Below are 72,089 nucleotides of genomic sequence, written 5' to 3'. Positions count from 1 at the left end.
ATTGTTTCAATGAGCCTCTGATAGCCCATCAATCATCCTTGACAGCTCACGACGCCAGGCTGTCTGTCTGCACTGGTACTGTAAGTCACCCGTTTTTCTAAGAAATTCATTGTTACCCCAATAAACATTGCAAATGGATCGCTGGACAGCAAAGCAGTGTTTGGAATTACTGCACATTTTAACAAACAAGATTCGAATGCAGCAAAGATGGACAATGCGGTAAGTTCACTCCATATTTTTTGTAAATGAAGCCCATTCTGTTCAAATGTTTATTTATTCATGTCATTTCGATTATAGTATGTCTGTATGTAAATGCATAGCTTCGGTTGTGTAAATGAGCTTTTTTATGTAGGCAATATAAACCCATTTATATGTATATGATCTACCTGCATATACACAAATTTATTTTCAAATATTTGTTTATTTCATTTGTTAAAGTTTTTTGAGGATGCGCGTTATGTAATATGTCTGTATATAAACACATTTCTGTTCAAATGTCTGTTTATCTACAATGTTTCAGTTGTGTAGATGCTTTATATGACATTCCTGAATAAAACTACGACTTCAATTGTTTGTCCTTTCATTATAATATTTATGTTGTTTTTAATATGCCAGTCGTTGTTCTAAGTATGCTTATAAACACGGTCAACATAGTGTTAAAGGAGATTTTCCTGCATCTTATCATGTAGCACTAAATCTAAGCTGGAGGAGTAGAGTTACTTTCTGGTGTCTAAACATAGACATCATAGATTATATAGGGATGTATGCATAAAGGATTAGCACACCAGCGAATCCATAGAGTTATAAAGCACTTTATGTTCCATTGAGGTATGTGTGTGGGTGGGAGAATAGCTGTCGCTACAATCAACAAAAACTTGGCTTGTTAATAGGTGTTTAAGAAGTTAAGTATTAAAGCTTTTAAATTAAAAAAGCAGCAACCCATTAATTAGCGACACATTAGTCCTTGTACGCCCTCATACCGTGGTGAGTAAATAATTCACGAGAAGAAGGCACATGTTTTGTAAACTATTTAAGCAAGTGTAGATGTATCTTCCAGAGACTTGGCAGTAGCAAAAACCTACAAAAAATTATTTGATTTTGAAATGTTAACCAGTAAGATACCATACCATACCATTATCATATAGCTCCCTTCATGAACACGCATTCCAGAGCACATAACAAATCAAACAAGCTCAGGGCTACTAGTGACCAAAAGCCCTGTTGGCAATCTCTGTAATCCAGGTGCAGAGTTTCCTAATTGGGTGCATACCAACTAGAGGCCCTGGCACGAAAGGCCAAGAAGGCCATCATTGGAAGATGAGAGATACTTCTGAAGGCATAAAGTACTTTTGCTAAATAAAAATAGTCCTACTATTGAATTTATAAATATTATTGATAATAATCTTCAATTAATGGTGTTGCCAGCTCAGAAATTCAAGACGTTTAATTAAAGGTGGAGTGCAATGATTTTTCATTTTTTTCAGAATTCACTTCTATAGTATTATTGGTAGGTCAATAAAAGTATTGGTGTAGTTTTAATGTATAGGTTTTAATACTAAGTGCATAAAAAACAACTTTGAAGTTGACACCTCCAGATCCAGTCCAGATCATTCGAATCTGCGGCTAATTTACGCATCACACCAGGACAAGCTTGTCACCCCGCCCATTGCTTTCCTGCATTACCGCTCACCAAAACCACTCGCCAAAACACAACAAGTCATGTATAGAAAGTTTAGCTGGACTCAACAATTACTTTTTTATATGTCATTGCATCCCACCTTTAAAGTACAACTGAATCAAAATATGACAAGCAGCCTTTTATAAGACTGTTACACATGCGCTGAACATGCTTAATTAACATGGCCTGTAAAATAATGTAAAAATATAAGTGTTTTGAATGTTTTGACCAGGCATGATTAATGTGCAGTGCTGCAGTTAATAAAAGATCATTTGTTATAAATTTTAGTTCTAGGTTTTTCTTTTATTTTTATTTGTTTTGGGACTTGGCGTGAACCGGATATGTCAGAGGCAAATGGATATTTAGCTAAATTATAGTTTTAGAATATTTTAGTTTTATCTGGGCCTCTAACCCTGCCTGGCACTGATTCAAAAGATACTTGAAATGTTAGAAGTAAAGTAGAACTTTTTTTATAAACTTTCAGCATTCTACAAGTTAGTTTCTATCGGTCCATACTATTCATGAAGTGGCATGTGTTTCAGTTATATGACATCAAATGAAAGTATGGCCTACCCAATCCTGTTCCTGAATAAGTGTAATTTAAAGTGTCACACTGATACTATCCACAGTAGCGGTTTCAATTGGTAGATTTTGTGTGATCTCAGCTGTTTTGATTGATCTGAATGTTGCTTTTACTACATTTGGGTCAAGATACTCAGGGAACACAACTGTCAAATTTAAAACAGATCAATGGCAGCCTTTGTAACTGAAGGCTAAAAGGAAGGCGTGTTGGGGGTGATAAATAACATCATGCATGACATTAATCAGATGTAATGTAACACTTATTTCCTTCTGGACACTTATTTCATGCCCTGCAGCATAAGATGTTTTGACATTTCCCATTTCAGCAGAAAAGGATGATCAATGAGTATAATCTGGTAATTACATCAAAGACGAAATTCATCATGGACATGACAAACGGGAAAGTTAAACACATATGGTATATATCACGACACATCAATATGAACAGTAAAATATTACATATACATAAGAGCCTTCTATGAATAACTGCAGTTTGAGTAACATTTTCCAAATTTCCATTGAGGTGCACAATGTACCTAGAATCACTTTGAATTTTTGGATTGAGACATAATTAAAAACAAACAAACAAACAAACAAACAAACAAACAAACAAAAAAAACCCGAAATGAACATAACTTAGATATTTTATTTAAAATCATGTAATCAAATAAACTACAAAATTATATTGCACAAGTCTACAGGAAGCCATAATAGTAGTACAGTATTTCATGTTAGATTTCAAAATGTCACATTTTTTTCAATTGTCAGTTTTTCGTGAAGTATGGAAAACTACAAAGCAGTATTTAATTCAATATGTTAACCTAACATTATTCAGCAGGTTTCATGCACCATGGAGACAGTGTGGTCCAGTGGTTAAAGTCCAGGGCTTGTAACCAGAAGGTCACTGACTCACTGTGTGACCCTGAGCAAGTCACTTAACCTCCTTGTGCTCCATCCTGCAACTGAGATGTTAAATTAATGTCCTATTGTAAATGACTCTGCATATAATGCACAGTTCACAGCCTACCTCTGTAAAGAGCTGTGTGATGATGGTCCACTATGAAAGGAGCTATATATTAATATTTATGAAGCAAAATGAGTTAATTCTATAAGGTGATGCAAACCATAGTTCTCTTCAGTGCTGGCTTCCATGTGTTCGCTGTCATTTGTTCTCTTCTCGGTCCTGGAGATCTGTAGGAGGAGCATTTGCAAAGACAGATACTCCTGCCATGCAGAGATTAAATCCCATATTCAGGCATGTCCTCAGATTGAGTTGGCTGCCAGGATTCAATTGTGTACCTGCTGCCAATGTGTAACTATTTTGGACCAACATATTCACAGCCTGACAGAACATTCCTCGCTTGTTGTTTTTACCCAGCTGTAACCTGACAAACAATCCTTGATGATAAAAAGCCATAATAATAGGGAGGCTGTCATAGCATAATGTAAATATGAGTTCCGTCATAATTCTTTTTGTTTATTTTTGCATTTGTTTGTTTGTTGAGATTAACAGTTCTATGTTAAAAGGACTAAACTGAGATTTTATTTAGAAAATAATATATTTTCAAGAGATATTAGCATTATGATTTTGCTACTCTTTTATCCTTCTTAGACATGGTAATATAAACTACAGGTAATTTTAAATATTTTACTTTAAACATAGTGTTAATAAAACACACTTGGTTATTTCTCTGCACAACACTTTCTTTAAAAAATGAGCTGATTTCTCCTATTGTAAAAAAGCCAGGCCTCAACAAATCAGAATTTTCCAACCTTCGTCCTACCTCTTATTCACCTTTTATAGCAAAGGTTCTTGAACGTATGATTGGGTCCCAGCTTCAGGACTATCTGTCTTCTTCTTCCCTTCTAGGTTCTTTACAGTCCGGTTTCCACCCATTCCATGGTACTGAGACAGCCCTGCGTGTTGTTGGCAACCTTTTGAAGATCTTGGATGCTGGGGGTGCTGCGGGTCTCATCCTCTTTGATATCTCAGCAGCCTTCAACACCATTACTTGACCTAATGGAAAACCGCTTTGGTATTACTGGTCTAGCTCTGTCTTTATTTAAGGCTTTTCTTACCACCCATACCAGTAGGCTGTCAGTAGGGTCCAATGTGTCATCGCTGTCGTTGGTCAAATATGGAGTTCCTCAAAGATCCACTCTTTCTCCCATTTTATTTAATCTTTATATAGAGCCCCTGGGGGAAATCATTGAGGCATGTGGACTCCAGTACCACCAGTATGGTGATGACACACAGCTCTATGTGCATATCTCGGGCAATGTTGAGGAGTTGAGGACTGGTCTGGAGTGCTGCCTGTCAAAGGTAGATGCCTAGCTTAATTTTAAATTGGTTGAAACTAAACCCTTCAAAAACAGAGGTTTTACTATTGGGATCGACAGTGATTCTCAAGAAGCTCGAGAATAATTTTATCCCTCTGAATATTAATGGATCCACACCTATTGTAGTTACTAAAGCTAGGAACATAGGAGTGATTATTGATAACCACATTTCATTTATCCCCCAAATTAACCAGGTGGTTAGTTCATCTACTTTTCTCTTGCGTAATTTACAAGTTATTAAACCATTTTTGCCAAGTTCCCTTTTTCAGATAGTTGTACAAACTCTTTTAAGCCCAAAGCTGGACTACTGCAACTCCCTTCATTCAGGCCTTCCTGTGGTCCAGTTTAATAGAATTCAAAATATGGCAGCTCGCCTTGTGTCTGGGACTCCGCTGTGCTCCCACATCACTCCGGTTCTGAGGGAACTACACTAGCTCCCAGTCCATGAGAGAATAGATTTCAAGATCCTTTGCACTGGTTATAAAGCATTAAATGGAGTTGGACCAGCCTATCTTCAAGCTGTTCTTCCTGTTAGAATCAATACCAGGAATTTACATTCAAATGGTTCCCTCCATAGTTCTCCTCCTTTTTTCTCTCGAGTTAATTTGGGAGGCCGCACCTTTCAGGCCAGAGCAGCTTATCTATGAAACTTGTTGCCAGTGGGAATATAAAAATGCTAAATAAATACATTTTTCTGCTCCTACCAAAGGAACCAGGTGTAAAAAACATTTGCCAGCCAGATGGTCTTTTGGCAGAAATCCCACAGCATTTAAAAAAAGGCAACAAGAATCACTGACCAACTGAAAAGCAGTAGGAGTGACAGTTGCCACAAGGGATAAATCTGCTACAAAGAGGATAGAAATGCTGTTGCAATTGGTAGCATGTAATGCTCCCATGAAATGGTGTCCATTTCATATGCTTATCCTTTGTTTCTTTTCTTCTTAAGAAATTGCAATAACCTTTATTTTTTAGCATGGGCCAATACAGTCTCAGCCTTATTTGTTTACATACCCACACTTCACACCACGTGATGGAGAAAGTGAGATTGAATTTATTGACAGTGCTCTTCAAGTCAATATAGCAAGATAGATGGCCATGTTTAGAGAAGATTCAAAGTGGCAATACATCTACATTTCTAGAAGTCATTTCTATTTAAATAACGCTCAATAAAAAAAAAGATCAACACAAAAAACATTGCTGCACATTTGCTCCCTTTAGAATTAGAAAAAATGTCACACAACTCTCACTAGAGATCTCGCTAAGATGACGCATATAATATTTAAATTAGTATATCATGGACCTCTTCATTAACATTTTTTTTCGTACATACGACAAAATGTGCACTTTGTGCATTGTTGTAACGAAAATGCAAACTGCGGAATGGTTTGTGCTGCGACTAGCCCATCTTATTATATCTACCCCACAGTTTGTTAAAAGTGTGTTTTTCACAAAGTATATTCCATTGAATGGGCCCTATTCACAAAGTAACCTAAAGGATTCAGTTGCTACGGGATTAGAATCTGTTACTATGGAAACTAGAAATGGTAAGTCAATTTCTTGTCATTAAGATTATTTTAATGGAATATAATTAATAGCTGCTGCTTTGGACAAGAACTACAACAAAACCTGGATATAACCCAGATGCTGTACAAAAAGTTCAATATTCAAACTCTGAATCAATTTAAAACCCCTCTTGCAAGAATGAGCTCAGTTCTAATGACTATAAACAGCAGTGAAAAGAAAAGAGAAAAAAATGGATTCGGCTTTTTGAATGATACTTCTAATTATTATGTGTATTATTCTTGCATTGGAAAGTTTCCAATAAATTATTTTTATTCTGTAGTTATTCAATTGTTGATAAAAAAAATCATACATAGTTAAGCTCTTGACCCATTTTAAGAGTGTTTGCCATTTAAAAAAAAGAAAAGATGAATACCAAATACTTCATTTCATAATTCAATGAACACTTTCAAATAGTCTCAAAGTTGTATGGTTGCAGTACTTGATTTCTACCGGGAGCTGTCCAAGGTGCTGAATCCTTGTTTTAAAAGAAAGATATGGGGATTGATCTTCACACCTGGATACATTTTGGGGATAACTGCCAGATCTAGCTGTCAGATCTACCATGTGTGAAAAAGCCCAATCACTAATGCATCACCTCCCCCAGACTTGCATGAGTGTGTGCCAAGTCTAAGTGTACATTATGCAACAGAAATAATGCCTTCGTTCAGATCATTCTAATATGTCATGCCAATACCAATTTGGCCTTTAAGTTGCTTTTTATTCACTTATACAAGACTCAAATGTAATCTATTTCTGTTGTTAAAAAAAGCCTGAAACTTGTAGAACCCTTCTCGAGGAAATGCTACCAGATGTGCAGTGGAAAGCTATTGTCAGCCACAGATTACCTGACACATTTCCTGTCAGTGTGACAGAGCTGCCCCTTGGGGAGATGTTGCTGTGCTGTATTCTTGACTTCCCAGACAGAAAGACAAAGGCAGAATCAATTCATTTAAAAGATTGCAGTGCCACTTCAGCGCTTTGTCTGAAATAATTAGGATTTTCATTAGAGATGGGAGAAGAACCATGGCTGTGGTGTTCACAGAAGGCAGTGTATGTAATTGCAGCCTGTAACCAACCATTGACTTATAACGTGATCCTAAAGTAACCATTTCAGATTTTTACTTTGGAACAGACCCAGATTTTATTTCTTCCTCACTCAAGCAAAGACATTGAACTGGATGTCCTTATTCTGGATTGGGATAAATTGCTTGTCTTCAGCAAAATAGTTGCATCAAGCTTCAAACATGTATATACAAAAAACTCAACTGAGAGTACTGGTGATATAAAATTAACAAACCCACTTCCACTGATAAATTAAATACAATATTTTTTTAATAGTCACTGATCATAGATTACACAGTAGTTATGCACAGCACACATTTATTTAGTGCTGTACTTATAATTTATTATAAATATGCATATGTTATTTGCTGTCTCTAATTTCAATCCTGAAAATACAGTTATATATAATCACATTTTACAAAGCAAGTAAGTCTAGTGCAATTAATGTGTAACTGTGAACTACACACCTATACTTGAGAATGAAAAATGTGCAGTCCATGTTGAAACTATGTACCGTATATACTGTTATAACATGCATAATTATATTGGCTACTTTCCTTACATAACACTCAACTGCGATACTATTCAATATTTAAGCAATTCAGTTTCTTATCACCCTCTGCAGCTTTCACTTGTTCCCTCTGTGAAACAGGATTTGCCCTTCTAACTTTGCAATTTAACTGATAAAAACAGAAAATTGTACTCAAGGTGTTAAATGTTAGTTTTATCAGAGCTTGAAGCAGGAATTCTAAAAATAACATGGCATTCTAGAAGAACTTTTATGTTTTGAGTATGTCTCTGACTTACCCAGCAAATCTTTAATTAGTTTATAAAGAATATATTTTGTGTGATAATGTATTTTCTCTCCTTTCTGTTTTTGACATTTTTGATTCTAGTTTATCTCTTTTACTCACTTCAATTCCTCACTGCAGTCCTTGAAAGATCATTAAAAAAAAAATCTTCATCAGTTCATGAATCTGCAGCATAAGCTTGACTAGTGTAAAATACAACTATCAGGCTTGGATTGACAGCCCATATTCCTTGTTACTGTACATGCCCTTTAGTCAAGATGCTACACTGATTGATCTCCAAGACCCTGAACAAACTACAAACATCGCTTCACAGTTTTACAGTCCACACAATGAAACTTACCTTGCTATTGTTACTGGTGCCCACATGGACTGTTAACATTCAAAGCGAACACATCTTATTGAAGATCTGCTTTTGTGAGACTGATTGCCTTGAAAAACACTGTGGGCCTCCAAGCATGTAGTAAGTGTATTTATTCAACAGTATGGATATATTTTGTATATAAACCTACAGTGTCCATTTTCAGGTTATGTAGCACCTCGGAAGAGGTCGAATCCCTGTCTGTTTTTATTACAGTGTCAATGAAAGTAATTCTGGTGGGGAAAAGCTGCCACCAAAGTTTCCCTGCGCTTGTCAATTTCTGTTTTTAGCTTGTCATGCAGGTTCTTATTGATCCAGCTTTTCAATCCCACCTGAGATAACATTTGATCTCAATTCCAGTAAGTAATCATGCGTGGACATATCCTGAATACTGTATAGCCTCTATTTAGCTATATATCCATCTTTCTTATACACCCATACCCCATCTTTCAACACTGTACTGGAAATGAATGCTATACAAAATGCTAGCACTAGCTGCTCACCCACACAGTTGTAATTTAATTGTGATTCCTTTAGCAATTCCAACCAACGTCTGCATAGAAACAACCTCAGATTTCTGCTGCCACATGCTTTATCCAGTTAACCAAAATGAGACACAGAAAAGTGTGCTGGTTCTTATGGGTTGCCACCATGGCCAGCCTTGACTTTTGAATCATTAACAACATCATTTGTCAAAATACATAGAATAATAGTATATCAATACCTGTACTGGGCATATTGTTTGGTGTGCACTATGAAAGGAAACATTTTTTCAGTGGTAGAAGAAGCTGTACACCAAAGCCTAGTTTGTCAGTCCTGGTATAGGTTTAGATAGATTTTTTTTCACACCATTGATAACTGGAGGCATCTAAAATATTTGCTTTGTGGAAATGGTAGCAATTTCTGCTGGCATAAGTCACCATATGATGCTATTGTCATTAGCCAAGATGTGTTATGACATGAGATACTGACATAAGGATGTTTTAAGGTGGTATTGCTAAATTATAGTGGTGGTATTTAGATGTAGCGTTGTACTTTACCTTAGCTTCCTTTTTTTAAAAGCTGATTGAAACATCAAAATTATATTAGACAGACCCTTTTCATGAAAAAAAATCATATTCTGCAAGCAAACAAGCATATAACAACGATATAGTAAGAAAGATTATTTCTAAAAGGGGTACGATTTATACAAATTTAACATACAACAGATATTAATTTAGTAAACATGTACACTTCTTATAGTATCTTGCAAACTACATTCAGAATTGCCATGCAATCAGAATTATACAGATTCTGTCTGATTTCACTGCACACGTGTTGATAAATGACAGAATATTGTTTTCTTTTTTTAACACACTGGATTTGCTGCAATATTACAACTAGACAACAAAAACAAAACAGTAGGTCTATTTTTAAACAAGCCACACAGGATAGGATGACAACTGCAAAATAAAATCTGGTTTGTCAACAGGAACATTTCGGATTTGTAAAAAAATAAATAAGTGGCCAACACACATTCTTAATAAAAACCCTATTTTCTGGGAAAATACATTTTGCAAAATCTATTTGTCAGGATGATAGCTCTAAGGCAAAAGACAGCGGAACATAATTGAGAGTTCATTGTTATGTCATCTGCAAGTAGCTCCCTTCCTTGCTGTTCACCTTGAAGGCAGCAATGCTGGAAATATTATACTGCTTAGAATGATGAGCTGGCTGGTATGGTGTTAGAAGCCAGGCCAGAATGAAGGTACAAGCGCAGCTCTTTTATTTTGTTAGCCCACTGCTTCAGGCCATACGTACCCAAGATCCATAGTCCTGCAAAGCTCACCACCTTCCGCTCTGGAAGATTCCCAGTAGATCACCCAGCACTAGGGATTTTACTTAAAGGTTCAGTTCTCATTAGTCTGACAGTTCTGCTAAATACATTCTGTAAAGAAATGTATTTATTTTTAACATTGCATTCTGGGAACATGTTTGAATAATAAATATAATCAGACATATTCTATAGAGACACATAGCATTCAAAACACTTCTTTCCTGGGAAAATAACTGAGAGTTACCCTGTGGCTGTGGTTACTTTATATAACTCGAGTTCAGTGTATTAGCTAGTAACCCAATATAATCTAGTGGACCCAGGGATTAAAAAAATAAAACCAATCCAATGTTTTTACAAGTCCCATTAAAAGGTTAACCTTTTATAGATATTGAGACATATGGTAGCCATTTTAAAGTATTTTGAACATACAAGGAAAGTAATTTGTGTTATTCACTGACAGGATCTTTTTGGGTATTTAAGATAACAAAAAAAACAAAAGATTTCTTATATCTCTTGTGTACTTTAAACTCTAGAATGTGATGTTTTGTTTGGCACCATTGACTATAAAAAGACAATCACCACGAGTTATTCCCCTAATAACCATAATCCTAGTTATAACTCTCTTCCACGACCTGCTAGACTCTCCATTGAGCCCCTTCAGCATTTTGATAATATGATTGGTCGTTTACATTTATGGTGTTTCGTCCCCCTGTGATAATTATTTTAGGCAATATAGAATGCATGTGGTCCTCAATCTGCTACTGCTGTAAGTCATCCCCCACTGTACAGTATATAGCTTTTCATCCTGGGGTTTGTTGTTCAGTTAAAAGCAAAGCATTTGCCGGATTATTACACCTCACTTCTCTGTGAATGGAAGCTTTAGCATACACATAAAGCGCACTAGATAACAGTACTAGCATTATAATCAAACTCTAGGGTGTAGGAGCCATTGTGTACGTTGTCACTGGGTCTAATTACTGAATCCGTCCTCAACTGCCTCAGTCCAGACAGCAAAAGCATTCTAAAGCTATCAGGTGAAACTGCCATACACTCAGACACATTGAATCAGATGACTGTGTCTTGCTAACGCAATAAATATGAACCATTTTCACTAAGTTCAGCACATGTGAGTGTGTGTAATTGCATTCTGGTTTTGTATTATTATTTATTTCTAAGCAGATGCCCTTATCCAGGGCGACTTATAATTGTTACAAGATAGCACATTATACATTATTTCACATTATTTTTACATAAAATTACCCATTTATACAGTTGGGTTTTTACTGGAAAAATCTAGGTAAAGTACCTTGCTCAAGGGTACAACAGCAGTGTCACCCACCGGGGATTAAACCCACGACCCTCTGGTCAAGAGTCCAGAGCCCTAACCACTACTTCACACTGATGCCCCGTATATAATTGTGTGGCTATATGGTGTATATAAATCCTGTAGTAATGTAATTCATAAAGAGTCCTGTACTGTTGGAAATAACACGTACCAGGATATTCCCACTGACAAACGCCACAACTCCACTGCCATGTAATGTATATACCAGTACTTAATCACTTTATTTATGCTTTGGTCGATCATGTAAAATGTAATACTGTAGGGTCATCTTTGTTCAAAAACCTGAAACCAAAAACCTAATGGTAGTATAGAAACAGTTTATTTGTATCTAATCTCAATCGTTTAATTTTGTTCTGGTCTGGTCTCAAATCAGATGCGGGGACCAGATTAACCAAATAATACACAATAAATATGGAGTGTCTTTGGAACATCTCTAAAATCAGCTTGTTATCTGTCTGATTGCATCATGCATGGTTACCCTTTGCCCCAGCATCCATCATGCAGCAGGAGCGATTATCTTTCATGTAATTTTGATTTAAATTGCAAAATTATCCGAAGGTAAAATAACCTTTTATTAATCTGATAGCTCTGCAGGACAATGGATGTTTAAAAGCTAAAACCACAATATATTACTGTGGCAATGTGCCCCGCCCCTGTGTGCATTTGTGTGTTATGTGTTGTATGTTGCGTGCGTGTGTTAATGTTGGTGTATAGTCATTGGTACACGGGATATAAACGGGTCTGTGTTTCACGTGTATTTAAAAAGTGTAGATTTGTATTTAGGCACGAGGAGAGCACAAATCACTTCACGTGCTGGTTAAATGTAATATGTGAGCACGGGGTTGCACAGAATTAATTCACGTGCTGGGATTCAAGTGAATAATTAATTAGTAATTGAATCCCAGCACAACAGTATATATAGAGACACGTAGCATGCAGTCGGGGTTAGGTGTTCGGTGAGTGGAGAACGGGATTGGAGACGGAGGTAAAGAGAAGAATAATAATAATAATAATAATAATTATAGGTAAATCTGCTCACCGTGTTTTGTCTGTGTAGTCTGTTTTGTTTGTCTTTTTATTTTGGCGTGTAGTGCCGTGTCCCGTGTTTTTGTGTTTAAAACCTTTTATTTTCTGTTCATTAAATGCTGAGCGCGATCACGCGCCCAGCTTATACCAAACCCCAAGTCTCTCTGTATTCCTTCCTGTTTCTGGTCTGAAGCCACCCACTCTGGCCGTCTTTGTGACAATTACACAATGGAGTTTCAATACCTTACCACTGTACACACTTAACAATAGCGCTTTGTGATGGTGGTCCACTATGAAAGGCGCTATATAAAATCAAGATTGATTGATTGATTGATTAACAATAGGAACACAGGGACTAATAAAGAGTTTGTACCGATTTCAATGGAACTAGACATTGAAATACAATCGATGTGCTGTTTAATTCGGTTAACTACATTCATAACGTTTATAGATATCTGACATTGACACGGCTTCGCTGGAATGTATGGCTCATTATAAAGTGTCCAGATGGTTTTTATAACTGTCACATCTGATGATGTGCCATCTGCGATAACAAAAAATGAATTAATTAAGCATATACTTCTGTTTAAAAGCGGATTTATTCAAAGTTTTACTTGCTTGAGTATTTGAAAACCTCTCTCATGCTACCATTTGGGGTTACTCCTAAGTTTCCAAGACACTTTTAAGACAATATTTATTACCCGGAACTGCAGTTAAATGTTACCAAAAGACACCATCTCATGTAATTGGTGGATTCAGACAAAAAATACAACAGCACTTTGCTTTGATTTCCATTAGCAGTAACATTTTCACAGCACTGTATTCTCGAATGTGGTAAAAGGTTGCTAACATTGTATAAGAATTTAATTAAATATACTGCAGCTTTGGACAATTTGATTGAATGCGGCTATAAAAAAGAGAAATAATAGAAGTGGAGTATTTTTTACTTGAATGCCTCCTGGGAAACACCTTCAAATATCTTGGCTCAAAAACGGGGTTCTTTGTGATCATTAAAAGAGTATATAACCGTCATGTCACTGCAAATGTAATCAGCTGCAGACTGTGCTTAATGACCTGCTCCTCACTGTCCAGGATTAGAGCTCACTTTCAGCTCGTAATGACTACCGTGATTATCTTATAGTCAGATATGATTCATCATACTGCCACGGAACATTCCCTCCTGTAATATGTCTCCCAAAGACATGTCACTTAACTCAGGTGATGATACCTACCTACCAAATGTATTCCAGAATGTACGGACCATGTGACAAAGTAATTATGTAGTTTACCATGCTTCTTGTCTGCTTGTATGTATTTACTGTGCCATACGTCCTGGCCTGACCAGGCTTTTACAATAAGGGTTACTGCAATTTACTAGGTTTGCTATACTTTTACAATGGTACATAGTTTCGTGAATTGAGCTTTATATATATATATATATATATATATATATATATATATATATACACACATATGTAGATACACATATATATATATACAAATTAAATAGGTCAGTTTTGTTCAGAAATAACTCGGTTTTCACAGCTGAAGGTGGAAAGTTTTTTTTTGTCAGACGGGATTAAGTTTATTGTAGGATGGAGGTACAACACCACTATCAATAACAAAACTACAAAAAAAAAAAAAAAAAAAATCTTTGAATTGACTTTTCCTCAGGGCTCCAATAATAATCAGTAAAAGACACTTTGGAAATCACTAAAGCACCTTTCAGACACATTTTTCATTGTATTAACCTTTAACAAAGGTGGTCATAACCATGCTTACTAATGGCATTACAGTACAGTTGAATAGCATTGACATGCATGGTTGTATCAGATTTTTTTAAAGCCGTCTTTTCATGTATACTTTCTTTTTCTTCTCTGTCAAGAGACTGCTACACACTGATAATGATGGTTTATTAGTTCTGTCAACTTTGGGTTGCTATTAAACTTCCCAGATGTTTCTGTGACATAACTGGGTAATATCTTGCCTCCAACAAAAGAGAAGGTTGATACTCAGAAATACAGTCCCCTAAATGGCTGAAACAGCACAACATACTAATGCAAGATTATGTGATATGTGACAGGATTATTATTAGCTCCACATGTGTATTAAGAACAGCTACAATAATTATAAACATGGACAACAGAGATCTCAACAAACATGTATATAAGATCCAAATGTCATTTCAGTAGTTCGGGACAAACACCAATCACAAAATGTTTTAGTACAAATATTTATTGTAGAGAATGCGGAGTATGCGATTTAACAGAAAAGTATGCTGTCTATACACATTCATTTGGCATCAAACCTAACTTGGTTTGAGGGTTCGCAGCCTGGCCGACTGGACGAGGCTGAGACCCCCATTTGATAAAACATAAAAACTGTTATTAAGAAAGGTGGAGAAGGGGAGGTGGTGGGTTACGATGAAATCAAAACGCAACTGAGAGAAAAGTGAAGCGGGTATTTATAGTGCTAACAATTTAAATGAGCTAATGTGTAAATTGAATGATTCAATTTGGTGATGCGGAGATTGGTGTCTGACCCTCCTCCCGAACTTTAATTATAAATTTCATTTGTGCACAAAAAAGTTTCTTTTTGAACTAAGATGCTGGCCAAAAGATACTCATGTTTAAACAAGTGTCTCTGCATTAGCGAGAATTGTCTATTTGTATTTTGAAATTACACTTTGTATCTCAAATTGTGGATGTCTCTTGGCAAATCAAGCTTATGCTGAAGCCCTGACAGCTGATTTCTGACTACCCAGGTTAAATAAGTCTGAACCTCATGACTTGCTGAACCATGCTAAAGATTAGAGGTGAGCGAGCAAGTTCTCAGCTCTAAAGAGTATTAGAAACTAAACTCCAATGAGGTCAGCGTTCACCACGTTTCAGTGCCGTCCTTCCTTTTCCGAATGTCATCAGTTTTTATCCAGTGAGATCTAAACTGGAAATACTGTGCCACAAGTTTTTTTTTTCCTTCACTCTGATTAGACGTAGCAGGTGCATTTAGTGGTGGCTCAGGGTGGTAATGTGAAAAAGCCACAGAAAGATAGATGTGTTTACACAGTATCTTGTGAAGTGGCTGTTGATCAGAGGGGGTCAGAGCACTTGAGAATCGCTTAAATGTGATAAAACACATATGTCATTTGGTCGGTACATAGCAAGGTGTTATATTGTCAAAAAGTATTATACAGTGGTCCCTCTCATTCTGCTATTAGACTTACACATGCCAAAAAAATGGAGACATTAAAAACAAATAATCAGTCTAACATCGTCTAACTGTGAATTTACCAAATTAGTAGATTCTTAAATCGTGAAATATCTGTATATTAATAACATTAATATTAAGCAGAATGTCAGTGAAATGTTGTATTCAAATATTTAGAAACCATTACAAAAATAATTGGTGTTTTCTCAGATTTCCAATACTAAACAATTAATCTTACAAATAATAAAAAAAAACAACTGCACAACGATAATAAATTTGTTAGCAATAAAACAAAGTATCCATGTGTATATCATGGGAATGGCAGAATTATAAGTGTATTGATCTCTAAATGTAATGTTCTCACATATATAAATGTATTTACCTGATGCTTGTACTACACATTATAATTAACTAGTGATTAAAGTGTTAGTGATTAAAGTTTAGCATGTTTAGAAGATACTGGATAGTATATCTATGCAGATCAAGGAAAATTATGGAGTCTTTCTATCCTTGCTAATAATTCTATGCAATATTTTTTTTTTATTGCCTGAGCGGAGATCAAAATATTTCAACCTTACTTTCTGATGTAGCCCACAGAATATTTTGAAATGTGCAGTTAATTTGTATTTGCGTAAAACTTTTAGCCATTCTTCTAGTTGAGTAAAAACAGAACTTTATTTCTATGACAAATATTATAATGATTACAAATAATAACAAAAATGAAAGAAAAAACATGTTTTCTTTTTGAGAAGCATGTCTCAGGAGTTGTCAGCGTATCCAAAAAGTTTTTGCTGTGGGCGAAGTTGTTAATTGATCAAATGTATTTACGTGCCAATACTAAGGATTAAGACAGCTACATGAAGTGTTATAATCATGCCAGATAAAGATTGCTATTGTATTGTAGCATAAGGCTACCCTATAAAAGTCTGAACACATCTTTTTAAAATGGTAATGCGACAGCGAGTCCAAAACAGAAAAAGCATGACCTTTTCAATTACTAGATGGAAAACAGAAATATAGTCTGCATCATGCAGTGCATTTTTAAGTCTCATCGTGTGACATACACAGAATTTTAAAATGTACCCTGTAGCACATTCAATTTTTCAACTCACATTCTTTGGAACGTTGATATTCTGCTCAGAAAGCTTACAGAAGCGGGTAGGATTATTGAGAGGTCCCAAACGAGGGCCAGACCACAAAAGGATCTGTGCTTGTATTACAAATTTGAGAAAGCTCAAACAGTCATATAATTCAACCATATATATCCACCACAAAATTATTTGTCTTTTTTATTTGAAGATATGTAGGTAGGATAGATCCACTGAGATGCAACATACAGTATTGGTCCACAAAATCAGGAAGAACAATAGTATATAATAAAACAAATCAGTTCCTAAAATAATTAGAGCAGGCACATGCTGTATATTATATAGAGTTCCAACTTTTCACAAATGAACCTGTTTTCAGTCTCCCTATATTAATTTATATAATATATCTGTGCAACATAAAATGCTGCAAAGTTAAAAAGAAATGCAGATTCAAAGCTATCACTTTTAAGATATTCTCACAGCATTCTCACAGCAACCAGATTTCAAGTTTGATTTAGGGCTTTGTAAGAAAATGCTCTCTGGCATCTGTGTGGAGTTTGTTTTGAGTCAAGAGGCCATCTGATCTCAGTCACAGTCTGCTCTCACTAACATCAGTGCTTGCCATCAATTTTTAACAAAACAGTGCAATCTTCTGAGCCAGCCCAGGCTGGAAAGCATTGGACATTGCTTGTTAACAAAGTAGTGTTACTGCTCCAAGGTTAAGCATGATGCTGTAACTGGCATGTTTGTTAAATACATCTAGCAATAAACTATTAGGACATTATAGGATGGTCGATGAATCAAAAACCCTCCGAAGGGAGTAAGAGAGTGGTTTACAGCCACCCTATTAAGTGAAATACAGACAGTAGTTCATGTACGTTCATTAAAGTACATTGTATAGAAAAAGGAGTGTGTTTAAACCTAAATTAAGCAGCCAAATTCATATTCATTCTATGGTGTTGAAAAGTTATCCAACACTAGATTGTCCAACACTTTTAAATAGATGAAATTATATTGAATAACAATGCACAATCCATTTGCCTCAAACAGCCTGTGTTTGAATTTGACTTAGTTCACAGGTGAAATTAATTTGGCACTCTCAAGTTAGCCCTCAGTGGAAAATATTTATAAATATGTATCACCACAATCGCTACACAAAATTGGCTGCATTGGAATTGTACTTGCTTGAAGCATGCTTGAGGGGCAATGAGAGGAATATCATCAGCTGTCCAGATTAAATAGAGGAATTCAGTCTACAGTGCTGCAAATTCAGCTCTTTAATGAGCACCACAATGTCATGAAAAAATTAATTCATTCCAACTCTTCCCCAGACCCTCTGTCTATCTGCTGGAAGAGGAGACAGGAGAAATGCTCTAGAGGGCTGAGTTTCTGCAGTAGTGCATGGGAGACGTGAGATGTAAAAAGCCTGTAACGCTCTGATAAACTTGGTCTCTTTCTATCATACTGATGTCACAGCAGGAATTATATTCAGCCGCAGTCACAAAAAATACCTAACCTCCATCGCAAAGTCATTCTAGAGGCGTCTGAATGGTACAGGATTGAACTTTCTCACTCATATAGAGGCTCAGTTTCTACATGGCAATCCGTAATATACGATTATCTTTTAACATTCTTAACAAAAAGAAAGCCAGGCCAATACAAACAAGAGCACCCTTTACACTATATTTATAGCAGTGCATTCAATCTGTCACTATATTATACTTTACGCTGGAGCCAGGAGGGAGGGCAGGGGTGCCCCTCACTTTTTGAAAATAGAAATATGTGCACAGTGGGAAAAAAAGGTGCTTGTATAGCACACAATGTTTAGTTGCGGTTATATTCTTCATACGCTTTTACTTCAAGGACCTTGCCCCCACACCCCCCCACACCCCACACTTTTAGAAAGCCTCTTGCGCCGTTGGTGTTTCATCACCACAAAATAACAACAACAAACAGACTTAAACACTGTAATTGCATTACATGTGTAGCTTAATGTCTTCTAACAGAACTGCAGGTACTGTGCCTGTACACATCCCAGTAATTATGTGTAAGAGCTTCAGTTATTTCCATGGTGTAATGAGCAATACTGGATTCTATTCTCATTCTTAAAAAGAAATAACTTAAATGCATGCGATCAAAAATATCCAAACTTACATGAGTGCTGCTGCACTCACTCACAAGGAAGATATATGCTGTTGAAACACAAAGGCTTTATGAGCAGAAGCAAACCAGCATTAAAATAAACCCCAGACAATACATACAAATCTCAAAACAGATTCATTAAACACTTTTGTTAAGTTATGTCACCAAACCAGGGGCCAAGCCCTTAGAAAAAAGCAGTATCCAAGTCCACTGCAATCTTAATGACTGCAAGGAGGCAATGGAGAAGTGCAACCTATCTATGTCTTACAAAGATTGAAAAAGATAAAAGAACATAAGCATACATAGGCACATAATAAAACATAGGCAAACAACATCCCTAGCCTTTTTATTGTCTATATTTGTCTAGACTTGAATTCACAAATTGCATTTGTAAAGGTATTGCAAAGTTTAGCTAAGTATAGCAGAGACAAAGTCATGGTGATAACACTGTTACAGAACTGTAGACAATCAGGAGTGAGGAGGAGGATTTGAAGATCAATTCTAAATGCAACAAGCTGCCAGGGGAGATGAATAAAAGAATATTATTGTGTTGCTTAGAGTTGCCATTGGTCAGAATGCAGGCTGCTATCTTTTAAATCACCGGTAAGTTCAGTGTTAAAATGGTAACCTGAAAAAAACCCCTAAACTTATCAATTTGTGAGGAGAAAAAGAAACCCATTTCTTGTTAGACACAAAACTAGAACCAAACAATTATTTGTACCTATAGTAGGTGCCAATTAAAATAAGCTGCCTTTGTATTTAGCAGGCATGCTAATACTATGTCATAGACAGTTGCTGTATGATAAACAGCAGTCCTTTGCAAAGTTATTTGACAGCTATGTTATATTGCATGCTCCAGGACATCATAAGATAGATTCTGCTGAACATGTCAGCATTTGCACCATTTTGACATGATATCTAGAAACATGTAGAAGCTTGAAGAAAATGGCCAGGCTTGCAAGTCAAAAGGAGTTTCTAGGAATAATAGTTTACTTAAAATTTCATTGAAAACAGAAGATGTGTTGATAATAACTTGAATAGAAACATCACAACAAATGTTGAATCATGGCTGATTGAAACAATACAATACAACTTTTCAACATAGTGCTTACAAAGCAACCGGCAGATTTGATTTAAAGAGGTACTCTTCTTTTACAAATGTACAGTATTTCCAAGTGCCATAATACAACCTATTTTCTTTCTGTGTATCCAATGAGTTACATCTTTTCAAAATGATTTGACATGGCCTATTTACCTGAGTTTGCATTTCTATCAGGATCGAAGCAACCATGGCACCAAGCTGAACAGTTTTTTTTTTTAATTAAACCGTTGATTTTTTTAGGAATCAAGATAAGATTTACTGTATTAAAAAAAAAGTCATGTCAATGTCTTAAATGATTAATACCAAAAAAGGATATTCCAAGCTAGGAAATGTTTTTTTCAGAGTAGCCCATAATCAGTGATAAACGGAGGAAGTCATCAGTAACAAAGCTTTGTTGGCATCATGATTTGCCCATACCAAGGCAGTGAGACATTCATCCTGTGCAGAAAGATAAAAACAGCTTGCTTTAATACATTCCTCCTCTCCTCCACACTGATAAACATCACATGGGATGGAGGTGCAAAGCCGTCTGCCACTGCTACCATTACACACCATCAATCCTGCCAAACCTCATTGCCATAGTTCATCTAAAATCCAAACTGTGCAGCACTTAGTAATGGTGTCAGTCTGCCTTATCTGGCTTTGATTATCTTTAATAGTCCCTGGATGTCAAGCATGAAATGATGTCTTCCCAGACCAGGTTTTGAAAGTCTTGAAAGTACAGTGTCTGCTATCTGCCATATCATTTTCCTTTTTTTGAGAGAAGAAAAAAAAAAATCCGTCCAGCACGGTTAGAACCAATACTCTACATTTCTAAAACCAATAGGGTAAAATAGTCTTTCCAAATTCCCGTTCTGGTTTTAATGCTTTTAGAAAACTACTTGTGCAGGTTGCTGAAAGAAGAAAAAAGGCCAAATTTAAATAAAGGTGGGGTGCATTTTGTAAAAGTTTTGCTAAAGTTACTCTTTTTTTTTAAACAGACTTACTTGGGTCTTCTATAGTCCTTATTTTAAACAGTGGTGGTAAGACATCTAAAGGTCTATTTATACCAAATGCGATGCGGCAAGAGAATATCTAGTATGACAGTACTTACAGGGAAACTCTTGGATGCTTTGGAAAACCTCTCTTTGACTAGAGGCCAGTCTGAATGTCTAGATGCATGAGTTACACTCTTCTAAACCTCTTAGCTGCCTCTGATAATCTACCCCATAGTAACTAGGCAGAAATTTGAAAATAAAAACATAAAATTGATTACACGTCTTCATAGGTTAGCCAAACCACTTGTCAACACCACAAATTAGCCAATATTACAGATGTAGAAATTATGGAGCATTACAGTATATGTTTAAAAATATGATTGCAACAGTGGTTATATGAGGTTAGTTTCTTTGAGCTTGGGAACACTCAGTGTAAATACCAAAATAATGTGATTTTACCAGAATAAAATTGGTGGAATAAATAAATCAAGCACTGCTTGTGAGAAAGCTAATAAGCCATGTAGTACAGTTTTCACAGTTAACTGCAAAAAGTATAATGATAGGAATTCATCTTTGCAGGCTTGAGATGACAAAGTGTGGGTGGGGCATATAATTTAAGGAAGATGTTAAACCAATTACTCAAGGACAAACAATTTGATATCTTAAATAAAATATCGCTACCAAAAGGTTTACAGCTTTTTCAAAAAAACTGTGTAATATCCTTTCTTACAGTCTAATAGTTTATCTTTTATTTGAAGCAAAAGCTTTTCCTTGAATGTTAGTTGTCTTTATTTTCGGACAGAGTGACTTGGGACACACTTTTTTTCCTAAAATAATTTGTCTGTGACAAAATGTCTTTTTACATCTAGATAGAAAATAGCACCTGTCCAGGATGAACAGCCAAAATACAGTGGCAGCAATCTGTCAGCCTCTCCCCTGTGCACCCCTGTCTCCAGAATCGAGCTTGGAATGTTTGTGCTTCATGGTTCCTACTCATGTATGAAGGACTAAGGGCAACCTGCATGCTATTGAACCCTCACTGCCTGGGTGACACAATGGGGTTTTGGGATAAAAAGCATTTCTTCAGGAGTGAAACAGGTTTGATGAACTTTGGCCACTGAATTGTGTGCAGTTCTGTTCCAACAGTAAAATACTTAATTGCAAAGGAATCAGTGATGAATTAAGCTGTTGAATGCCATTGTGGGCTCTTATAGAGTGGAGACAGAGTCCTAGTGGTGGTTGCCTCAGCTGTGCTGTGAACGTGACCCAGACCTGCATGAGGTGCAAATACCATTTCTAATAGATCATACAGTTACAAGATACACTGTACCTGCACAAAGAGCACAGAACAATTGTTAATTTAACAATAATAATAACAATAATAATGATACTGAAACATAGACACAAAATATTTCACAGATATACTCCACCTGATGACCCCTGCAAAATGCTTCACCAAGCCCATTATAGACGGTTGCCATGGGGTGGCAGCATTTTGGTTGATCCTTGGAGTCAACATTGCTGCCGTTGTGTGTGCAGATGCGCCTGGGAGACCGCCAGCATTACACTTCAGCCAACAACTCCGGGCCAATAGGAATCCATATTACCTGGTGGAGGAAAAGCAATAAAATATCATGTATTCGGAGGCTGTGTGTTCCAGTGGTTAAAGAAAAAGGCTTGTAACCAGAAGGGCCCCGGTTCAAATCCTGGCTCACTCGTTGTGTGACCATGAGCAAGTCACTCAACCTCCTTGTGGTTCGTCTTTTGGGTGAGACATTGTTGTAAGTGACTTTGCAGCTGATGCATAGTTCAAACACCCTAGTCTCTGTAAGTTGCCTTGGATATAGGTGCCTGCTAAACAAACAAATAATAATAATAAACTCAAAATATATTACAGTGAAGTTACGTCTTGGTTGGTCCCCACCACTACTCTCATTTTACCTTGGGCGAAAGCTGAGTCCAGTATTAGCATGAAATAAATATCAGCTACTCTAATGAGATACAAATCTAATTAGAGGTATTTTAACTGATACAAACATTGAAAGGTTTAGATTATAGAACAGTTCTGTGGTTTTAGTTATATGTTCCGTATTAAATATGTTTTCTAATTGGATATTAGATGTTTGAAATCAAAGCTAATTAACTCTAAATATGAATGCTATTGCAATAGCGTCTGTCCTTTACTCTAGTTATTGCTACTTCTAAACATGTTTTTTTGCTGATCTCCTAAACATAACGCCAATTAACTTGGCATTTTGATATGCTAACTACCTCATTAAAATATACAGTGAAATGCCAACAGCCCACAGGCTGGAGTTTGTAATGTAAGTTCTGGGTAAGAACTGGGTTCATGCCATTCTGGCATCACTGCTGTAGCCGCCAGAGGTTTAATTACAAGCAGAATGAAAGAGATATGGAGAGAGGAGAACACTGTGGGGGTTCTACTTTGAAGTCGGAGGGCAGATAAATTACCCCAATGATTTGACTGTTGAGTAAATGCTAATTACAGAAAGGGATACAATAAGGAAGGACTGATACTATTTTGAATTAAATGTAGAGACAGCTACCACTTGGGAGTGCCATTTAGCTACATGCCATATCATTGAACAGTTAGTGTATTATCTCATAAAATGTACTAAGCGGTACTAAGATGGGCCAGTCGCAGCGCAACCAGTTTGCATTTTCATGGCGACAGTTCACAAAGTGGGCCCCCACCTTCACCCCCAAATAAAAAATGTGTTTCTACCAAAAAGCTTTTCATAATCATACAGCCCCTAGCTAAACTGGATATGTTTGGCTGACATTGAGGTGTGGGGTTTAAAAATAAATAAATAAATAAAACATACACACATACACTTATAGGGCTCAATGTATTTTAAATGTATAAATCATTGCGCTGAAATAACACTTGTGTGTTTTGGGTAAGCTACACATTACATTACGTAAAAATATAAATCTGTATTGTAGGCCTATACAGTATACAGCTGACACAGTCCCCTGAAAGGACCCAGAGGCAAGATTATGCAAGGGGTACAATAGCTTGACCACTGTAGGGATAGCTTGGCTTCTCTGGGTGAGGCTCCAGGTCATCTTTTAAATCAGACAGCAGCTCAAGAAGTATGTGGCTGCCGAGCCTGAAACTGTGCTTAATTTAGTCTTCCTTTAAATCGAACAGGGTAATGCAGGTACGAAATACCCTTTCTCTTCTCATTCTATATGTCGCTTGTTCTTGCTGAAGACAATGTCTCCTTCTTGATGCAATCACAGCAGCCATGGTTAGGGGATGGTGTTTTCATACTGCTTTTTAAAGGTTTGCTAATTGTGACTGTTTAAAACGTGCTTTCAAAAGTTCTTAACAAATTGATGCAATTGTAAGTGTTGCAATTGCCGGCAGCTTTAGTACATCTCATTATGATATTTGAGAACCCTCCTTTGCACTAACTCCACCTCATTTTTGTGAATTTATGCAGGAACACCCATAATTACATATTCATCTAAGGCTGAACCGCAAAGAAAAACTGCTGCTGCAAAGCATTTTCTAGAAAGTCAGTAACAGCATTGTGCTTATTTAGTACATTTCAGCCTAGACTTCCAACTCGTTTGCAATTGGTTTGAAACTATTGCGACTTTAGTACATCTACCCCACAGTGCATAATTGTGGAAAGAAAATACAGCAAATTGAAAAGCTCTATGGAAAGGTGTCAATGTAAGAGGATTAAACATTTTTGAAAAATAGTTTGTTGTCTGAAATCTATGTCAATATAGGGTGCAGTTTGTGGATTTTCGTTTTAATATAGCTATATATGCATATATTTACTGTAATAAAAAATAAGACCAAAACAAACAAACAAACAAACAAACAAATAAATAAAACAAACCAATGTTAAGCTGATTCATGGAAAAGAAACACACACAGTTAATGAACACATTTTAATTTGTATCTTCAATGAAATAAATAAATAAAAAATAAAACTCAGTTTCCTAGCAGCTGTCTTCAAATCACTAATAATTGTAGTAGTTAGATTTGTATTTATTCTTTAATCTGTACTGTTATCTGCACTGTTATAATCAATTTAGGTCAAAATTACTGCGGGCAAGGTGTGGATTATGACCTCCCACTTTTTACTTGGAAGGGTGAACATGGTCAACTGGACAACTAATGAAGCAAAAACATTAAAACAAGGTGTCTTCTTGCCTCTAGAGGTCAGTAGGCAGTTGCTCTGCTTTTGTCAAATGGGATCTAGTTAATTACCATGTAATCATTATAAAGGTATCAATTAAGAGTCACACATTTTGGTACTGTTTTTTTTTTTTTAAATACAATATTTATTTTGTTTACCTGCATTTATTGAGAGTGAATGTATTTATTGCTTATTTAAATCGCACTTTATATAGTCTCCTTTGATCTTGTTGAAAGCTATTTAAAACATACTGTCTGTTCTGTATATCACTTTCACATTTCAGTGTTATTTAAAATGCTTATATGTCTCACAGAATTACCACAATGTAATGCCAGTCGCGCTAACAGCAGAACAGAATTGCCATATCGGTCTACATTTCTATAGAGATACACCATAGAAAATCATTATGCTAATCTTGTGCTGGGCTACTTTTTTCAACTGCTTAAACAGTATTGGCCATTGCTGAGATCCTCTGAGAAATGATGCCGGTAATATCATGACAAAAATGACCTTATTGCTACTTTTATAAAGACTTTTATAAAGAATTTTCTTAGATGCTGTACACACACTGTCTGTGTTAATGAAACAGTAAGAAAATGTTTAATCTCTATTGGTTCCTATCCATGTTCTTTGCATTTGTAGTGATGGATTCTGTCTATGCAGTGAACTTCTGCAGCATACAGGCTGCAGCAGTGATGTCGTTTTCTCTCTCCTTGCTGAATAAAACAACAGCAAATGTAGCCCCTAGGTATCTTAGCAACCATTTATCTTAGAGCACTGTTAAGGTGGTTTAAAATAGTGGCGCTTTACTCTTAGATGGTAATGTATTACTGCTAATGTATCGATGACATCACTCCATGCAGTTAATGCACCTCAGTATATCGTGTGAAACATGCTATGAGTGTGCATGTGTTTTGGTCACTGTTCTCTTCTTTGGGATCAGTAAACGTAAGGCATGTTGTAGAAAGCTTGAGTTCACTCATCTAAAAGCACTTTGTTGTAATTGCACTGTGAAGAACTATCTTTGGAACTGGTATTGCAGAGATCCGTAAAGGACTTCCAATGGTGGATCAAGCTGCTGGCTGTTGGTGATTCTATCTGCAGTCTACAACCCGATCTGCAAGCAGTGTACAATGGTACCTTTCTCCATCCAAGCAAGTTGGAGAGATCGATTTCTGCCACTGAACCTCAGCTGAAGCTGACTGTCTCCCAATTCAAACCGTTTTAACCTGGGTTTCTGGAGCTCTGGAAAAATATGCCCTACTATTTTTCTGCCATGATATCTCTCAATACATTCTCTTCAGATAACACACATTCACTTATCAGCGTATTGCTGTTAGATATTGTTTATTAGATTAAATGGGTAACACTTTACATTGTGTGTCTAATTACTATGAATTTACATAGTAGTTACTTAGTAAATTCATGTGTACTTACACATAATTACACATGTATTTACAATGTATTTAATGTCTAAATCTTATTGCACGATTCATACCTAACCCTGTCCCTAACCCTTTTCATATACAATTGTCTATGTACATATATAGTGCAAAAAGATCTACACATCACGTACATTGTAACATGTAAATACACAGTAATTAGAGAAACTTAATGTAAAGTGTTACCATTAACTGTTTTATAAAAACACATTATTATTATAAGAACTGGGACTGAGATGAAATACAGATTTGACAGATACATTTCAGTCTTACTTCTTGTGGAAGAGTTGTGTTAAGCTTCAACCAAACCGTATTACTTGAATAAAATAAGAAACATTCCGCATTGATTGTCAGTCATTAAAACAAAAAAAACAGTATCAGTGCTCACTGATTACCACATCAGAAAGGTGCACAAAAATGACTGTCACTCCCTGTAATTCCATTAAATTCACTTGACTCTTAAGAACCAGCTACAGGAAATTACTTTCATTTCAAGGTTACTGCATTAAACCACTTACACATTCATGATTAATGATTTGTCATTGCGTACAATAGTTGATTACCATTCTGGGAAATCTTGGAAACATTTATTTAAATATTGTAAAAAAATGCAGCTGTGTATTCTTTGCAAAGCTTAAAATCTACTTTAGTATGCATGCCTAATGTAAGATTTATCCTAATTGTTTTATTCTTCTGGTGAAAAGGAACCACCATTATGAAGGCCCTACCTATATAGTCATGAGTCATGTAAGCTGCTGGTTCAACCAGGAAAAAAGCACTGCAATACATTTGTTAAGGTGTGCTCTAAACTAAATGTTATTTTATTTCTAGGTGATGTACAGTTAACAAGTTATCATCTGTCATAATGGTAATAATAAGTTCAATGGGTAATTGGAAAGTTTAATTTACAATTTGATTGACTGACTAACAATAAGAACTTTCTAAAATTGGTTTCCAGTGGCATTAGTATCTTTGTTGTGGATAAATAGAGTCATAATTATATATTCAATTTAGTTCTGTTTCTTTGTTGTGCGATGAGCCATTTATCAGCTTACTAGGTATTCTCATCTGACAGCGTTTGATAGTACTGGCCGTAAGGCATATAACGAACAAATACATTTTATGTTGAGATCCATGTTATTTTCTGAAACACTAATAGTCATATTGAACACTGGTCAATGCAGTGACCAAAAAATACATACATAATCAATTTAATGATTACGGAGTCTAAGCTAAATCCCTTTCATTGAAATTAGCAATGATTCTAGTTGACATTAGATCATAACTATTGGTAGGAATTAGAACCTACTCAGATAGTTCAAACTAACAGTGCAAAGGGACAAGATGAGCCAACATTTGGCTGTATAACTATTTCGTATTGACAGCCCACTGTTCTCAACTTTCCAGGCATAATTAGAGTGACCGTAGATGAATGCATTATGCTTAATAGTCAGTGTGTTGGTCTCAGCTGAGTAACATAAAGACTCAATTATCTTCTCAAATGACACACTCTTTTACCATATCAGATCATTGGTCTTTGAACCTGCAGATCCAGGTACAATCTTTGTATTATATATGGGGCGCTGACCTACTGTCTTATCAGTATCATGAAAAGTCACTTTGTGGCCTGTGATGTCAATTCATTAGAGGAATATAATTTGTGCTCTGTCCATTTAATGCATGTTTTATGTAGATCAAGGTCAATCTTCAATTAGTTGCAAACATCATTGTGGAAAAGGTGGGACTGTAGAGGAATGACAGGTTTTCTTACTTGTATTATGTGCCCTAGTAACAGTCTTTGGCTTGAAGTGCTGTGCAGTTTCAGTGAAGAATCGTTCATTAATTTTTAATGCTAATATGAAACAGTAGAACTTTGTTTAGAGTCTTTCTTGTTAAGTACTATAGTGTCGATACTGCTGATTCTGTCCCAAAGGACTTGCCAGTGCGGTGTCGTGCAAAACACTGTAGAAGCTATTGGAGATTTACTGAGCTGATACAAGTGTTCAAACGCAGAATTGCTCTTCAGGGAAAAAAGATGTTTGCCAAGTTCCTCAGTATGATGATCTTACAAATAGCCACTTCATCTGACTTTAAGTATCTGAGAGAATAAATTACAAATGATGACGCTTCGTTTTTCTCTGACTTAGATCAATGTTGCCAGTTTGTCTTAGTGGTATCTTTCATACTGTACTGTCTATTTCATTAAATATACTTAATATGTGCAATTGCCTATGTAAAAACAAATACTTCAAAATGTAGCACTGTAAAACTAGGAAAGTAGACACATTTGCTTTCCAGGTTGTACTGCTGTCTGGAACCACCACTATTCTTATGAAATAATCAAATATACTGCATGTCAATCTTACAGATGCAGCTGGTGCAAAATCATTGAACACAGTGAGTCACAGCTACGTAAGCTGACACTATATTTATACATTTGCTATCAACAATCCATAGGCCTGTAAATATTTCTATGCAAATATTTCTATCCAGTGCCTGGCATCTGCTGTTTATTGTATTTTTGTTGATTTGTATTCAAAATATTTGAATATACTGAATTAATATTACAAAAGAAAACTGCTGATGATAATCAAATTAAGAGGTAATAAATATGTTCACATTTGTAGTTGAGTTAACAAACTAAAAAGTGCAACTCATAAATAAAGACCTTTAAACAGTCTTGGAATGCCTCACATTTATTAACTCACTTGGATCTACATCATTTCTTGTAGAGCTGAGGATATTACATTAACAATGATATGAAGTATAACTGTATGATAAGGCAAGTGCACATTTTTGGCGTGTTTCTGCATCTTTCATTGCTTACTAATGAGGTTTCGTGATGTAGGTAGATTGCCTTAAATATGCAGATGGTCTAGAACAATACATGACAGTAAGGAACATTTTTTAATCACAAATGGTAGGTTAATTTATTTTAATTTATAATTAACAGAATCTGAATGAAGTTCATATTCTATTTGGAACTGGATATATTTTATTTTATTTATTTATTTATTTAAATGACAAAGCCTCAAGATTTATAGTAGAAGGATTCAGTCAAACACAATTATGGATCCATAAATAATTTATCTAACAATGTTATTAAAGGTGGCAGCAATTAACATTTATTACAATATAATATAAATAACCGAAGAGTTAAAAAAAAAATGTTTTTGTCGGATTTCATTTATTAAAAATGTCACGTCTAACTGCTATGGACCATGCTTTGCAGAGTTTAATACTTCCAAAACAATGATTAAAGGAACAACATGTCCATATAAATCTCTAGGCCTAAATGGATGACCTTACTGCAGTAGTCAGGTTTATCACAGCAAAGGTCAGAGGTTTATCATAGCAAATATCAGTTAATGTCAAACACTAACTTGATTGATTTGTTTGACATCTTCCTCCCAGGGTGTTGGTGCTTTAGAGAACTGTTTTAAGCAGTTTGGTTTTAACAACAGTTACCATTTGGTGCCAAGGGGAGGATGTATTTTGTAAGATTGTTTCTTAAGCACAAGCAAGCTGCTACTGTACACACTTTGGTAAGGAGGGATTATATGTTAAAGCTTTCCATAAGATCACCATCTTGAGTGAAAGCTTCACTGTTATCACAATATTGCAATAGACCACTTACAGGACACTACCACTGCAGAAGACTTTTTTTGTGTAGGATCCCCGACTGATTTTGAACAGAGACAAGAAAGAAAAACGATATTGCAGTAAAAGTAAATGTTGACTGTGTTTTGTCTGTATTACAAGGCCTGTACATCACCATAACACTGAAAGACCATTTTTGCACATACGATATGCCTGTTGCCCCTGGCAACTTCTTCAGACCTCCAGATTTCCATATAGAGAACCATGTAAATGAAAGGACTTTGATATCAGATGGTCATCGTGACCATTTACATGATCACACACTGGAAGCATGCTCTGCTATTGGATTCTTTTATCCTGATCATGATATTAAAAGGTATAGATTGCAATTCATACCAAATCTGAAAGTGTTTACTAGAGTTCATCAGGTAGCAGGATTCATGTTCAGGGCAAAGAGAAACAGTCCTGAGCTTCAAAAGTGTAGATTTTATTTTTTTTTATTGAGGATGCAGGTGATAAATGATGTACATATTTACAAAATATAAAGAATCATCCAGAAGTCCTCTGTGAGCATCGGGTCTGATGTTGTTTCCTGGGGACCAAGAACCGTGGTTACATGATTGCAAATAATATAAGCTAGCAAAACATCTCCACACACAGTATTTAACAAACAAGGCATATCCTTCCCTTTGAACTTGCATAAACAGTCTGGCCTTCCTTTCAAATAGTGTGGTTCAAATTGCACGTACAAATGCTGTGAAAGTAAAATAAAACTACATCTCAATATTTAATGTGTTTAAAATCCTGTTATGTGTGCTCAGTAGTATGCTCTAGTGATGTTTCTGTCTCACCCACAGGTGCATTAAATTACTAGATTAGGGAGTAAGCATGGTAAATGATATGATATGGTAATAATATATATATATATATACATATATATATATATATATATATATATATATATATATATATATATATATATATATATATATATATAAATTGTAGGAAAATGTAGTTTAACAGATTAATAACGAAGCTACAATTAAATCTAAATAAGCAAGAAACCCAATTATATATTCTCCAAAGGTGGCTCTTGTTATTTATATTCAGAAACAACACCCCCTGGTGACAAGGCCTGTATTTATAAACTCTCTGACTCATACTATACAAAATGCAAATGAGCCTAGCAGCCATATGACAGTGTCTGCATTTAGAAAGGGAGATAAATCCAGTTACAAAATTGCTTTAAAAATGTGTTTAACCCTTGTAGTCCTGGTGGGACCTCAAGCTCCCTCCTTATCTTGGTGGTGTATTATTATTATTATTATTATTATTATTATTATTATTATTATTATTATTATTATTATTATGTATTTATTTGGTAGACACCTTTATCCAAGGCATCTGCCAAATAAATCAATTAATAATAATAATAATAATAATAATAATAATAATAATAATAATAATAATAATAATAATAATAATAATAATAATATGTATGTTAACATATGCCATTGGAAATCAAGTTTGAACCTCACAGGACTCCAAGGTCCCAATCTGAGGTAGAGTATAAATATATGTTAAAAAAAAAAAATGCTGTCCTGTTCTCATGACAGCAATAATTCATGACTGGAAGGATTAACTGTGTCTAATTTATTTTCAGTGTCTAGCAGGCTAGGTATAAAGTCTGAGGTTTTCTGAGGTGATGCAATGTAAAAATCAGACAGCAGAAAAACTGAAATTGTTTAATGTCTACAACAATAACAATGGAGCACTTGGCTGTACTAGACAAGCTTTTGAAAATGCTTTGTTGGTTTTTCAGTAGATTTCAGTAATAGCAGACTGCAATTCTTATTGTGATTCAGGCTAAAGAGGAAATAATAATACCTACTTCTATACAGTATTTGTTATCGAAACATCAAGTATTCTTTTATGACACACTGTCGAGCGTTTTCTTAGCATTTGGTTACTTAGGTTAAAAACGTGGTAAGCAGTTACACTAAAAATCCATGAAATGGCACACTATTGCATAATTTATACACAGTCCTTGTACTTTCAGGTTTCCTCTGAAGATAGTCCACCCCAGCACATGAAAGGTTACCTTTGATACCATAGCCTGTAATCTCCAGGGCTTCTCAAAGCCATCCGTGCCTCTCCAGCTGGTTTCTTGCTTAGGGGGCATGTTGATGCCAGTGTACTTTGCAGTACTCTGATAAAATAGCATACATTACTCACATCAAAAGCTTAAAATAAAAATACATCCTGTAACACCAATCCAATAAACTACATACAGTGTGCTCAAAAACTGCTTTCCTTTTTTGGTAATTAGGTATACTGAACCACAGGTGATATGATTCTAAAATAGTATTGGATAACATGTTATAATGCTCCTTCTTTTTTTATATAGAATGCCTTAATCACAGCAATTCCTGTAATGTGTGGCACTGTGCCTTTATAGGATATTTTGGTGCAATTGTCATAATTGAATTCATGATTTTATTGGTCGTTCTTCGGTCAGTAAAACAATGTGTCCCCCTGAACACAAGAAAGAAGTAGAACAATAAATAATTCTGGAACCCAGACTTCTAATGCCTTCTGATTCCAACTCCACAGAGACAGTCTATTGTTTAATGCGACAATTTTATTGTAAAATTCCACAGTTGAGTGCAATTCCTTTTGAAAAGGTTTTGAAGTACATACAGTATACATTGAAGAACTGAACAATCATTAATCAGTTTCTTCTTTGTCGACAACTCAAGAGCAAAACATATCATTCAGTTATTACTGAAAACATTACCCCCAAGAGATTTTTGTGAGATATGTCTTATACTTGATGGACCTAGAACATCTGTAAATTATTATTTACATGTGATCCAAGTTGAGTAGTTGAAGCCAATACAATTTAGAAATGCAAAGGCTTTCTTTTTTGTTCAATGACAATATATGCCAGTAAATAGTATCAGAATTCCATTAGATTTGGCACTGCAGGATCTGATGCAGCTAAACCCACATATTCTGAGAGAATGCTACTTGTGGTAGGTGAGCCAGATTGGAATCAATTATTCTAACCCACAATTGCAGAACAAAAGTATTTCTTTAGGGTCACACATTTATATTTTCCCACTCAGAAGACTGCCCCAGACTGTCAGGCAGAATGCTGGAAAGTGGCAAACAGTAATATCTTACACAAAACAAGCAATGCCATAGATATTACTGTGTCATTTCATCCTCCACTATCGGTGGATCTTGAACCCTCCCCCAGGCCATGCACAGAAGTCATTAACAGCTAAATAAAGTAAATCAATGGTTTTGATTGGCTAAAAAAAAAGAAAACTTCAAATAAATGCAATAGTACACTTAATTATTTTGTACTGCAGGCTTTACATATCACATTGTATATAATGTATAGTTTGACGAACAATTCTGTTTTAAAAAAATATTACTTTATAATCACAAAATGTTTGCCCTCTTCCAAGTGCTTCAAATAAAAAAAGAGGATGAGTTTAATGAGAAGACCAAACAAATATATGGAATGTATCATGAAGTTATGTGCGTTTCATAAAATCCGATAGGAATTAAACAGGAGGTTTGTTAGTTAGTTTATAGGTTATGCTTCAGATAACGGTTAGAAATTATGCAAATTATACAATAGAACTAATCTTGCTTTCACACTGCTTGACAGGAAACTGGTGTATCATGTACTGTTCCCAATTTACAACGTTCCAATCGGATGATCATTTCAACACTGTGTTCCTTGTAAAACATAAGGCATAAAGAATCAACCCAACTCATCCATGCCATTAAAGCCAATGAAAACATTACTTTTCCCAGGCTTTGGGATTTAAGATGTTGTACTGGCAGATATACCAATAAAGAAAAAAAGCACACACCTTTTTGTGATGCAAGTAACTATTCACCTGTCCCAGAAACTGAGCATTTTCCTTTCATCGCATGAGTGATTTGACAGTTCAAATGCTTTCTCTGTATTATTAGTTTGTTGCTCTGGGGCCCTTTGAACCTGTGGTCATTTTTTTTTTTCTGTCAGGTATAGTCTTGCTATGCTAGGACACAACATGTATATGATGGATTACTGTAAGCCATGCCAGAGCAAATAATATTTCTACACATGAAGGGACATGGACAATGAGAAAATGACCGCTAGGGGAAAATTCATTGGAAGGACAAGGCAAAGCTAGAATGGGGCTGGGTACAACATTGCAGCCTCAGTACCATTACATTGTCTTTAAAACAGTGATATACAGTGTACTGATGGCCACTTACCTAAGATTAGATTTATTTTTAGCAGCTTTTGTAAAGCATCAAGTTACAAAACAAGCAACACTTGCGATGCAGGTAACAATTGTGGAATTGTATACAAGTAATTGTGTTCAGATATCATCGTTTTTGTTTTCAGTGATTTTTTTTTATTTTTAAGCTGCTCTAATGATAGAGACACCATGATTAAAATGTATTCCTAGGGTTTGTATGCAATTCATGTATCTTTTTTTTTTTTTTTTTTTTTTAAACACTTTGAACAGTTTGCATCTGATGCTGCATTTACCTGATCAGATTTCATGTGCATTGGAAATGGGCAGAGAAAAAAATTAAAAAATGAATCCAGTTTAATTTACAGGAGTTTTCCATAGACAACAGAACAAAAGACCAAAGTACATATTTTCTTTTTTTTTTTTTGGCCTGAAAAATGCATGCAGTAAATTGAAACCACTACATTCTATTCAAATATTTACAGCATTTTTACATTTTATTATAGACCATATATTTTTATAGCCCTGTCCACACCATTAAAGGCAAGGAGTGATCACTTTAAGCTTTTACAGTCAGGTCTGTAATCCCGATATAGTTATGGAACTCATAAAACAACTGAAGCTCCATAGATAAGCAGGCACGACTTCCTGATTAATATTCTTAAATACTGGTTTATTCATTTGCTATACAGTAGTCTCTTTCAATTGGCCATTGCACACATTTTTTTTAAATATACTAAACCATTGTTAAGAAAAAAAAAAGGATCGAAAAAATCATCTTGCAGATCTATTGGCTGTAATTTGTATTTCTTGACAACAAGCTAATCAGACAATGACATTGCTTACTCCAGCAGCCTGTGTTTAGGGGTCTCTAGAAAAAGGCAACAGTAGAATGAAAACGTGCATGAGAAAGCCTGACTGTATACCTTCCTGAGCTGCATTCACAAGCACTGGATTTAGGTTACAGCATCTGACTTTGTCTCGTTAATCCGTACCTGTCCTAGCCATGAAGGTATCAATGAGACAATGTCACAGTCTAGCTGCATCTGTACAGAATTCAACTCCTTTTGGAAATTTGCTACACATTTTTGTTGGATCTAAACTAAGGCTCGAAAAATAATAATACAAAAATAATAACAATAATAAGATCAATACAATTTAAATAATAAAAAAGACAGACACTGTACGCTTGTTTTGCTAGGGGTCAAAAAAGATATGGTCTTGCAAGTGGATTTTGATATTAAGGCCAGCTACATCTATTACCCTAAAGATAGAGATAGGAGATCCAGTATACTAGGTTAAACAAACCAAAGGCAGTAGGGAAGAAGATGCGGGCATAGGAGTCAATTTTGGAGACGCGGATGTGTATTCGACCGTGCCGCCATGCCCCTGATCGGCAGTCTTCAAAACAGCAGAAGAAGCTGGAGCAGTCCTTGCCATCCAGACACTCATACCCATACTCCTCATCTCTCTCCTGAAGGTGCGTGGCATTGTTCATCTGAATGGCTGTGGCAGAGCGTGGTCGAATATCAACAGTGGGCGTCTGTTGTTACAAAGACAGAGAGTGTTAAGGCTCTGTCCCTTTGAAACCATTTGATGCAACAAATGCAGAAGCAACTTTTTTTTTTGTAAGCAAATGATCATGCTAGTGCTGGGCAATCCATCTGTATGCATCCAGGCTTTGACTGCTTAACAACGGTTACCATAAATAGACAACAATGGTCCCCAAGGCGGCTATGGCTGTGAAGATGTTAACTTAAGTGTTAAGGGCATGGGGCATCAAGTCTGCGAGGAGAAAACAGTCTTCACAGTGTATACAATCTGTGAGCATTTCATACTAGCAAGAGAGACTGCTGTCACCAAGTACAGCTATTATATGACAAGTGTTTGGGTATTTTCTTTTTTTAAGTCAATTATGTGCTGTTCTGAGTCTCGCTTCAACTGAATCAGTCACTCTACTCTGTGACCGGCTTATTGGCCCCCTTGCGAGGTTTGTTCATCCAAAGTGTACCATGTTGTGTTATCTAAGGATAGCAGGGTTTAGAACACCATGACAGAATGCAGCAGAGAGATTCCATTTGTCTTATAATATGGAATATATATTTAGCAAATTCCACGTTTTGCCTTTAGATCCCTTCTCAGAAATCCTTCACAAAAATCACAAATTATATTTACTGTTATTTCAAAACTGCGCATAAACTATTAAAGAGATTTTAAAATGTAGTTTTTTTAAAATGTTTTGTTCATTGCAGTAGAAATATAGAATACCGACCTGCTTTAAAACTAACATATCTTAATATTTAATTCGGTGCTTCACATTTCTTTACATTTTTAATACAATCTGCTAAAGCAGGTCGTCTGGTGCAGTGCTCTTTTCCAGTATTTATGCATATCAATTTTTAATAGTGCAGAGGTATCAGCGATGCTATATAAGCTACTTAAAAATTATACATCCATTAAATTAATATTCAAAATTCATATTGGAAGGCTCTTTTTAATCACAGACCACCTAAACAGAAGCTTGGTAAGGATTAAATTCATATTTATCATAAATAAATGCATCTTATACAGCTTTGATCAGTTTATGCACCATTAGATGAAAGAGCATGAAAATATTTGAACAACAACAAATTAGCTGGCTAGACTCTTGCTGACATGTTAAATATCCTAATTATGATAAACCCGTGATGCCTTTTTCCTGAATCTGACAGCATGTAATTTCGAACCATTTCCAAACAATATTATCCTGAACTGTTATCTTCCGTATGACATTTATTTTTGCAGTGAAACTTTTGAATCTATTGACACAATTTCCTATAGATGTCTGTAGAATCTGTCTGCTTTAACATTGTTTTCCCCCAGATTTGCCCCGCACTGGTTATGTGTGCTTAAACCCCACTTTGAAAACTTGAATAGGACACCATTCAATTGGGTTTTGTACATAATGCTCTGATTAAATATGCAACCAGGGATTTTAGTTAGCTCTACACAGTCTGCATTTTAATGACAGTTCTCAAAGGGTTATACATAAAGCGAGTGACAGACCAAGTACAGAACAAGAGCAGGCCTGGTGCAGGTATTCACATGAAGTGGAATTGCAGCTTTAACCAGATGAAAGTAGACAACCTTTGAAAACCCCAGACTGTTCCTTGTACAAAGAATTACTGCGCCTTTTTTCCTAAAAATGGCACTTTGTTTAAAGTCTGTTTCGATTATTTAAATGAAAGGTACGGCAACTGCGGAGGTTTTTTTTCATTTTAAAGCTGCTTTGGAGAACATTTGCAAACCGTTTTTAAACAAGGCATCAGTAAAAACAATTCCCAACAATGATATAAATAACACCAGGACCTACGCCACAGAACAGAATAGACTCTAATCTCAAAATGCTACTGTTCATCACAATTGGACACGTTGTTACCAAGATACAGCTTCCAGTAGCTCAGCCAATCAGATGTGGTGACCCATAACCACAGAATATTATAATAAATGTCTGCAGAAAGTCAAATGTGTGCAAGCAGTCCTGAACCTGTTGAGGTATATTCAGTTGATCTAAACAGTGGTGCATCTATTTACAGAGCTACATTTAGATGTTACATTTTAAAAAGCCGACACTTCCGAGACTCACATTTGCCACTTTTAGATCAATAGACCCTGTTGCCTTTATCACCGACCAATGAGATGAAAGAGCTCATACATAACTATGTGAGCCTCCACTATAGAGAGAAGAGGGGGGTAATAACGCCCACCGAGTTTCATGCACAGGAAGTTGAACAGATGATTGTTGAGCCATTCATTCTGAAGCAGAGCACATACAGTAAAAGCCAAGTGTCAACTCAATTTGCCGTATGCTACAGAATCAATCCATCTACATGCAATGGTGTCCGTACCATTACTGCTATGTACTTTCATAAGTTATTTAAGCAGTTATTTTTTTTTTGCACAGGGAACTGTGAGCAAAGGCTGCATGCTTCATCTTAAAAAAAAAAAAAAGACTGTCTTGAAAGATGACCTTAATTAGATATGAGTTCTGCAATGCTCACACTGCTGAATGGTTAGTGATGTGATTCTTTACCTCATACGGTTGTCTATTTCAATCTGTTAATGCACTGCTGGCTGTGTAATTCTGAGCAGTTTTAAAGCCTTCCATGCTTGTGATGAGATGCAAAGCAGGAGCTGCCACTGTTTTTATAATGTGGGACCCAAGTAGTAATAAAAACAGTTTTTCTATCTTTACTGACTCGGTCCATACAATGCTTTTTAAAAAAAAAAATGCACAGTGGTGTCACTATAAAGACTAAACCAGCCATCCTTGACAAATAATTACTAGTTAAATGAATAAGCAGGAAATATATAACTTACACACATTCTATTTTACACATACTGTAAAAGAATGTGCATCTAATGGTCAAAATGCAGCAGTGGCATGCAGTGAATATGTTCTATTCAGACACAAGCAATACCTTTGAAGAAAACAGCCGAAGGAGCTTTTATCCAAGCAGGAAACAAAGTAGTAAAAGAAAAAAAAGAACAGATGTAAAACAAACACAACTTAACATAACGATAGTACTTATCTAGCTTAAGAGTTACAGGTGAAGGTAGTAGACCAGACAAAAACAAGAACATGTAACATTTACATAGGATTCAGAAGCAGGTTTACCTTGTTTGTATTAATACTTGCCTTAAGATTAAGTCTTCTGCAGGGGGGATTCCTTTAACAGGAAGGCAGAAACTGAATGTACTTAAATGGTACAATTCCATAAAGAATTACAATAGACACATTGGTATTTATAAGAGCAAGGTAAACCTGGTGTCATTGTGATGCTTACTTAACCTACATAACCATCAATATCGGAACATTTAACAACATTGTGACTTGGACATTTACTACTGGTTTAATACATGAAATGCTTGGAATGTTAACGGTAGTTATGAAAACATAGTGATTTGTAAACACCAAAAAACTCCGTAGTCTCCTCCAGGAAAAGTGATGTGACCCATACACCCCAAACTAAGCTTTATACTCCATACATACTTAACATGCAGGTTGTGTGGTAGTAATAAACAGCAAAAGGCTTGTAAGTATCCTATATCAGTGTACAGCAGTTTGAGTGTTCTGTATATAGCTTTCATCCATGTTTTAAAGGGTTAGGACCTTTTTATTTTTTTTTGTGTTACATGTTCCCATGTGTTGACCTCTCAGAACTACATTTCCCATGATCCTCTTGCTCACTGGTAAATCCATCTTAGTTAAATATGTGAGCAGGAGGATGATGGGAAATGTAGTTCTGAGAGGTCCATGCAGGTACATGTGAAGCCATCTTGAGGCAGGGAATGCAATTTAAAAGTTTACCATTTAAGTACAAATTAATTAATAAAACTATTGAAAACATTATGTAGTTTAACGAACTAAATGTACATAGTATATCACAGTATCTTAGCTATATTAATTGTAGTTCATTCAATTCGCCTTGTATAAAGACGTCTGCTAAATAAATAAATAAAAATAAAATAATAAATTAAAACTAAACGGCTCATTAAAAAAAATGATATTAACATTGCTATACAATACAATATTGATGAAGTATGTTAACAACTACAGTATACAGAATTGCTACAGTATTTTAAAATGTATTTAGGCAATCTGATTACTGGCAATTGCATTTACGGAAAAATAAATGGTCACAATTACAGTACTTACAGGATTTTTCCTCTTCTTGCCCGGTTTGCTCGGTTTCCTGTTGCTGATAAAGTAGTGCAAGGTCCCGTATTCAATCAGAGCAGCGAAAACGAAAAGAAAGCAAACAGAGACAAACAAATCCATCGCAGTCACATAGGAAACTTTGGGAAGGGATTTACGGGCAATTGTACTCAGTGTGGTCATTGTCAGGACAGTTGTGATTCCTGTGAATGGACAAACAGAAAAAATATAAACCATAGAACAATACGTGTTGAAGCACAAATAGAATATACAGATATTGATGGGGAGAAGAACAGTATACCAACTTAAGACTGTCAGACAGATAAACAGACAGATTGTTACTTTAATAAAGACAAAGACAAAAACGAACTGCATGTTATAGTGCACCACCTTTTTAATCAAATGACAATAATAAATAAATAATAAATATGTCTTAACACGTTAACGCAATGGATTAAATGCATCCGATTAAAATACAGTATTTAGATTTGAAGGAATGTGACTATGAAATATGGAGAAATTTCCCAGCTGAATAAATGAACCAACTGCTGCCGTTTGCCTGATCCATCATGTTTGGGTCTAGGTAGGGTAAGCCCAAGAGATGTAACTAAGGGCCATCTGGTGAGGTTTTTTTTTTTCAATTTTTTCTCGTGTGTGGGGAGGATGGTAGAAATACATTTTGTTAATGCTTCCACCTTAAGATTAAATACATTCAAAAACCTTGTCTCTGAATATAGAGCAAGTCCATACACACTTGCCTCAGGTCTTTAATGAAAACAGAAAGTATAGCCTGCATGTATTTGTTTAAGTACTGAACTGTAAGTGTTATAGATTTTTAATAATGATTGACCTACACAATTGGTTTACACAGAGGTTATCGTCAAAATGCTGGAATCAACAACTTCAACGTAACATCAGTAATCAAGATTAATGCTGCAGCATTCAGTGCAGGGCACTGTATGATTGTGATCTTCTGGCTGACAGCACTGAGGATTACAAATTATATCACAGCCATTAATCCGTCCTGCTGACAGTCATTTACCCTCTGGTGTTTTTCAGCCAAAATTAAGCTATTTTTAATCAGTGTTAATGTTTGAACTCAATTAATGCAGCAAATGATCTTGGAGTTATTATTTATGCCCCACTATGCTAAATATTAAGGTATTACCAACCCTCCTGACCTCAACACACACACACACAAACACATAGAAACTTCAGCCATGATATTCCTAGAAAGAGGTTAGTGCTAAACCACTTCTGTACATTTTTTTTTACTTTTCAAATTAAAATATAATTTTAGTTCAAAATATAAAATATACAACCAGTACAGGTCCCCCCCCCCCCCCCCACCCCAGCAGGAAATTGGTGTAGTGTTTTCCATATACACTGCTGTATTCTAAACAAAAAAGGCATAACTTTATAATATGTTTGCTCTAGAAGAAGGTCAGCTCATACCAACTTCATTAAAGTATGGTTAATTAGCATGAGTCAGTTCATGAATTGCATTGATGTCTATTGCATGTTTGCACTAGGTTTGCTGATTATAAAAATGTATGATTTGGCAATCCCTCAAAGTAAACCCAGAAAAGAAGCAGAGGCTAACATGTTACCTAAGGATGTTCTGGCAGGCACTGCATCCTTATTAATCCAGAAAGACACCCAGGACAGCACAACAATCAGAGTGCAGGGAATGTAGGTTTGAATTGTAAAATACCCCATCCTCCTGCTTAGTTCAAAGAAGACTGTCATCACCACATAATCTCCTATGAGAGAGAGAGAGAGAGAGAGAGAGAGAGAGAGAGAGAGAGAGAGAGAGAGAGAGAATAGATAATTTTTCCCTTTGAAGTCTGCAAACCACATTGTTAAATATGACACATTACACACACAGCAAGGTAACGTATTCCAAGATTAATGTTTCGTTTTCCTGTGTGTTCTCATTTTTGTTTTCAACTCTACTTAGAAAGTGTTGACCTCATTTGTGCTCTACTGAGATCTGTCTTCTTTCAGTCATTCATGCTTTCCTTGTGCTGTCTTTTCTTTGTCCCCATTAAAATAAAATAAAGCTAAAAAGATGTATGGCGTAATGATAAAAAATATATATCCTAAAAGCCGGACACAAAGCCACCATCTAGAGGGAACCTATTTAAAAGCAAGAGCAAAGGCTATTTTTCAGAGAGAGATACAATTTTGTAACACTGTGAATCTAGCAAGAAACTACTCAATAATGTAACTTCTCCTTCATACATCTAAATGGTATCTTGCTAGTTTTATACTGTTTCAAAGTGGATAAAATACACAACACACTCTACATCTGATTGGGAATTGGAGAAGTGGACTGGCATCTGTCCTAAAGTAACAAGGTCAGATTACCTCTTCCTTGTCATTTCTGTAGATAATAATAATAATAATAATAATAATAATAATAATAATAATAATAATAATAATAATAATAATAATATTATATAGCACCTTTCATAGTGAACCACCATCACAAAGCGCTAGGCTGTGAACTGTTCATTATATGCAGAGTCACTTACAATAGAACATTGACTTAACATCTCATCCACAGGGTGGAGCACAATGAGGTTAAGGGACTTGCTTATGTCACATAGTGAGTCAGTCAGTGGCAGAGGTGGGATTTGAACCAGTAACTTTCTGGTTACAAGCCCTGGACTTCAATCACTGAACCACACTGCCTCCTTAGCCAAGCAGCCTGATTAGTCAGTCGATCCGCGATGTATCTGTTGTATGCACACTTTAATCTGCCTTGCAGCTATACACTTCAGGAGATGGAAAGTAGAACCCACATTCAGAGTATCAAACTGACAGTTTGATTAATTTTGTATTTTCTTCACTGATAAATTGTGCTGCCCAGTACCCATGACACTTAAAATGTGTCTAAAATTCAAATTCCACAGCACAGAAGCAGAAGGGTAGACATGTAATGTCAAGAATGTAAGTCAGGAACATTGCCAAGAGGTAGCCTGCAAGATAGTAAGAATAACTCAATGTGTGGTGTACTAACTATGCACTGCACGTGGTATTTATTAATTCTGAAAATCAGTTTGTAATTGAATTTGATGACAAAGATATATACAGCTATAGCCAAAAGTGTTCCATCACCTAGAATGTTAGGATTGAGACATAAAAAAAAAAAAAAAAAAAAATATATATATATATATATATATATATATATATATATATATATATATAGTTTGAAATTTTACTGAAAACACACTTTGTGCAGCTCTGACTCCCTTGAAGGATTGTGTACCCATTTATTACACTCATTTACTCCAATGCTTATTCCACCCAAAACTATATTGTGTCTTCTATTTTAAGCTTAACAAGTAAATACAAAAAAACCTACTTGCCGATATCATAGTCTTATTTCTGATTCCTTGCTCATAAGTCTTGAAAAGGCCTGGCAGCTGTACAACTTGTAGAATTTGTATGAATAGCCATAGCATCTGCTTTATTCCTGCTTTTCAAAATGACCTTAATATGTGTAAAAACATAAAAAGCTTTTGCTTGCTGATTGTTTCAGGTTAGTGCTTTGTCAGACGGGGTAAAGCTACACTGCTCTCTATAGTAATTAATTATATTTATTTCACTTATGTCAAGCTGAATTAGCTGCAGACATCTCTTCTACAGTGCTTCACACAGCATGTTACAGGGCAATTTCCAGAACTACAGGGAGCTCTCATTCAGCCTCCATGTGATGGTTTAGATTTTCATATACCAGAACACATCAAATATTTTCAGTGACCGCCACATACCCATGAACACAGATATCCCAAGGGAGAAATGTGGACGAAGCACAAAATGATGGAGAACATGAGGGAGGTTTTTTTTCAGAAGGCAAATGCCTTTCAAGGAAATACAGCATTTCTCTACACATAATAATGTTATGTATAAGAGCTAATTCTATCAGTTATGTACTGCACAACCCATATGTCAATGGCCTTAAAACTTGCAATAAGATAACACAATCCCTGGTAACCTGTTATGGTAACAAATGGATGTGTACTTTTTAAGACGTAAATGATCTACTTTCCACTCTCAATAAAATACAAAAGCATGTCTTTACGTGCCACATGGGGGATAAGTAGCTTAAACCAGTCTGTGGTGCTATATTGAAAAACAACAGGAACCAGCACACCTCCCCAAAACAGGACTGCAGCTCTTAGGTTTCAGGGTCAAGGACAATGTCTGACTTGGGTTTCTTAAAAACAAATTAAATTAGTACCACAGACAACAACCAGTGGCCAGCACTCCACTCTAGTAGCTCCCTGTAAAACAATTAAGCCACATCTTGTATAACTAACGACGGGATACTGTACCGTTCCATATTGTACTGGAAATTACCATTAGAATTGATACTTCAGGAACCATTACAGAGCAAAACCTTTTTTCTCTTTCCCTTTAAGTTTGTAGTAAGTAATATCATACCTAAATCTTTGCTGCATTTAAAAACAAAGCTGATTGATTATTCTTCATTCTGACTAAATACATTATAATGAAAAGCCTTTTCGCTAAGACATCGTGCAGTAGAGGGTAAACACATCTTTAGAAGTTGAAAGAAATCAAAGCTCCATTATATACTATATTTTCACAGAAGTTGGAAATACACATTAGTGATAATTACCACTTACCTCTTAATGTAAGTATTCTGTGATATATGAATGCTTACATTCATATAGAGGTATTTATATAAACCAGTACATATGAAATCTGCCTCTGAAATGGATAGCTGGTTTTTAAAGTACAGTAGAGCTGGCAGCTCCCTCATTTTAGTCTCTCTTAGCAGTCTCTCTTACCTGTCCTACCTCTCTATATTCACAACAGACTATAAACCATTATGCATTTAAGCTGTACGTTTTAAACTCATCCTGATTTTCTTTCCTTTGTTAGAAAGTGTTAACTAAACCTGAAGTCGATTTTTCTCCAGATGTGTTGTTCAAATGAAACATTGATTTATCTTGCTTTTAGTAAATCAACCAATTGACTGTGAGATTTACAGTGTCTATAACCAGTTCTAGTTTTCTTTTCTTACGTACATTGAAAGTGACAGGCTACACTGATTACATAACAATGTACAATGTGCATTAATCACCAAGTTTCATACCAATCTTTGATGGTCGCTGTAACTGGTTTACACAAGCTTACCTTTAGAGAACAATCTGAATGCTGATGAACAATTCTTAATCCCGGATGTTTTGAGAAAAAAAAAAAGATAATCTGTATTTCAAAAAACTCTAATTACAGTTGACAACAGATTGGCACATAGCATAATCACACAACATAACCATTACTTAGAGCTCTGAGAAGAAGTCATTTTAAATATCTATGAATTTTGTTGAGGCAGTACTATTCATATACAACACAAACATAACTTTCTAAGGAAGTAATATAGCTACCTTAAGAATAAAAACTTAAAAGCAGGTCTGTAAGAGTGTGTGAGTCATTGGTAAGGGACCAGGGAAGCAACGTCTAAACCACTCTGCAGTGCCTTATTGAAAACAACAGAAAGAACAACAAAGGGAACAAAGGAATTGCCACTCTTAGCAGTTTCTGGACCCTAGACAACACCAGCTTTCCTCTGAAACATATACGTTAAATAAGCACTCTGGACAGCTCCCTGGTGAGATTGTAGTTTGTGCAACGTTTCCATTCAGCTGATTTCTTAAGTTATGAGATTCTTCCTTATCCTGCATTCATACAACAAACATTGTGATAACATTGCTCAGGTTTTACTTAAACCCAGCAGTGTCCAGGTTTTCTTTCTGGTTTGTTTCTGTATCAGGTCCACAGATCATTCAAATGTACAGTATGCCTGTACTTTTCAGTAACAGCTGTCAGTGCAATTTTGGTGAAAACAAACATGCAAGGTTCAATGCAATGATGAATTGTTTGCAGAATACTGGACATTGAATTAGACAATCCAGAGGGTGTGTTTATGATTTTCCTCATGCTTTTGTTTGTTTCCCTTTAATACATTTCTAATCAGGCTGTTACCCAGCATAGGAAATATCTTCAAATTATTTGACTGGGTTTTCATACATTTTTTTGCTACTTTGGTTTAATGGAATGGAAAGTAGGTTTAATGTGAAAATAGTCAAGGGAATTTGGCATTCCTTTTCAGTTGAGAGCCATTAGTGAATGAACAGCATCTGATTTCTGTCTGACATTTCTAACATAAATCAATAAAGCTGGAATGGAATATAGCTAGGATGTTTGCCAGAGATGGTATTAAAGAGAAAGGAACCCAAGCACACACACACACACATACACACACAAACTGCTTCACTTTTAAAGGCCTATTTATGAGAAATATATATTTCCAATATTTCTTAAGTTTCCAGGTTGAATGTATTTGGCAAAGAATGGACTGCCACACCAGAGACTTGTACATTGATAAATGGTATACTTTATATTGTAAAGCTAGAATTCCCAGGATCAGGCCATTATAACCTTCTATTGACATTCAGCATACAGTGCACCATATATATATATATATATATATATATATATATATATATATATTTATTTACACTAACAGTAGTATTGTCGTTATTAGGCAGAATACAAATAGCACAGTCTCTTAACTATGGCTCCCGACTACAGCGTTATAAAGGAGGAGCACTGTGTGTGTGTTTGTGTATATATGTATATATATATATATACACAGTATATTTAAAAAGGCTGTTCCCTTGGAAATATAAACTATAAGATAAACAGGCATTTGGAAAAGGGCATTTCCCATTTCTGCACTCTGTTTTGTTTCCTACAGCTATGGCCAAAAGTTTAGGATCACCTAGAATTTTAGAACTGAGACAAATTTAAATATATATATATATATATATATATATATATATATATATATATATATATATATATATATATATATATATATATATATGTACATAATTTAACATCAAGAAACTATAAAATGATATCGCAAACATCTTCCGGAAGCCATATTAGCAGTACTGTATTTCATGTCAGTTTTTCATTAAGTATATAGAAAACTACAAAGCAGTATGTAATTAAATATGTTAACATAACATTATTCAACAGGTTTCATTCCACTGTATGAAGCAAATGGAAGCATTTCCATTCTGCCACTGAGGATTTATCAACAAATTGAACTTCTTAATGTATACAATGCAATGGTGTTTTTTAACTGGACTGTTGGGGGGTTCAAAAACCACTGCGCTGGTATGTAAGCTTCCAGTGCTTTTAAATTCAACCCACATCTGAAAACCTTCTACACTACGGGTGTCAGGGACTGGTACAGTTGCATCTCTAACAAAATATACTGACTTGAGTTATGATGAATGAAAAGGTGATAGGATGTAAATCTATTGGCCCAGACAGCTGCAAATAAATCCAGTGTGCTGGGCTCTGCTAAAACTGCAGGAACTCCTAATGCGCAGGTGGTGTTCAATGGAGGGGAAAACAAGCAATCATTTTCCTACACTGCTGTAGCTTGGCTTGTGTAAGTAAGCCATGTCCTAGTACTGGACATATATTGCTGTTGTTCCTTCAACATCCATTTGGTGTTTTTTTTTTTAAACTGAGGAAGTATGTACAGAGCTCCAAAAGACCCAATTGCTACATATCCTGCTGCTTTTAAGAATGTATCAATAGTTCATTTTGATCGAGTCCATTCACAATGGATTTGCTTGAAGTGAAGAAGAACTTAGATTTCACTGTTGATATCATTGATCACTGTGCTACTGTATATACTCATTTTACTCTTCTATACATGATTAAGCTGAGGCAGTCATATCATTTGGAATATCATCATAACAAATTTCAACTTTGCCAAAGTCAGCTAGGGAATACTGCATATCATATTTAACCCCACAAAGCCTGCACAGGAGGTCCATCCAATTCTTGGCTACTCTTTCTGAGACTACATGCAAAGATGCCTATGTCAACTGTGCTGAATTGCAAAGTGTTTTGATGTGAATCACTGCCCAGTTGGGTTGAGCCCATCAACCTTTAGCCATTTCGAGCGTGACCTAAGCGATGAATCCTTCAGAATGGAAGGAAACTTGATAGCCATATTCTTCTGCCATGTTTGCTTGCAGCTCACATTACATGTATTGGACCACCTTCTAACTTTATAAAAAAACATACTTTACAGACTAAAAAGCAAGAGAAACAATGATATGCAAAAAAAAAAAAAAATGCACATACACACATCTCCACTTGGCTCTTAGATGGTCCATTATTTTATACATGGTGCCTCCAGATTTATCTTGTCAACTTCTCATCTGGAAAATGTGGGCTTCCATAAACTGTGAAGATAGCTGATGTGTCCTACGGCTCTCAATGCTCAAGCTAAATCATGCAGAACAATGCAAACAGAAAAGTATAAGCCACTGAAACTATAAAGAATAGTCACTGTAAGAATAACATCTGAAAACAAATTTTACATTTCATACTGTACTGCTTAACAGGGGAAGAATTATTATTATATTTTTTTAATATTGTCTGACTTATCAAAACTGGCAAAGAACTCTGGGAGTGCCCGCAGGTGTCAGCAACAGAATAATTTTTTCCTTTCAACTCTCATTCCATCACTGTCATCTCCAATAACAAAATGCCCAAAGGAACAAAATAGGGGACCTGACTGCCAAAAAGTCTTATGATGTAAGTTATAATACAACAATAACCAGCATGCTAGTGCTTGTTCCAGCTACTGAACATCACCCTCAATGTGTCTGGAAAGCAGATGGTGCACTGCATTGCAGTGCCCTCTCTTAAAGCAACCCATCCCCCCATAGAAAATGCACTTAGGAAAAGTGAAAAGAAAGAAATCTGAAGCCTGGAGTGGATAAGAAATTCTTGGTTATAACATACCAATCTGTCTGCTTCAAGTGACACCTCACTACAGCAGTAGCTATTTTGTATTTTTTTCTACAATGAAAAGGTAACTGAATACATCTTATATAACCTTCCTATTACATTGCTTGTTTCTGATTGGATGCAAATACATACTAAACAGGCTGTATTTTTCTGATCTGTTTTTTTATTTATTATTTTAGTTAGGTTTTTTTTTTTTTTTTTTACAGAAACTGTTTAATTATCTGAAGTAGGTGGTAGTTATCACTAAAAAAATAATGCTGGAATTATTTCTACATAATTTTAAAAAAAAAGTTTTTTTATTTTATTTTATTTTTTTTACTAAATTTAAGTACCTTTTACCATAGAACACATTCACAAGGGAATAGTGTCCTTTAATTGCTCTTTAATTTACACACAACAATAACTGAATGAAAGATATTCTGGTTTGATTTGCTTGTGATTTATTGTGTTGCTCTGCATAAATCACGCGAATGGGTTATTTCAGAAATCTTTTCAGAGGTATAAACATGATCAAAAACAAGAAAAATACATGGAGACACTACACAGAGCCTTAAAATACCACAGCCTTTAATAAATAGCAATTATCCTTTTCATACAATTTTCAAATGTGCTGATACACCAAGACAAATTGCACCCATGGAAATATAATAACACATCTTTGAAGTTGAAGGATGATCTCTATTGTTCTTGATAGCAGTGTGTTGCTAACCTGGTTGCTATGTTGTACACCACAGAACACATTAACGGCTGAACACTATACACTGAAGAGCTGAAGCTGGCCATAAAAATTACCTGAGTATCTTGGCATAAACAAGAGGAAGCATAACACTGATGGGTCCCTAGTTGGGTTCCAACTGAGGTTGGAGGTAAAATCATCTACTATAGAAGAGAGGCGTCTATGTCATAAAACCACCAATAACACTGACACACCTGAGACTAGCAGAGAACTTTCTTATTATCTGGCTTCTTTACTGTACACATATTGTGTTTTTATGTCCTTTCTAGACCTGCCAAAGAGCTATCCATCATATTAATAATATATAGAACAAGCCTGTTTTAAACAAAAAGCGTTTTACTGATGTAGTCTTATTATATTGGTTTGGTCCTCTGTTGTTGAAACAAAAATCACATGGATATCTTTTACCTGAGTAAAGCAACGCCCTTGCTTGAACAAATTAAATATTGCATGAGCACACGCAGCTCTCTTACCAGGCTGCAGCTTGAATAAACGGGAACCCTGCAGACATGAAACACTACCAGGAATGTACAAAACACTGCTCTCCTTTCTGTAAACGTTAGTCTTATTGATCGGAAGCAGTAGCCGTTACTACTCATTCTCTTTCTGGATCCCCGAAACTCAGATCACCATCCAAAAACATGAAATGGAAGACTGACTAGAATTCGTAGCTAGCTTTTGCAATCCAATATTTTGTTTTATTCATTTCAGCTGGTTGTGAGTTACAGTACATTCACTATATATATATATATATATATATATATATATATATATATATATATATATATATATATATATATATATTTATATATATATATATATATATATATATATATATATATATATATATATATATATATATATATATATATTGTCAGTGTCAGTAGTTGAACTAGTTGCTGGTGTCCATTTGATAAAATAAACACTTCATTGGAAGTTAGAAACCAGGCAGGAAACTAATTGCAGTGGTAATCATGATCTGCTTTGTGGTTAGCACAATTCTTTCTGGCTTTTACGAGCTGCACTATTGAGATTTCACTAAAAGGATCAACCCCTCATACCAGCGGCATCTGGTCCACAGCCAAAAGATCCCTTTCTACAATCAATAAACATTTAAACAAACTGGCATAATAAACTGCATCTTTTCAAACAATCTGCACTTCCTCTGGTGGAGAGAGGTGATTTATCATAATAATGGGAATGGATTCTTATCCCATTACAACTGGAAGCTGCTCTGGGACTATTAAGTACATAGCAGCATTCACAGTTCTATCAATAGTCTGGCAACATTTTCTCCTGAAATCTAGTAAAACAACCTTTTATCACCTTATCTCCTTTCCACTACTGTTAGAAAAGAGAAAGCATCAGGGTAAGGTTGTATTAAAAGAATATTGGTTTTCAGTCAGTAAAAAGGCATGTCCACTTTTAAAAAATAGTGTTGGCGGTTTCAGATTTCAAATTAACATGGTGAGCTGCAGGCATCAACCCTTTCAATGGTTCTTACGCTGCAGACTTTCACACTCTAATATGCTAAACACATATAGCTCTGCTGCAATCACTCAGCACAGCTCACTGAATCTTTCACAGTGTTTGCTCATTTAGGACCGGAATGCAGATTGCTTTGCTGTGAATGTGACGCTTTAAGGTTCGCTTTACCTGATGTTGTCTTCACAACCTCAGTTGTATTTCTCAGGCCAACAAAGGAGAATTGGTAAAGCCTCCATGATCGAGTGTCTCCAATCTCAACAGAGTGCCTCTTCCACTGGTAGATAATCTCTTCTCTTGGATAGCCATCTAGATGTAAACAGTGCATCAGTGCATACCCTTAAAAACACACTTACCATTGAGCCATGTGCAGAACCTGTGATTTGAATGGTGATTTTCAACACTTTGTACAATAGATCTGGTTAAAATAGGTCTGTGATGAACAATAAAGAGTATTTTGTTGTACAGCTATGAACCTAATTTAGATATTTCAGTAAACATCATGTAATCAAATAAACCTTTAGCCATAGCTGTATACCATTAGAATACCACTTACACCCCCACCGTCTTACCATTTAAAACACTATTAATACCTATTGTTTATCCTGCTTGAATGGTTATCATTTAAATGTTTTAACAGGGCAAGGTAAGCTATAGATGTTTAACAAGAGTTAAACATATTAAACAAATATCAGCTTCTTAAAGATGCTTAGAGACAGATATCGCATCTTTTTGTTTTCCAAAGTCAACAGTTATTTAATAAAAAAATACAAAAAAAGTTGCTATAGGGTTGCATAAGGTCAGTCAGGTAAAATGTTTGAAAACCAAACAAAAAAAAAGAAAAATCAAATTTAGTTTAGTAATTGCCAAAAACATAAATAAAAAAATCTATAATATACAAAACATAACCCTGTTGAATGATATGTGCAGTAATGTGTGGGCCTGGAATTTAAATCTTAGAGTTTGCTACAATATCTAATGCAGTTTAACCAACAATGCCTTTAGGCATGTCATTATGCCTTTCTGATTTTTGCATTTCCCACATGCCAATTTTATAACAAGATTTACTTTCTTCTTTCCTGGCGCACTTGACCACTATATTGCAGTGGGTTTATTCGAAGTGATGTTTTTAATTAAAATATATTTATAGAAAAAAATAAATAAATAACTAATGTATACAGCATTGTAAATTGTTATACGAGGTACATAATACAACTTCAAGCAAAGTGTTTTTTGTTTTACTCTGTTTTATAGCTACTCCCCCACAGAAATTATACAAACCCATCATGGAATATTTGCAGGAATATATCAGTTACACTGTCTTTACAGTTAAGAGATGATAAGCATTTATCAGTCTTTTCTTTATTTATAAAATAACTACAGAAAAACAGCTTCTTCTCTTTATTTAATGTGACGTGTGATATTTGAAATTAAACATTATGGTGATGCTAGCGTTGTGCATCCTAATTTTCTCCCCTGATGGTATTTAATATAAAATGAACATATGTCCAGACTTACAGCTTGAGAACTCCAGAGGACAGGAATGCTCATCCATGGGGAAATTGTTCAGTTTTAACTGGCACTCAGCATCAATAGTTAACCTAAAAATACAAATAACAAAAAAAGTTATATTTCAAATATCATCCCTCTGTCCACCTGTCACTGATTTTATGCATGTATGCGTCAATGTGTAACAGGGTGGAGGCTGGGAGGAAACTGGCAACCTCGCACTTAGCAAGCAAGCATCTTAACCACAATCCAAAGGAGCCGGGCTTGCCTGCATTTGTGGTTTTAGTGCTTTTAACCTCATCTCATCTCACTGACAGGGGACAAAATCTGTAAGGACAGTGCATGACACAACACTGCCCGTTACACTCGTATCCCCTTTAACCTCGACAATCGCTGCAGCCAGTCTCTGAGATCTGGTATCACGGCACCAATGTAACAGAGTGGAGGCTGGGCGCGAACTGGTAACCCTGCACACTGCAAGCAAGCATCTTAATCTCAATGCGAAAGAGATTGAAAATAAAACGTGTCCATTTTTTTTAAAATGTTGGAATTGTGAGAATATGACAGGTTTCTTTTATAATATATTCTTTAGCTCCTGTTTAAAGAACGATTTTACTGCCTCCAATTGTGAAGTCAAAATGATGACATGCTTATCATACCATTGGGAGGTTCTTTGCATTGACACATTTTCTTGGTAGCTAGCTATCAGACTACACAATCCTATGCATTAAAGATACTCTTGAAATCTTGACAGTATATTTAAAGCTTACCTTAGTGTATACAGTATCTTCCCATCGTTCCAGATCCTAAGCATTCGATTGGGTGTTGTTATCCAATGAGCATCTGCCTTTTTTGAGTTCCGAAAGAAGGTGTCAGGGATCCAAATTTTGCCCACCATGTTACTGTTAAGCCTGAGCACCTTCATCGTGCTATTGAATTTCAAACGTCTATCATACCAGGTTTGTGCAAAAAATATATCAATTGTATATTCCTGTCAAAATTAGGTACATAAAAAAAGTGTTACACATGAAGAATCATAATAAAATGTTGCTTTCCCTCTTCTTAGGTCTCTGAACATTTTTCTTTTAGTTCATGTTCAACATCAATGTATTATCTGTCTTTACATATGTGCCCTGTACCTAAAACATTCCCATAACATACAATTTGATACATTTTACAAACTCAGCTGATTTGTCAAGGAAAACACAGAAAAAGAAACAATCCACAGTTGGCACAAATGAGGTTAAGATCTGGCAAACCATCTTCAATGCAAGCTGCTGTTCATTTTTATTAAAGACGCATTTCTACGCAGCCAGTGGTATACTGATACTAGCCAGGTAAACACACACCAAGAGGGTCATTTTATACCTCCTGTTAGTGAATAGTGGGTAAAATACAGAATCCTATAAAAGTTTCATTTTAATAATTTTCTCTTGGCCAAATCAATGCAAATGTGGTTCGGGTGTGGTTAATGTGTTATGTGCCCATGTATAAACTGTTTCCATGGTGTTGTCTCTTGTGCCTTATTACCTGTACGGGAAAAGAGCAAAAAAAAAAAAAAAAACTGCTGGTAAGATAAAAAAAATGAAAGGCACTGTGAAACTACAGTGCATTTCTTAAGATAAAACCCATTTAAATTGCACATGCCTCTACTGCATAACAATTGTGCACAGAGACTTGCTAAGGCCAGTTAGAGTAGTACAAATTAAACTTCAGTGTAAAAATGAAAAGGAACAAAACAAAGGCTCATCCTCGTCAGAATGGACTGAAGATGCTTTTTGTATTGCCTCCAGACATCTCGTACATACGTCTGTATCCACAGCAATGGTTTTACAAGCTAGCTGCTCTATGTATATCACATGAAAACAAATAGTTAATAATCTGGATGGATTCTTTCACATGTGATTCTATTTTCATGTATTTAAAAGGTCAACAGAAATGCACATACTGTATATGCTCAGGGTGTACGTTTTTGAAAACATGCCTCACAACATCAAATCCATTTGTACAAACAGACATTGTGTTTTTGGAGGTGCTTGAACTGCCTGTTACTCAGTGATGGAACCATTGGTTTCATAATAAACATTTTGTATTTCCTAAAATGGCAATTAAATGTTAAATATCGATAATGCTAATGCTACTGTTGATGTTACTGCTATGATGATCACACAGTTGCAATGTCAACAGTGTGCATTACTTTAATTAACTTAGATGGCTGAGCATCTTAATTGATACAGTATTACTTAGATTAAGATCATTAGCGGGAATGAGATTGAGGTCTTTGGACTCTAACCCACTAATGATACCCATGCATATTCTTAAGATACATATGTTATTGCTTTTCCAAAGGAATGTATAATATGAACCAGTCATATACTGTAATATATTATCATGGCTCAGCAAGGCTACTTGAAACAGGTTTATAAAGTCTGGAGAATATACTGCAGTAAAATAAAAAAAAAAACATGTACAGTGCATATAGCCAGAGAGATTTATTTTGTATGCTCTGAAAAAACTACAAAAAAATAAATAAATAATATAGTGAGTTTTTATAATGTTGCCATCACCAAGAAAACAAGCACTACCCAAGGGCATCTCACAAATGTATCAAAGAAGTGATAACAAATATTTTGTGAATTTTAAACACTTACCATATTTATAGCATTCACAGGACCAATGCTATTCACATACATGTCTGTGTGAATGATAGTTGGTTTGACTGAAAAACAAACCAAAATAAGTTTTTACAGTTAAGCGACACTGGCAGACCCATTAAGAATTAGCTTTCTTAAAATGTCAAATGGAACTGAGGGCAATATCACGCATACTTAATGGACAATAACGGCTTAGTTTAGCAACCACAGATGCACTGCCAGCAATAAGCCAATGCCTATTTGAAGATATTTCAGCAGGATTGATCCACTCAGATGTAATATCTAATCTGCAGGGATGGCCTGCCCCAGTGGTTGGGGAATTGTCTGAGAATTAGTGGAGGAGGGAGAGGGACCTGTTCTAGTCATATAGTGTTTACCTCATCTCTTCTAAAACACATATTTAATGTCTGTAATGCTGGGCAGAATTTCTGTTTAATGCCCTATATGATGGACAGCACTTCCTTTGGTAAAGTGCCTCCACCACACACTATGCAGCGCTTACTTCTCCTTGGTGATCACCCAGCCAAGTACTCACCTGGCCCTACTACGCTTAGCTTCTGAGATCTGAATCTAAGGTGGCACGGCTGCAAGATAATGCTAAATCAACCAAATAGGAAGGTAGTTAATTAGGAAGTGTTTCACAAACAGACAAGTCTTATACGATGGTAGTCTGTCAAAAAACAAGAGGGGGTCAGTGATGGTGTAAGATTCCCCTGTCATTTTGCTGCTGCTGCTGCTCTATGTTTGACAGGAAGGAGATTGTCGTTGAAAAGATGCACAGCTCTCAGCTTCTCTATGTCTGAAATGTGTGATGCAGAGCAAGACCATGAGTTCTGTCATGCCTTGCCCTGATGAATTAACATCATGCACCTAGTTGATGGTTAGTATGTTATATTCTTTTATACTTTCAATATTCTCCTGTCTTATTCTGTGTCTCCAAAGAGAATGTCAGAGGGTAGGCTTCTTACTGATTCCAATGTTAATTAGTTATTTAGCAGATGCTTTTATCCAAAGTCTGGGGGCAGGTTTCCCAACAAGAAACTCCATCACGCAAAAAGAGTTCTAAAAATCCCTGTTACAGTTCACTGCCTAATTTGTCAGTACAAATTCAATACACAACAACAACACACACCTAAAAAAAACAACAACACGCACCTCCTATATCTGGTCTCAGCTTGTTGTCATATCCATCCAGCAAGCTATTTAAAATGTGAGTGACATCACTCTCATAAACCTTTGGAGTCAACACCCAGGTTTTGTTTGATGAGAAATCTTCATAGTCATCATCTTCTTTTTGTAGAGAGCTAATAACAACAGAAAGACAATTTTAAAGTAGCCACAGATACCATTAAATCGCTGACCGATTAGCCCTCAGTTGTTAATATCTGATATGGATTTTCGGGGTCCTATGTGGGAGGGGAGGGGTGGATGGGGGGTTGCCACCTGGGGAGAGGGGGGTGGGGAGGGGGGGGGGCCATGGGGGAGAATGGGAATGGGAATAAAAATGTGATCACAACAAAAAGAAAGACACTTTTTAGCACAAGAAAAAAAGACATGGTTATCTGTTGAAAACTGCCAAACCTTAAGGGAAATAAAACCAACAGAAATTTTGACAAAAATCTATTTTTTTTAGTTCAAGGGGCATTAGGGTTTGGGTTAGGCTAAACCCAGAAGCAGGCAATTCCGGTCCTGGTGTGCTGTTCCAGTAAGGGTTCAATAAGGTATAATTAAATTAGATACTTTAGGCCCATTGGAAGCGAGATTACCTACCACTGTTCTGAACTACAGTACCATATGATTTGCTGCGTTCTATACACTGCAATGAATGTTCAGTTTAAGTAGCTTGGTACGAGAGACAAGAGTCAAGATATTGCCTATAAGAATGACTCAACTGTTTATTAAATTGATATGACTTGCATTATAGAAATGTGCATATACTGTGATACCACTGTGTCATATGGTCATTATTTTTAATCACAAATGAAAACATCAAAGCTCGTTGTGGCTTGTGCTCTTACATTAACCTAGATACTCATGCAGCCTGTGTACTATGAATCAAGTTCACACAATATATAATTATGTGAACTTAATACATTGGAACAATACACGGTATATACAGCTATAGCCAAAGGTTTTGCATTGCCTAGAATTTTAGGATTGAGACATAATTTTATATATATATATATATATATATATATATATATATATATATATATATATATATATGAACACCATTTAGAATGGAATATTATTCAGCAGGTTGCATTCAACTTTATGAAGCAAAATTAGTTAATTCTATAGGTTGATGCATATTTTGGCCATAGCTGTACATTGTTGTTCCACATAATAAATAAATTTCACATTGGTAAGAAATATGACATTTTGCAGATCTCTCTGCTATCGATAGATAAGCTCAGTGTAAACAGAGCAGGTTATTTGTTGGTTCTGCCTTCATATGTTCACAGGAATGTGTTTACTGAATACCCCTGAGACTTTACTAATCAAATTGAAAACAATGCTTAAGCTATGAAGGCAGCACGTCCAACAGCACTTTGATCTACTAATTTGTCAACATGGTGCATAAGTGCATTGAACTAACTGAATTGTCCTGCCGTTATAAAAATGTAACATTACAAACAGGATATCGTAACTACCGGTAAGGGAAATGCTGATTTAAAAGTAAATCAATTTGATTTTATTGCTGTAATATGTGCCAAACAATCTTAATGCTGCCACTCCCTCAGTTGCCTAAAAGCGATCTCTCTTGTGCAGAATAATTGCCTTTGTAATTGCAGTTGCTATTTAGATAGCAGCTATTAAACAGCATTAGCACAGGGAAGGGTCCTATAAATGAAAACTGAGAGCACATCACACATGCGTAGTGCAACCAGCAGATGAGCATGAAAAGAATAACATTAATATATTAAAAAAAAGTCTACCAAAGGTCCAATAATAGTCTTTCATTGGTTCACACACACAAATATATTTGGTGTTTAGTGCTGCCTAAATATGGTACCAACCAACAATGCTGGGCATGTACAAAGCAGAGTTGGTAGACTGGTATAAACATAATATATCTGCCTAGCCATTAAGCACTGTTTCAGGTGGTTTGAGTGAACTTTTGAAGGTTGCATCAGTCATAATGGATCATGCAAGACCCCAACAATCTTGCAAAAATGGTTCACAGTCCTTCTGATCCCAGAAAATACAGCCTCAACTGTAAGTACTGGAAACACTTGCAAAATGAAAAAGAATGCATTTTAAATGGGACAGGGAGCCAATGGAAAACTATAGACAGATGCAGCACATCTTAAGCACTGCAAGTACAAATAGTATGAGGAACAGAATGCAGCACATATACAGCAGCAAAGAAAAAAACTGCACAACGCTGATGAATCAGGAGCATAATAATCTAAATTCCATTATTGCTACAGTATGTTCCTCGTTGCTGATACTGTTGAATAAACTATACGCAGCAATCCAGGACCACAATTGCAGCTAAATATTAATCTGTTTATTCATTGATTTTAAAACTGGGAATTAAGCAACAGGGGAAAACATTGGAGGCAGTCAAAGAAATACGTTAGTTGTTTTAGTTTTTTTTTACTAGGACGCTGATTAGGAGTGACAAGGTGGCTTTTGGTATTTACATAGTGTTGAATTTGGGCAGGCTGTTTATATCTAAAGTTAAGTTAGCAATGAACATCTAGGATCTCTCTACACCTTACTGATTAAACAGATGACAAAACAGCCAAGCCAAATGCTTCATTTGTAGAGGCAATTACCAGCCACACACACCCTACTACTGTATGTAATTCTATAGAAATACAAACCAAGCACTACTTGTGATTACATTCTCTTTGGTTAAAAAACCACGGCTCATCGTCACACGCTTTTTAGAACCACAGTAATGGACAATTGATTGATAAGGTGCAGTAGGGGAAATCAAAAGGTTGTAATAAAAATGGATTTATATTTTTTCTTGTACATTTACTGTGGTGTACCTATACATCATTTACATTCACATGACAAGATCAGCTGATCATTGTCTACATTGATAACAGCTGCTGGATACATTGTGCAACCTCATTTTGTCTAACACTGTCAACATGTTTTCATCGAATTAGAAAAATAATACAACAAGTGTCGCTGGCTCAGAGCTGTGAAATCGCACACGCCATTGGCATGTTAACCTCTTGTACATACGAAATATTGACCACAGTGCGAGTTCCCAGTTAAAAAGCTGATCTGTGGCAAATGACCTCAGGGTTCAGAAACAAACTGATTTGTGTTACAAGGCCACATGTGTTTTCAACCTTAAAGTAAATTTTCTTTAGCCATGCCTTTTAAGTACATTTCTGTAATGTTTTTTAGGCGGCACATTTATAATATTTTAAATGAGTAGATATGGTCTTTGTTCAGTTTCTAGGATTGCAGTGGTCTTTGCTAACAGACGTGAAATGTAAATATGAGATGATAACAGCTGACTTCACAACCACTGGGAATGCATTTCGCCAGCAAGGATATTTGATGTTGTTCTGCATTTGTGCAAGACCTTAAGGATGTTTTTTTTTCTTATCTACTCAGCACTTTCTGCAGTTTACTTGCCTCTTGCTAACACCATAGAAAATGCCTACAAACCCATGTGGAATACAACCCACAAACTTGACTGGAATAGTGGTAGCTGTTATAAGACTACTGCATATAGCTCATTATTACTAGACAATTCATGTGTAATCTAGAAGCTATTCAGATGATATTTCTATCTGATCTCTAGAAAGGAAAAAAAAGCAAGAATTAGGTTCAATTATATCAGATTATTACAAGTCCATGTTTTAAAATCAATGTTCAAACATGTTAAAAATCTTTCAAGAGGATGCTGTCTTGATAAATGCTGGTGAATGTGACCGATTTCAGTTTAAAACATCTAGGTTTGATTTTGGAGGGGATTTTGCAGAAGAAACTCAATAGGAGCATACCACGTGTTTTGGCTTTTGAAAATAATGCGTTCTGACAGGCAGGCTCGTTTCTCCTGGACTGTTTGTTATGGTTGTGAAAGGCTACTTGGCTGATTGTAAGTAGGGTGAGCAGAGCTCATGAGATGACAGTAAAGGATGACATGCTCCTTTAATTAAGCCATACATAACAATTATGAAAAAAAAAAATCTGTTGTAGGATGCAGAGGCATGTTGTCTTCAGAATTTTTGTTGTAGTAGCAGAATACAAATGATGAGTCAGCCTTTAAGCTAATGGCTGGCAGGTGCCATATTACTACATACTCTTCTGTTGTATTACCTGGGTCTACAGGTCAGTCATAGCTTTCATTTGTGTTGTACATAAATTGAATTGTACTAAGATTACCAACAAAAAAAGGGTCATGAACCAGTCTTGTTCGTGTATTAGATTATGCTGAATAAACATTAATATTCTTTTTGCATCTATTTGAATAATGGAGAGGGGTCTTTTGTTTCACTCTAAAAGAACAGTGTTTGGTTATGGACTATACTCACAACACACAATTGCCATTTATTAAATACAAAGTTTGTCTCTCCTGGATATGGTGACTGTGGTTTAAGGATTTCTTCTACTGGTTTAAACAGTACAGATATTACAGTAATTTGTAACACTATTAAAAACAGCCCACTATCGGCCGGAATCCTAAGTTAAATAATTGAAATAGGTTATATAACTGCCTGTCTTAGAAACGAAATATACTTAACATTTTTCGATAAGAGAAACAATAATAATGTGCAGACGGATTGCTACTGTATGCCTTGTTAAACTGTTTCAACAGAAGAATAACAAACATGTATCTATACATGGCAGTCAAGTGGCCTGGCATGCAGCGCAGTAATCATACACATAATGTAGTAACACCATTTTGATCACTAATCATATGTTTTTATACATTTCCTTGTATGTAAGGATGTTTGTTTCTGTGATGCCATTTGTTAAATAAACTGTGAACGACTTTATTTTAAAATATGTACATGCCTTCAAATACACACAATCGCAGTGAATGTTGATTCTTGCTCAAACTGAGTTAGATGACATCTCTTTTACAAGAGATACCCTTTTGTATTTTAAGTAAAAGTAGTCACTTTTATTGTCAAAATGTGTGTGTCAGTTATTTCATTGATGTAAATGCTGTCTATATTCCATGGTCATTTGTTGATGGTGCATTCTGGGCTTGGTATGTTGAATATTTTTCAAGTTATGTACATTTTAATCAAAGTCCTTTGTGCTACTTGATGGATTTGGAAAACTTATTCTCAATCATGAATGAGCTAAAATGGCGTCTTCTTACAGATACAATAAAAACTGAAGAGGCTGAACATTTGTCGCTGTAAGACATGTGCAAAAGTCTGTTTTAGGGTTTAATTGGCTGGTGACCAACAAAAATCAAACCAAGGACCACGTTTTAAATATATGAGTTGTCCATCACCAGTTAAGAGTAACCAAAATGTATCACAACTGAAATTGTACATCAGTATCATTGTAAATATCATTGTAAAGTGGAGGGAAACAATAAGGGTGATTAGTCACAGGCTCTCTGTGTTTCAGGTTACATAATACAGTACCGAAGCATATAAAATCCAGTAAACAAGGCTTTTGTTATCCAGGCAAAAATAAAATAAAAATCCAACCTGCTTTAGTGAACATTAACAGCCTCCAATCACAGTTGGCAAAACAATATCACTTATGTAATGTTTTTAATGTGTATTTGCATACTGCATCCAGCAGTATGCAAATGAACATCAAAGATGGACTAGTAGCACTCAGTGTTGTTTCTGAAGTAATAAAATGACACAAAGAAAGCAAGACAGAGAAAAAAAGACAAAACATTATCATAGGGTTACAAAAACAACATTTCATTTTAGAATGTTGATAAAACTGATTTGGGGGGTATTTTGCTTAAGGAATAAGAAATATGATTACATCTTCACTCATTGTGTGTTGGTTGGGCCAAACCATTCTTGAATAATGCATGTTCTAACTAAATAAAACCGTATCAATCAATATTATTAGAAATTTTAAAGATAAAATATGATCTGTGAATGAAAATATTATTTGGTTTGTAGCTAGTGTTAGTATGTTTAATGTTAACATTTCTATGATGCTATTTTTTTGTATGTGTGGCCATGTTTTGGTATGGCAGCATTTTCCACTATGTTAGCCTGAATAAAAGGGGAAAAGAATTTGATCCATCGTCATCTATTTTTACCATTAAGGCACCACCAGACTTATGTACGGAAAACCTTGAGATAATATTATTTTGTGCATGTTTAAAAGGAAACACAATGTTGTGTGCAATTATGTCATGCCCACAGCAAAAGTTTGAATATATTAATGTTATACCTACATTTTTATATGAAAAGAATATGATAATGTCACTTCTGTGGAAAATATATGTTGTTCTTAAGTTCCTATTGTTAAGGTAAAAATGTCCAGGTCCAATTCAAAACAAAACCCTGAGATACATTTTACAAGGTCACATAGTTCATTATATACCTACATCAATATATCAATAACATATCAATGATACAATAAATACTGGTATTCTGTTTGATAGACGAATAGATACATATACCAATTCTAGCTATAGATTCGCTAGGCTCACTGCAGTGGCATTCCATTTAAGTTTACCAGGAAGTGCAAACTCATCAATACATCTGGAAACAGAGCCCTTGTTCTACATATTTAGAGTAAAGTGTATGTTTTTATTATTATTATTATTATTATTATTATTATTATTATTATTATTATTATTATTATTTTACTCAAATTCGTCGTTGGCCTAACAATAAAAAAAAACACATAAACTCATAAACACACCTGACAGACAATTTAATAAAGGTTTGCTTTCCTGTCTATGAAAAGCATACGGTTAAATAGCGAGACACACACAAACAACAAAGCTTGAGTAGATAAAGTGGTGCATATCCATCCATGACTAATGTAATGGTTTTCTGAAAGCGTTTTTATTACAGCCCGTTTATTAATCGCAAATATATTAAAGGTTGGACGGTCGGTTTTTGTCAAAGGTAATCTTACAGATGGTGTAGCAATATTTAGCAACATATAGCTGTTTATCGATAAGAAATAACAAAACAACAATTCAGAGAAGAAGACTTTTAAAAAATATAGGAAGCAAATGGTGGGCGAATGAATGAATGCACACCATGGCATGAAATAACAGATGAATACGTTTTCTGCTTACCTCGTAGGAAGATTAGCAATTAGAAAGGACCACAGAATCATTCTTAAAGAATAAACAGGCTTCGCCAGCGCAGTCGAGCATTTGGATGTTAAATTTGGAGGAGCCATGATCACCATCTTCTTTTCCCCCTTTCTTTATTGCAGACGGATGTGTCCCTGTATTTACTGTGTACCTTCACTGTGATACATTACACACATAGCAGGTCGTATTAGTATTCTGTGTTCGATATGAGATCTGCAGCTATGCTGCAGTCAGAACTCATCAAATCAAAGCAAGCTTCCCAGATCTTAAGAAATCATTTCACAAATTACATAAACGCAGCCGCCCAGGAAAACCTTAAAATCCAGCAGCTAGCAAATATCTCGGAGCTTCGGTCTGAATGCAGATTATCTCTAAGGTCAAAGAGGAACTGATGCACGTTACTGCAGCACAGATCAACACATGCGTGGTTTCACTGCACGGAGCGAGACAAAAAATGCAATGAAATAAAATAAATAAACCTTAGTTCTATTCTATTTGTAATACCTGATCGTAGCTCTATTGCATTTATAGTTAAATTGGACAAAATATACAGCGACGTTTCTGATATCCTTACGCACCAAGCCGTGCAAAGTGTTTGGTTGTGCGATGTTCATTCAGACAGTATGTGTATCACAAAATGCTGATTTGTCGACGGAAAAGCGTGACAATTACAGCACAGACAAAGTTCTCTGTGATGTAAAGTAGTATTGGATTTCAGGATTATAGCATGGTAGAGTTTGCTTGAAAATACCAAACCACTGTGTTTTACAAAGCATCATTAGTCACTGCTACAATTATATAGATATGTATATCAAAGTTATCATTGTAACAGTATTCATTATATTTATTATGTTCATTTTGGTTAGAAAAATAATGATATTGGCTTCATAAGCTCCAACTGGCCCTACATGTAATACCCAGTGGAATGGCTGTCAAGGTGTGTTTTAATATCACGAGGGCACTGTATATATTCCTTAATTCATATTCATTATACATATACATCCAGGAATTGCTATCAATTTAATTAAGCTAAACCAAATCTACAACAGTGAATGTATACTATACATATGCCATTTCTGAGGTGGAAAACACTTTCAATACAATAATACATCATTTTACTACTTTGCACAGCAATATGTTCATTGCTTGCAGAATCATTGGTGTTGATAGGATGTGCATTCCATGCCACGAAGAGTGCAGATCCTTGTTGACACACAATTCACACTCCTCACCTGCTCCAAATGAAGGCTTTCACACTGCACTGAAATTTAGCAGAACCAACCAACTACCATGTAGTTCAGGTGTCCACAGATCAGAACACCTGGGTGGTTCTAGACTGTGTGGTATCTGTTTCAAACTACTATTCTGTCAAGTTGTGTGGAACTATGAAAATTCCTGTTAAAAAGAGGCAGCTTCAGGACCACTGAGGGCAACTCAACAATGTACCTGTTTGCCAGAAAAACCAGGGTCCATATTACAAACCGCTTTCTGGTAGCAGTTTGTTAAATTTTTATTCATTCTACAGACGGAAATTCACTGAATGAAAAGAAAGCACTCGCAGTGGTTACACTAGCTGAGCCAATTTCTGTTTTGCGAAAACTTAACAAATACATACATACATACATACATACACACATACATACACACATACATACATACATACATACATACATACCTACATACATACATACATAAGAGATTCGATAGCTATACAAAAGACTGATTTATCTTTTGAAACAAAACAAACCATTGAGCATTAGTAAAAGTTCAGTTTAGCCAGGTTGCTCATAAAACTGGAAGGTTATCATTTCAGACTTTAGCAGACGTTCTGGACAAGGTCGTTTCATCAAAATCAGTGTTTGAATGAAAATACTCTTCATTTGATTGAAGAGCTGCTACTTGTTCAGTTCTTGCAATACTTCGAGTTTCACCACTAGGGTTGCATGAAAACAAATCTGCAGGTTAGAGCAGTATTGGTTAGCAGTATCAGCACCATGGACAGCTCCGAAGACTACAACTTGAACCAAACTGAATATTTCTACACATTTAAGTGGAATAGAAATGATATGATCTTCACATACAGTATGAGACTAATGCTGACATTTATGTTGTGAGTGAACAAATTTAACTGTGAGAAGAAAAGCTAAGCAGAAAATGCATTGTTTATTGTACACCATTTTTACAGTGTGATGTAGTATCCAGGGGATATTATGTAGGGCAGATGAAATGACAATGATATATGTGTTCTAGTAAAATCCTTTTAATTAAAAATCCTTTAGAGTGCGAGCGATTTTCATCTTTTTTTTTTTTTTTTTTTTTTTACTGTTGTTAGATTTGTGGTTATAATTGTTTAACTATAAAGGTTACAGGTACATGTCATACATGAAATGAATGTGCACACACTAGGCTTCCATAAAATAAAAGTAAAATTGTCTGAAATGCACCATGTTCAATACATATAACAAAAATCACTGAATAAGAGAGATGCTTTTTAGAAAAAAAAACCAAAAACATTATTTATTGTTTGTAAAAATATTCTAGCATGGCCAGCTCAAATCTGACAATGCTCAATGAAACTTCAACATGGAGGGGACATGGAAAAAATTGAACAAATTGGATAATAAAAATCAAAGAATTATGGCCATATATACAAAAGGGACCAAAACCAACCCCCTAAAAAAGATTAATTGAAAATATGTAAAAAAAAACAAAAAAAACATTCAAATGATTTGTCCCAGGCACCCTGATCATGTGGTACAAGATGGGGCTGTTCACTGTGGCTTGAATAGCTACTATTACAGCTTTACACATTAAAATCTCCTTGGATATATAATTTAATACATCTGTATTTTAGTGGATATCAAGTGACCTGGAGGAATGATGCAGAACATGATACATAATTATATAGATTTTGCTCCATTGCTAATGTTAATGAGTCTTAAAGGCATAGTCCCTAAGGTTTTAAAATCAATTTCCTACCCTTTATTAGTTTCAGTACCATTTCCACGGTTACCCCTTTCACATTGTGTAGTCGAACTTTTCAATTCTAAAGTTCTACACCTTTCTTCACTCTAAAAAGGCTAAAAAAGAACATCTGTGTCCACATTGCCGCATTGGACACCAACTATTAGAATCTTCCTGCTAATGTTGTTGAGGTTGGAGCACTCATTCCTGTCATATCAATCAAGCTCTCTATTTAACCCTAGCACAAGCCATGGTCATTTTTGCCTGTGTTGCTTTGCTCCTATGTCACACCTCACCTCTTCACAAGAGTGACTCCACTGTGTCTGAGGGGGACCTCTAGGCCTGATCATACCTCACTCCATGCACCCACATTAATTGACTCTAAGCTAGGCAGGCAGCTTCCCGTAAGTTTGTGGTGCTATTTTCCCTGAAAGGCCTGTGTTTGTTTTCTTATCATCATAATATTGATTGCATAAAATAATAATGACTGTCTAGAATGATAAAGTGCTAACCCCATTTAATCGGTTATGTTTATACTCCTACAGCTTTCAGCATTACATTTTCAATGCATGTAGATTTTTTTTCTAAACAAAAGATAAGAGCAGCCATCCATCTACAATCATCAAGACACATATAAACAGGTTGTTGGAAAAAGTTAACATTTTTTTCATGGCAGAGCAGCTACACAAAAACATCTAATAGAAGCCAACATTTTAGAAGAAAAAGAGTTGGCTTTTCCACTTTACACAAAAATTCTTTGTACTGCCAATTGTCAGATAGTGGGTGAATTCTAGCAAGTCTTTCAAATATTCTCAGCCAACAGTAAAACATGGAAGTTTTTCACTGATGGCGCTGGGAGCTAGCTCTGAATAATCTCAAAACAGGTTAATCTGTTTATACTGTATATATATATATATATATATATATATATATATATATATATATATATATATATATATATATACACTGTACATACACACACACACACACACACACACACACATAGCCCCTCCTAATTACCATAACATGACACCCACTGACACAGTCCTTAGAATTTTGTGTAAACCCATGTAATAATATAAAAGGACAGGGTCAAGAGCAATCCTAGTAACACATTGTTTGCTGTATTTTCTCTTACAGAAGGGCTGGCATTCAATTGAACAATTGCCTTAGTTGCCATCCATTTGTTGAATGTGACCAACCGTGACAGCTGTATAAGACTTGTGATTACCCAAGGCTGGTGAGTAATTTGGCACAAAGATCTCACCATCTGATACTGGGATTAGAACAGCACACAGAAGAAAAATGTGGAGTCAATTTATCATTCTGTCTCACAGGGATAACCGTACTTAATGCATGTTACAGTCACTGTTATTTAAATGTATAATATTATAGCAAATAAGTTTATTAAGAAGTAGTTTGTGTGCATCGTATCTTATCGGCATTAAAAAGATTCTAGTCTCTAAATTCTTCACTCTCACCATAAATGTCCCTTCCCTTGACCCAAAAGTGAAGTTTGTGTTCTTGACGAAAATGGAGTTAAGAAGGAAAAGTATTAAGACAGTAAGGTGTATGTGTGCGTGCGCGCGCGTGTGTGTGTGTGTGTGTGTGTGTGTGTGAAAGCAAAAATGTATTTCAATAAAAAAGAGAAGTGGATTTCCTTCCAATATATTCTCTTGGGGAAGCAGGTTATTATGTTATTGTGTTTACCAAGGAAAACTACAACTGTAGCACATTTTTGCTTTCCTGTGAAAATCCTCATGATTTACAACATCTATTTCAGCTGCCTCCTTTCTTGTGTTTGTCACGTACAGTCACCAGATGCTTATTTTCTGGCATAAGTTTTTATATCCCACAAAAGAGTTTTTGAAAATGTCAAGAGTGCACCATTTTTAGCAATGATTAAATGCTGCTTACAGCAGAGTGTTCTTTCTATGCAACACAGGCATTGGGTAAGCCCATTAAAACACTTAAATGTGTAATTTCTGGCAAAATAGATTTATTTTAATTCTTTGACAAACCAGAATATTACAACCCACTGAGCGTCAGTCTGTCACATTGAAAAATGAGTTGCTGCCACCTTTGAAATAGAATATGGGCTCGTCAGCTGACATGCACCTCTGTTTTGATAAACACATGCAGGACAGCCTATGGAAGCATGCCATTCAGTTTGTATCATATGCATGGCCACAGATTGGTTTCACACATTATATGCAGTTACACTTGAATTAACAGTGACTTCAGTTAAACTAATTGTTTGGTTCTGATGTAAATAATTTTCCCATCCCCTTAATAATAATAATAATAATAATAATAATAATAATAATAATAATAATAATAAACTGTTTAATATAGTGAAATACCAATATGTAGGATGACCATATGACCCCATTTTCACTAAGAAAGTCATTTTTTTTTATTACTGCATACTAAGCTACAAGGCAAAAAGAAAGGGATACAGGCAAAAGGTACATGAAAGTATTAGGGAAAAAAACAGAACTGTTCTAAACTTTCCTGGTGAACTTTGAGCCATGTGGTTAACAGACCCATGTGCAGCTTGTAGTATTTTATTAATGGAAATATGGCTCCAGGTATTACTATAATAAATAATAAGTTAAGCATGAGTTTAATCTTTAAACTGTGAAAGAAAAGTTCTTCCTGAAAATAAAATAATTGTCTGTCTCTGGTGTTTGAATAAACTGCAAGGGGGGGGGGGGGGGGGTTATTGCAAATGCCACATACCAAAAAGGAGTCTTGACATTTGCAGTCATTTTCATAATGTGCAATTTCAATGCAATTTTTTGTATTGAAATTATTGCAACTAAACTAACGGGCAGAATACCTGAGAGCAAGCACACATTATTTCCGAGGTATGATTATATAGTTGGAATGAATATGTTAACTTGTATGGTCCTGGGTGAGAGTGCATGCACATACTTCATTAATAAACCTGTGGGTGCAAGCTGCTAGTGTTGGTCACTAGAGAAATAGGCGAGTTCATAACAAAATGGTTACATTTTCCACCTCAGTTCAGTGAAAAGAAAATGCCACAACGGTGAATGAGTAAAGACGTTGGTAGTCGCATCACTCTTCCCAGTTATTCAGCAATGAAAGACTTTCATCATTACTGAAGCACAGGTGTAGCTCTTTTGCTAGTGCCTGCAGCAGATCATAAATCCAAGCATTGTGAAGGAGCATAGCACATGTCACAGCCTACTACTATATAAACAATATCAATATGCCACTGGGTCCTCACTGCCTCCTTGTAAGGCACATGGAGGACAAGTCAACATGATAAAACTGAAGTGTAAAAATATTGTCAACCAGCAATAAAAATAAGAGATACGAGATGTTTCCTTTTGTTACAGTGCTGTGGCCTCCGTTAACTATGATGATATATACTGGTGTTTCCGGGTTGCAGTACAACTCCAATTTCCATTGTGCCAGATTTAACCGTTTGAAATAGCAAATATACCGAAGTAAACTCTTGGCAAATATAAGCGAGAACATGACAGATGCAGAAATGCAGGTTTCAATTAAAAAGAAAAAATCGTCTATAATAACAAAAAAAGGAATATAATGCAGCTTATTTCAGTACTTAAAATGCAATTCTAACAGTTTCTTGTTAATATTATTTTGACAGAAGGTAGGAAAGTAATACAGCTGAGTGAGTTGCCAGGGGATATTTTTCAGCTAGTTTGGTAAATGAAAAATGAGGCAAGAAGTAGATACCGTGCTCTCTGTACCTAGAATGCAACTAAAGGCAGAATTGTATTTTCCATACCAGTGGTACTCGAAGCAACTGGAAACTAATTTGGCATAGCTAAAGCCACAGTGCAGAGGCTAACACAGGTAGCTGCTGCAATATTCAGCAGAACATGGAAATGTATTTATTTCACGTGACTAATCAGCAGTCAAATCTAAATGAACAGCTGGGTTTTTGTATGTCCACTGAGCCATAGACATCAGGTACAGTACTGTATCAGAAAATAAAGACACCTTTTGAGCAGACCTGCGACAAATATAGCTGTATTTGATATTTTATTTGTAAACACTGACTATTTCAAATAGTTGAAATATTTAAATATATATGCTCAAATAAATCACTTTTGTTTTTAAATATTCAAATATTAATTGAACAAAGTCAAATATTACTTGCAAATATTTAAATTGTTTTGCAGAAAACAAATACTATTTGAAAATATTTAAATATATGTAAGTTATTTGAATATATATATATATATATATATATATATATATATATATATATATATATATATATATATATATATTCAACTATTATTCCCAAATAGTTAATGAATAATCAAAAACTAAAACCTAATTATTACCCTAGATATTTAATTGTTTTCAAATATTTACCCACTGAAATAAAATATTCAAATAGTTCAATTAATTGATCAAATTAAATCTGATTGAAATAGAGCAGTTTCCAAAAGATAATTGAGTGGCTGCTGTATGTTAGTTACATATTTATGAAGAGTTTAAAGTGTGTCAATGTATTTCAACTACTTTAGTCATTTAAATATTTACAAATAATAATTGCTTTCCAAAAACCATATTTAAATATTTTCAAATAATAGTTACTTTCTGCAATCTGTATTTAATTATTTTCAATTATTTAGTGTGTATTTAATTTTTTTCAAATAATAGTTACTTTCTGTGATAGTTATTTAATTATTTTCAAATAATAGTTACTTTTCACAAACTATATTTATACCAGATCTGCTTCAGAGAGTCATTAGCAATTATTATTTGTTTATTTAGCAGACGCCTTTATCCAAGGCGACTTACAGAGACTAGGGTGTGTGAACTATGCATCAGCTGCAGAGTCACTTACAACTACGTCTCACCCGAAAGACGGAGTACAAGGAGGTTAAGTGACTTGCTAAGAGTCACACAATGAGTCATTGGCTGAGGTGGGATTTGAACCGGGGACCTAGAAGCCCATTTCTTTAACCACTGGACCACACAGCCTCCTACATGTCATAATATTGCTGGTTCATACTATCAACTTATTCGTTGCTCCGCTCATGACTTGTTTATCCTCGCTAATTCGCAAGTGGCAGCTGCGTTTCAGCAGTATGACAGTCTGAGAAGCTGGTTGATAGGGGACAACGGGTATCCACTGAAGCGGTGGCTACTGAGACCGCTGCTCAACCCCACAAACCCTGCCGAAGGTATAATCGTACCTTTAAATGTGCTCGTACTGTAATTGAGCTAATATTTGGATCCTCAAAGTGTGATTCCAATGTTTGGATGTCTCTGGGGGAACATTACAGTACACTCCTCAAAAGGTTAGCAATATCATCCTGGG

At 35.5% G+C, this 72,089-nt stretch overlaps 1 protein-coding gene across 2 annotated transcripts; it reads right to left on the bottom strand.

The window, feature by feature from the left end:
- Positions 1 to 33,753: 33,753 nt before the first annotated feature.
- LOC117413303 (gamma-aminobutyric acid receptor subunit gamma-2-like) lies at positions 33,754 to 64,397 on the bottom strand. Of its 2 annotated transcripts, XM_034022282.3 has the most exons (10): positions 63,770 to 64,396; positions 56,704 to 56,852; positions 55,546 to 55,613; positions 53,665 to 53,885; positions 52,904 to 52,986; positions 51,557 to 51,694; positions 41,895 to 42,047; positions 40,285 to 40,487; positions 39,047 to 39,070; positions 33,754 to 36,129 (listed from the first exon to the last, which is right to left on the bottom strand). In XM_034022282.3, the coding sequence occupies exons 1-10, from the start codon at positions 63,883 to 63,885 to the stop codon at positions 35,851 to 35,853; spliced, it is 1,434 nt and encodes a 477-aa protein (XP_033878173.1). In that variant the 5' UTR covers positions 63,886 to 64,396; the 3' UTR covers positions 33,754 to 35,850. The 2 variants fall into 2 exon arrangements, with proteins under 2 accessions (XP_033878173.1, XP_033878174.1); XM_034022283.3 differs by lacking the exon at positions 39,047 to 39,070 and having other exon boundaries at positions 63,770 to 64,397.
- Between the last annotated feature and the right edge of the window lie 7,692 nt (positions 64,398 to 72,089).

This window comes from Acipenser ruthenus, chromosome 23 (assembly GCF_902713425.1).
Source record: "Acipenser ruthenus chromosome 23, fAciRut3.2 maternal haplotype, whole genome shotgun sequence".
Taxonomy (NCBI): Eukaryota; Metazoa; Chordata; class Actinopteri; order Acipenseriformes; family Acipenseridae; genus Acipenser; species Acipenser ruthenus.
The sequence above is the reverse complement of the archived record's forward strand: the minus strand, read 5'-3'. Positions and strand labels throughout refer to the sequence as shown.

Coding starts and splice junctions, on each gene's coding strand:
- LOC117413303 (XM_034022282.3), bottom strand. CDS start 63,885: ATGGTGATCATGGCTCCTCCAAATTTAACATCCAAATGCTCGACTGCG. Junction 56,853..63,769: donor ATTGCTAATCTTCCTACGAG/GTAAGCAGAAAA, acceptor TGTTGTTATTAG/CTCTCTACAAAAAGAAGATG. Junction 51,695..52,903: donor TCCTCTGGAGTTCTCAAGCT/GTAAGTCTGGAC, acceptor GTTTACATCTAG/ATGGCTATCCAAGAGAAGAG.